Here is a 72,089-nt window from a genome sequence, read left to right on the forward strand (position 1 = left end):
CTGTATTATGTTGTGTACTGTATTATGTTGTAGTACTGTGTGTACTGTATTATGTTGTGTACTGCATTATGCTGTACTGTGTAATTGTATTATGTTGTACTGTGTACTGTATTATGTTGTGTACTGTATTATGTTGTGTACTGTGTACTGTATTATGTTGTGTACTGCATTATGGTGTGTACTGTATTGTGTTGTGTACTGTATTTATGTTGTGTATTGTATTGTGTTGTGTACTGTATTATGTTGTGTACTGTGTACTGTATTATGTTGTGTACTGTATTGGTGTGTACTGTATTGTGTTGTGTACTGTATTATGTTGTGTGTACTGTATTATGTTGTGTATTATGTGTTGCACTGTACTGTATTGTGTTGTTGTGTACTGCATTATGTTGTGTACACTGTATTATGTTGTGTACTGCATTATGGTGTGTACTGTATTATGTTGTGTGCTGTATTATGTTGTGTACTTTTATTATGTTGTGTACTGTATTATGCTGTGTACTGTATTGTATTGTTTACTGTGTACTGTATTATGTTGTGTACTGTGTACTGTATTGTGTTGTGTACTGTATTATGTTGTGTACTGTATTATGTTGTGTACTGTATTATGTTGTGTAACTGTATGTATTATTTGTGTACTGTGTATTGTATTATGTACTGTATACTGTATTATGTTGTATACTGTATTATGCTGTGCACTATATTATGTTGTGTACTGTATTATGTTGTGTGTGTTGTATTATGTTGTGTACTGTATTATGTTGTGTTGTGTTGTGTTGTGTACTGTATTATGTTGTGTACTGTATTATGTTGTGTTGTGTTTGTGTTGTGTACTGTATTATGTTGTGTACCTGTGTTGTGTATTATGTTGTGTATTATGTTGTGTATTATGTTGTGTACTGTATTGTGTTGTGTACTGTATTATGTTGTGTACTATTATGTATGTACTGTATTATGTTGTGTACTGTATGTGTTGTGTGTATTATGCTGTGTACTATGTTTGTACTGTGTACTGTATTATGTTGTGTTGTATTGTGTTGTGTTGTGTACTGTATTATGTTGTGTGTATTGTGTTGTGTACTGTATTATGTTGTGTATTGTATTATGTTGTGTACTGTATTATGTTGTGTTGTGTTGTGTACTGTATTATGTTGTGTACTGTATTATGTTGTGTACTGTATTATGTTGTGTATTGTGTTATGTTCTGTATTGTGTTATGTTGTATATTATGTTGTGTACTGTATTATGTTGTATATTATGTTGTGTACTGTATTATGTTGTGTACTGTATTATGTTGTGTACTGTGTAATGTTGTGTACTGTGTACTGTATTATGTTGTGTACTGTATTGTGTTATGTTGTGTATTGTGTACTGTATTATGTTGTGTACTGTATTGTGTTATGTTGTGTGTTATGTTGTGTACTGTATTATGTTGTGTACTATATTATGTTGTGTACTGTGTTATGTTGTACTGTATTATGTTGTGTACTGTATTGTGTTGTGTTGTGTGTTATGTTGTGTACTGTATTATGTTGTGTACTGTATTGTGTTATGTTGTGTGTTATGTTGTGTACTGTATTATGTTGTGTACTGTATTATGTTGTGTATTATGTTGTGTACTGTATTGTGTTATGTTGTGTATTATGTGTTGTGTACTGTATTATGTTGTGTACTGTATTATGTTGTGTACTGTATTATGTTGTGTATTATGTTGTGTACTGTATTATGTTGTGTACTGTATTATGTTGTGTACTGTGTTATGTTGTATATTATGTTGTGTACTGTATTATGTTGTGTACTGTATTATGTTGTGTACTGTATTATGTTGTGTACTGTATTATGTTGTGTACTTTATTATGTTATGTACTGTATTATGCTGTGTACTGTATTATGCTGTGTACTGTATTATGTTGTGTACTGTATTATGTTGTGTACTGTATTGTGTTATGTTGTGTATTGTGTACTGTATTATGTTGTGTACTGTATTGTGTTATGTTGTGTACTTTATTATGTTATGTACTGTATTATGCTGTGTACTGTATTATGTTGTGTACTGTATTATGTTGTGTACTGTATTGTGTTATGTTGTGTATTGTGTACTGTATTATGTTGTGTACTGTATTGTGTTATGTTGTGTACTTTATTATGTTATGTACTGTATTATGCTGTGTACTGTATTATGTTGTGTACTGTGTTATGTTGTATATTATGTTGTGTACTGTATTATGTTGTGTACTTTATTATGTTATGTACTGTATTATGCTGTGTACTGCATTATGGTGTGTACTGTATTGTGCTGTGTACTGTATTGTGTTGTGTATTGTATTATGTTGTGTACTGTATTATGTTGTGTCCTGCATTGTTGTGTACTGTATTATGTTGTGTACTGTATTATGTTGTGTACTGTATTGTGTGTGTGTACTGTATTATATTGTGTTGTGTACTGTGTACTGCATTATGTTGTGTGCTGCATTTTGTGTGTGTACTGTATTATGTTGTGTACTGTATTATGTTGTGTACTGTATTATGCTGTGTACTGTGTACTGTATTGTGTTGTGTACTGTATTATGTTGTGTACTGTATTATGCTGTGTACTGTGTACTGTATTGTGTTGTGTATTGTATTATGTTGTGTACTGTATTATGTTGTGTACTGTCTACTGTATTGTGTTGTGTACTGTATTATGTTGTGTATTGTGTTATGTTGTGTATTATGTTGTGTACTGTATTATGCTGTGTACTATATTGTGTTGTGTACTGTATTATGTTGTGTACTGTATTATGTTGTGTACTGTGTACTGTATTATGTTGTGTACTGTATTATGTTGTGTACTGTATTATGGTGTGTACTGTATTATGTTGTGTACTGTATTATGTTGTGTACTGTGTACTGTATTATGTTGTGTACTGTATTATGTTGTGTACTGTGTACTGTATTATGTTGTGTATTGTATTATGTTGTGTATTGTATTATGTTGTGTTGTGTTGTGTTGTGTACTGTATTATGTTGTGTTGTATTGTGTTGTGTACTGTATTATGTTGTGTACTGTATTATGTTGTGTATTGTATTATGTTGTGTTGTGTTGTGTTGTGTATTATGTTGTGTACTGTGTATTGTATTATGTTGTGTACTGTATTATGTTCTGTATTATGTTGTGTTGTGTTGTGTACTGTATTATGTTGTGTACTGTATTATGTTGTGTACTGTATTATGTTGTGTACTGTATTATGTTGTGTACTGTATTATGTTGTGTACTGTATTATGTTGTGTATTGTATTATGTTGTGTACTGTATTATGTTGTGTACTGTATTATGTTGTGTACTGTATTATGTTGTGTACTGTGTTATGTTGTGTACTGTATTATGTTATGTTGTGTATTATGTTGTGTATTATGTTGTGTACTGTATTATGTTGTATGTTTGTACTGTACTGTATTATGTTGTGTACTGTATTATGTTGTGTACTGTATTATGTTGTGTACTGTATTATGTTGTGTACTGTATTATGTTGTGTATTGTATTATGTTGTGTACTGTATATGTTGTGTACTGTATTATGTTGTGTGTTATGTTGTGTACTGTATTATGTTGTGTACTGTATTATGTTGTGTGTATTATGTTGTGTATTGTATTATGTTGTGTACTGTATTGTGTTGTGTACTGTATTATGTTGTGTACTGTATTATGTTGTGTACTGTATTATGTTGTGTACTGTATTATGTTGTGTACTGTATTATGTTGTGTACTGTATTATGTTGTGTACTGTATTATGTTGTGTGTATTATGTTGTGTACTGTATTATGTTGTGTACTGTATTATATGTGTGTACTGTATTATGTTGTGTACTGTATTATGTTGTGTACTGTATTATATTGTGTACTGTATTATGTTGTGTACTGTATTATGTTGTGTACTGTATTATGTTGTGTATTGTATTATGTTGTGTACTGTATTATGTGTGTATTGTATTATGTTGTGTATTGTATTATGTTGTGTACTGTATTATGTTGTGTATTGTATTATGTTGTGTACTGTATTATGTTGTGTACTGTATTATGTTACTGTATTATGTTGTGTACTGTATTATGTTGTGTATTATGTTGTGTACTGTATTATGTTGTGTACTGTATTATGTTGTGTACTGTATTATGTTGTGTACTGTATTATGTTGTGTACTGTATTATGTTGTGTACTGTATGTACTGTATTATGTTGTGTACTGTATTATGTTGTGTTGTGTATTATGTTGTGTACTGTATTATGTTGTGTACTGTATTATGTTGTGTACTGTATTATGTTTGTGTACTGTATTATGTTGTGTACTGTATTATGTTGTGTATTGTATTATGTTGTGTACTGTGTATGTTGTGTATTATGTTGTGTACTGTATTATGTTGTGTTGTGTTATGTTGTGTACTGTATTATGTTGTGTACTGTATTATGTTGTGTACTGTATTATGTTGTGTACTGTATTATATTTGTGTACTGTATTATGTACTGTGTTATGTTGTGTACTGTATTATGTTGTGTACTGTATTATATTTGTGTACTGTATTATGTTGTGTACTGTATTATGTTGTGTATTGTATTATGTTGTGTACTGCATTATGTGTGTATTGTGTTGTGTACTGTATTATGTTGTGTTGTGTTGTGTTGTGTACTGTATTATGTTGTGTACTGTATTATGTTGTGTACTGTATTATGTTGTGTACTTTATTATGTTGTGTATTATGTTGTGTACTGTATTATGTTGTGTACTGTATTATGTGTGTATTGTGTTGTGTACTGTATTGTGTTGTGTACTGTATTGTGTATTGTGTGTTGTGTATTGTGTGTAATGTTGTGTAGTGTGTTGTGTATTGTGTGTAGGGTGTGTTGTGTATTGTGTGTAATGGTGTGTAGTGTGTGTACTGTCTTGTGCATCGTACCTTGATGTATCTCTTGCGGGTGACGTACATGTGGATGAGAGAACGAAACTTGACCAGACTCTTTCTCATCTTCAAATAGCGCTTCCTGGAGGGAGGGAGGGAGGGTTGAGGGAGGGAGGGATGAGAAAGGGAGGGAAGGGAGGGGAGGGAATGAGGGAGGCAGAGAAAGAGGAAGAGTAAGGAGGGAGGGAGGAAAAGGCAGAGAGAGAAGGATGGAAGGTTAGAGGGAGAAGGATGGAAGGAGAGACAGAGGGAGAAGGAGTGAAGGAGAGACAGAGGGAGAAGGAGTGAATGAGAGACAGAGGGAGAAGGAGGGAATGAGACAGAGGGAGAAGGATGGAATGAGACAGAGGGAGAAGGATGGAATGAGACAGAGGGAGAAGGAGGGAAGGAGAGACAGAGGGAGAAGGAGGGAAGGAGAGACAGAGGGAGAAGGAGGGAAGGAGAGACAGAGGAGAGACAGAGGAGGGAAGGAGAGAGAGGGAGAAGGAGGAAAGGAGGGAGAAGGAGAGACAAGAGAGGAGAAGGATGGAAGGAGAGACAAGAGGGAGAAGGATGAAGAGACAAGAGGGAGAAGGAGTGAAGGAGAGAGAGGGTGAAGGAGGGAATGAGAGATGGAGAAGGAGGGAAGGAGAGAGAGGGAGAAGGAGGGAAGGAGAGACAAGAGGGAGAAGGATGGGAGAAGGATGGAAGGAGAGACAAGAGGGAGAAGGAGTGAAGGAGAGATTGGGAGAAGGAGGGAATGAGAGAGAGGGAGAAGGAGGGAAGGAGAGACAAGAGGAGAAGGAGGGAAGGAGAGACAGAGGGAGAAGGATGGAAGGAGAGACAGAGAGAAGGAGGGAAGGAGGGACAGAGGGAGAAGGATGGAAGGAGAGACAGAGGAGAAGTAACACAGGCGTCTCAGTAGTTTTACAGTGCTTACAGTATTACCGTGGTAAAATCATTAGGTTGCCACGGGTGATTACGTGTTCTTTTACCCTGTCTGGTATCTGTAGTGAGGCGGTGGTTATGTGTTCTTTACCCTGTCTGGTATCTGTAGTGAGGGTGGTTATGTGTTCTTTACCCTGTCTGGTAACTGTAGTGAGGGTGGTTATGTGTTCTTTACCCTGTCTGGTATCTGTAGTGAGGGTGGTTATGTGTTCTTTACCCTGTCTGGTATCTGTAGTGAGGGTGGTTATGTGTTCTTTCTGTCTGGTATCTGTAGTGAGGGTGGTGTTCTTTACCCTGTCTGGTAACTGTAGTGAGGGTGGTTGTGTTCTTTACCCTGTCTGGTAACTGTAGTGAGGGTGTGTTCTTTACCCTGTCTGGTAACTGTTGAGGGTTTATGTGTTCTTTACCCTGTCTGGTAACTGTAGTGAGGGTGGTTGTGGGTTCTATACCCTGTCTGGTAACTGTAGTAAGGGTTGGTTGTAGATTATATACCCTGTCTGGTAACTGTAGTGAGGGTGGTTATGTGTTCTTTACCCTGTCTGGTAACTGTAGTGAGGGTGGTTATGTGTTCTTTACCCTGTCTGGTAACTGTAGTGAGGGTGGTTATGTGTTCTTTACCCTGTCTGGTATCTGTAGTGAGGGTGGTTGTGGGTTCTATACCCTGTCTGGTAACTGTAGTAAGGGTTGTTGTAGATTATATACCCTGTCTGGTATCTGTAGTGAGGGTGGTTATGTGTTCTTTACCCTGTCTGGTAACTGTAGTGAGGGTGGTTGTGGGTTCTATACCCTGTCTGGTATCTGTAGCGAGGGTGGTTGTAGGTTCCCTTACCCAGGGATCAGGGTAAGAGGTCAGGGGTCAGAGGTTAGGGTCAGTACCTGGTGAGGAAGCCTCTACAGTAGGCCTGTAGTCTGATGATCTTGGTTCTGAACTCCTTGTATCGTTTCCTGACAAAGAACATGCGTGTGTATCTCTGCAGGGTGAGGGCCGCCACCTGACGGACACGCTCTCTCTTAGACTCCAACAACTGGTACACGTCCTCCTTCAGAAACAGCTGGAACAACACACAGAGAGAACAACCAGACATCACTGTTGGACCGTAGTTTACATTGTCACTGAAAGTATTGTACAGGAACAGGAAGCCAGGTGAAGAGGTTCTGGTCTCTCACCCACACAACACATCCTGAATTAACATGCTCAACTTAGTAGCTACTACTTGGTAGGCCCTGGGTAGGAGGGTTAGGGGTTAGGTGTAGATGGTTACCTTAGTCACTCCTACTTGGTAGGCCCCGGGTAGGAGGGTTAGGGGTTAGGTAAAGATGATTACCTTAGTCACCCTACTTGGTATGCTCAACTTAGTAGCTACTACTTGGTAGGCCCTGGGTAGGAGGGTTAGGGGTTAGGTGTAGATGGTTACCTTAGTAACAACTACTTGGTAGGCCCTGGGTAGGAATGTCAGCGGTTAGGTATAGATGGTTACCTTAGTCACTCCTACTTGGTAGGCCCCGGGTAGGAGGGTTAGGGGTTAGGTAAAGATGAATACCTTAGTCACTCCTACTTGGTAGGCCCCGGGTCGGAGGGGAACCAGTTTGCTGAGCATGATGACACAGTTCTCCCCATCAGGAGCTGGAGGCTGCTTCACACCCACCAGAGACTTGTACCTGACACACACAAACACACAGGTTAGAGGAGGCTGTCCTCACCAGGGACTGATACCTGACACACACAAACACACAGGTTAGAGGAGGCTGTCCCCACCAGGGACTGATACCTGACACACACAAACACACAGGTTAGAGAAGGCTGTCCCCACCAGGGACTGATACCTGACACACACAAACACACAGGTTAGAGGAGGCTGTCCCCACCAGGGACTGATACCTGACACACACAAACACACAGGTTAGAGGAGGCTGTCCCCACCAGGGACTGATACCTGACACACACAAACACACAGGTTAGAGGAGGCTGTCCCCACCAGGGACTGATACCTGACACACACAAACACACGGGTTAGAGGAGGCTGTCCCCACCAGGGACTGATACCTGACACACACAAACACACAGGTTAGAGGAGGCTGTCCCCACCAGGGACTGATACCTGACACACACAAACACACAGGTTAGAGGAGGCTGTCCCCACCAGGGACTGATACCTGACACACACAAACACACAGGTTAGAGGAGGCTGTCCCCACCAGGGACTGATACCTGACACACACAAACACACAGGTTAGAGGAGGCTGTCCCCACCAGGGACTGATACCTGACACACACAAACACACAGGTTAGAGGAGGCTGTCCCCACCAGGGACTGATACCTGACACACACAAACACACAGGTTAGAGGAGGCTGTCCCCACCAGGGACTGATACCTGACACACACAAACACACAGGTTAGAGGAGGCTGTCCCCACCAGGGACTGATACCTGACACACACAAACACACAGGTTAGAGAGGCTGTCCCCACCAGGGACTGATACCTGACACACACAAACACACAGGTTAGAGGAGGCTGTCCCCACCAGGGACTGATACCTGACACACACAAACACACAGGTTAGAGGAGGCTGTCCCCACCAGGGACTGATACCTGACACACACAAACACACAGGTTAGAGGAGGCTGTCCCCACCAGGGACTGATACCTGACACACACAAACACACAGGTTAGAAGGGAGGCTGTCCCCACCAGGGACTGATACCTGACACACACAAACACACAGGTTAGAGGAGGCTGTCCCCACCAGGGACTGTTTTACCTGACACACACAAACACACAGGTTAGAGGAGGCTGAAGGCCCCCACCAGGGACTGATACCTGAGATACGTTGGGCAGGGTTAGAAGACGTTGAAGGCCAGTGTGTGTGTGTGTTACCTGAACAGAAAGACGTTGAAGGCCAGTCTAACTGGGTGTTTTACCTGAACAGGAAGACGTTGAAGGCCAGTCTAACTGGGTGTGTTACCTGAACAGAAAGAAGTTGAAGGCCAGTCTAACTGGGTGTTTTTACCTGAACAGGAAGACGTTGAAGGCCAGTCTAACAGGGTAACCCTCTCTCCGGATCCTGATGGTCTCCAAGATACCAGAATACCTCAGCTGACTGCCGACCAGCTCCGTCTCAAACACACCTGGCTCCTACACATACAAGCAAACACACACATATCATGGCAATACCAACAATATCACTGTTAAAACCTCTTTGGGGCCTCCCGGGTGGCGCAGTGGTGAAGGGTGCTGTACTGCAGCGACAGCTGTGCCACCAGAGACTCTGGGTTCGCCGCCCAGGCTCTGTCGTAACCGGCCGCGACCGGGAGGTCCGTGGGGCGACGCACAATTGGCCCAGCGTCGTCCGGGTTAGGGAGGGTTTGGCCGGTAGGGATGCCCTTGTCTCTTCGCGCACCAGCGACTCCTGTGGCGGGTCGGGCGCAGTGCACACTAACCAAGGATGCCAGGTGCACAGTGTTTCCTCCGACACATTGGTGCGGCTGGCTTACGGGTTGGATGCGTGTTAAGAAGCAGTGCGACTTGGTTGGGTTGTGTATGGGAGGACGAATGACTTTCAACCTTCGTCTCTCCCGAGCCCGTACGGGAGTTGTAGCGATGAGACAAGATAGTAGCTACTAAACAATTGGATACCACAAAATTGGGGAGAAAAAGGGGTAAAATTCAAAAACAAGAAAACCTCTGGGACGGTAGCGTCCCTCCTCGCCAACAGCCAGTGAAATTGCAGGGCGCCAAATAGAAAACAACAGAAATCCCATAATTAAAATTCCTGAAATACACAAGTATTTTACACCATTTAAAGATAAACTTGTTGTAAATCCAGCCACAGTGTCCGATTTCAAATAGGCTTTACGATGAAAGCACACCAAACAATTATGTTAGGTCAGTACCTAGTCACAGAAAAACACAGCCATTTTTCCAGTCAAAGAGAGGAGTCACAAAAAGCAGAAATAGAGATAAAATTAATCACTAACCTTTGATGATCTTCATCAGATGACACTCCTAGGACTCAATGTTACACAATATGTTTTGTTCGATAAAGTTCATATTTATATCCAAAAATCTCAGTTTACATTGGCGCGTTATGTTCAGTAGTTCCAAAACATCCAGTGATTTTGCAGAGAGCCACATCAATTTACAGAAATACTCATAATAAACATTGATAAAAGATACAAGTGTTATGCATGGAACTTTAGATAAACTTCTCCTTAATGCAACCGCTGTGTCAGATTTCAAAAACTTTACGGAAAAAGCAAACCATGCTATAATCTGAGTACAGCTCAGACAACAAAACAAGCCATACAGATATCCGCCATGTTGTGGAGTCAACAGAAGTCAGAAATAGCATTATAAATATTCACTTACCTTTGATGATCTTCATCAGAATGCACTCCCTAGGAATCCCAGTTCCACAATAAATGTTTGATTTCTTCGATAAAGTCCATAATGGCTGTTTTGGGAAGAAGGTGAGGACCAAAGCGCAGTGTTCATCTTTTTAATGTAAACTGAACACTGCATAGCAAAACAACAACGAAAACAACCGAAACAGTTCTGTCTGGTGCAGACACACAAAGACAGAAAACATCCACCCACCAAAACACAATAGAAAACAGGCTCCCTAAATATGGTTCTCAATCAGGGACAACGATTGACAGCTGCCTCTGATTGAGAACCATCCCAGGCCAAACACAGAAATAGCAAATCATAGACAAACTAACATAGACAACCCACCCAACTCACGCCCTGACAATACTCAAATAAAAAGACAAAACAAAGGAACTAAGGCCAGAACATGATACATAATTTATGTCCAAATACCTCCTTTTTGTTCGCGCGTTTAGAACACAATCCAAACAATCCAAACGACGTGCCGGCAAGTCAGGCGAAAGTTCAGATGAATGGTCATATTACAGTTCGTAGTAACATGTCAAACGAAATATAGAATCAATCTTTAGGATGTTTTTATCATAAATCTTCAATAATGTTCCAACCGGAGAATTCCTTTGTCTGTAGAAATGAGATGGAACGCAGCTAACTCTCATGTGAGCGCGCGTGATCAGCTCATGGCACTCTGGAAGACCTCTGGCTCAAACAGCTCTCATTCTCTCCTCCATCACAGTAAAAGCATCAAACAAGGTTCTAAAGACTATTGACATCTAGTGGAAGCCTTAGGTAGTGCAATATGACCCCATAGACACTGTATATTTGATAGGCAGTGATTTCAAAAACTACAAACCTCAGATTTCCCACTTCCTGGTTGGATATTTTCTCAGGTTTGTGCCTGCCATATGAGTTCTGTTATACTCACAGACATCATTCAAACAGTTATAGAAACTTCAGAGTGTTTTCTATCCAAACCTACTAATAATATGCATATATGAGCAACTGGGCCTGAGTAGCAGGCAGTTTACTCTGGGCACCTTATTCATCCCAGCTTCTCAATACTGCCCCCCAGTCCCAAAATTAAACTCTTTCACACTGTGATGTGGAGGCCTACCTTCTGACTGTCTGGCTTAATGCAGCGTACCAACAATACCACTGTTAAACTGTGATGTGGAAACCTGCCTTCTGATGTGGAGACTACTGGTAAACTGTGATGTGGAGACCTACCTTCTGTCTGTTTGGCTTTATACAGCGTATAAACGATGGGTTGCACCTGTCAAGAGAAAGAGAAAGATTCAGTAACAATAACTCTACCTCTTAATTTCCCTCTCATATCTTGTCTCACCTCTCCTCATCCCTTTAATATTAATAACACCTCTCCTCCTCCCTTTAATTTTAAGAATAATAATAACACCTCTCCTCCTCCCTTTAATTTTAAGAATAATAATAACACCTCTCCTCCTCCCTTTAATATTAATAATAATAATAACACCTCTCCTCCTCCCTTTAATATTAATAATAATAACACCTCTCCTCCTCCCTTTAATATTAATAATAATAATAACACCTCTCCTCCCTTTATAATAATAATAATAATAACACCTCTCCTCCCTTTAATATTAATAATAATAATAACACCTCTCCTCCTCCCTTTAATATTAATAATAATAATAACACCTCTCCTCCCTTTAATATTAATAATAATAACACCTCTCCTCCTCCCTTTAATATTAATAATAATAATACCTCTCCTCCTCCCTTTAATATTAATAACACCTCTCCTCCTCCCTTTAATATAATAATAATAACACATCTCCTCCCTTTAATATAATAATAATAACACCTCTCCTCCTCCCTTTAATATAATAATAATAATAACACCTCTCCTCCCTTTAATATTAATAATAATAACACCTCTCCTCCTCCCTTTAATAATAATAATAATAATACCTAATAATAATCCCTTAATAATAATAATAATCTCCTCCCTTTAATATTAATAATAATAATAACACCTCTCCTCCCTATAATAATAATAATAATAATAACAACACCTATCCTCCCTTTAATATTAATAATAATAATAACACCTCTCCTCCTCCCTTTAATATTAATAATAATAATAACACCTCTCCTCCTCCCTTTAATATTAATAATAATAATAACACCTCTCCTCCCTTTAATATTGATAACAATAATAACACCTCTCCTCCCTTTAATATTAATAATAATAATAACACTTCTCCTCCCTTTAATATTAATAATAATAATAACACTTCTCCTCCCTTTAATATTAATAATAATAATAACACCTCTCCTCCTCCCTTTAATATTAATAATAATAACACCTCTCCTCCTCCCTTTAATATTAATAATAATAACACCTCTCCTCCTCCCTTTAATATTAATAATAATAATAACACCTCTCCTCCCTTTAATATTAATAATAATAATAACACCTCTCTCCTCCCTTTAATATTAATAATAATACCTCTCCTCCCTTTAATATGAATAATAATAGTAACACCTCTCCTCCTCCCTTTAACATTAATAATAATCATAACACCTCTCCTCCTCCCTTTAATATTAATAATAATAATACCTCTCCTCCCTTTAATAATAATAATAATAACACCTCTCCTCCTCCCTTTAATATTAATAATAATAATAATAAGTAACACCTCTCCTCCTCCCTTTAACATTAATAATAATTATAACACTCTCCTCTCCTTTAATATTAATAATAATAATAACACCTCTCCTCCTCCCTTTAATAATAATAATAATAATAACACCTCTCCTCCTCCCTTTAATATTAATAATAACACCTATCCTCCCTTTAATATTAATAAACATAAGTAACACCTCTCCTCCTCCCTTTAACATTAATAATAATAATAACACCTCTCCTCCTCCTTTAATATTAATAATAATAATAACACCTCTCCTCCTCCCTTTAATATTAATAATAATAATACCTCTCCGCCTCCCTTTAATATTAAATAATAATAATAACACCTCTCCTCCTCCCTTTAATATAATAATAATAATAATAACACCTCTCCTCCCTTTAATATTAATAATAATAATAACACCGCTCCTCCCTTTAATATTAATAATAACACCTCTCCTCCCTTTAATATTAATAATAATAACACCTCTCCTCCTCCCTTTAATATTAATAATAATAACACCTCTCCTCCTCCCTTTAAATATTAATAATAACACCTCTCCTCCTCCCTTTAATATTATTAATAATAATAACACCTCTCCTCCCTTTATATTAATAATAATAACACCTCTCCTCCCTTTAATATTAATAATAATAATAACACCTCTCCTCCTCCCTTTAATATTAATATAATAATAATAACACCTCTGCTCCTCCCTTTAATATTAATAATAATATTAACACCTCTCCTCCTCCATTTAAATTAATAATAATAACACCTCTCCTCCTCCCTTTAATATTAATAATAATAATAACACCTCTCCTCCCTTTAATATAATAATAATAATAATAACACCTCTCCTCCTCCCTTTAATATTAATAATAATAATAACACCTCTCCTCTCTTTAATATTAATATAATAATAACACCTCTCCTCCCTTTAATATTAATAATAATAACACTCTCCTCCTCCCTTTAATATTAATAATAATAATAACACCTCTCCTCCTCCCTTTAACATTAATAATAATTATAACACCTCTCCTCCCTTTAATATTAATAATAATAATAACACCTCTCCTCCTCCCTTTAATATTAATAATAATAATAACACCTCTCCTCCTCCCTTTAATATTAATAATAACACCTATCCTCCCTTTAATATTAATAACAATAGTAACACCTCTCCTCCTCCCTTTAACATTAATAATAATCATAACACCTCTCCTCCTCCCTTTAATATTAATAATGATAATAACACCTCTCCTCCTCCCTTTAATATTAATAATAATAATAACACCTCTCCGCCTCCCTTTAATATTAATATTAATAATAATAACACCTCTCCTCCTCCCTTTAATATTAATAATAATAATAATAACACCTCTCCTCCCTTTAATATTAATAATAATAATAACACCGCTCCTCCCTTTAATATTAATAATAACACCTCTCCTCCCTTTAATATTAATATTAATAACACCTCTCCTCCTCCCTTTAATATTAATAATAATAACACCTCTCCTCCTCCCTTTAATATTATTAATAATAATAACACCTCTCCTCCCTTTTATATTAATAATAATAACACCTCTCCTCCCTTTAATATTAATAATAATAATAACACCCCTCCTCCCTTTAATATTAATATTAATAATAACACCTCTGCTCCTCCCTTTAATATTAATAATAATATTAACACCTCTCCTCTCCATTTAATATTAATAATAATAACACCTCTCCTCCTCCCTTTAATATTAATAATAATAATAACACCTCTCCTCCCTTTAATATTAATAATAATAATAATAACACTCTCTCCTCCCTTTAATATTAATAATAATAATAACACCTCTCCTCTCTTTAATATTAATATTAATAATAACACCTCTCCTCCCTTTAATATTAATAATAATAACACCTCCCCTCCCTTTAATATTAATAATAATAATAACACCTCTCCTCCCTTTAATATTAATAATAAGAACACCTCTCCTCCCTTTAATATTAATAATAATAATAACACCTCTCCATCTTGTCTACCAGTTCCAGAAGTGACAGGGTGAACTTGGTGGAGACGGTGGGGGGCTGGTGTCTCCGGGTCACCGTGCTGCTCTTCCTCACATGACCTCTATGCTGACCTACGACCTCCGCGTGAACCAGGAAGAGGTTGGCCACCATCTGGGAACACACCATAGACTTAGATAGACATTGCATCATTGTATCTGCCCCATTTTGACGTCTGTGAGAGCATGGGCAGCACCATTGAGGCCATCTCCATTTAGGAGTAGTCAATTTTCTTCTTCTTCTACTAGTACTATGAGTTGTTTGGAGGGTGTAGTCTGAACATGTATAAAGACCAGGCTAGTGATTTACTGCCCCCTGGAGGGTGTAGTCTGAACATGTATAAAGACCAGGCTAGTGATTTACTGCCCCCTGGAGGGTGTAGTCTGAACAGGTATAAAGACCAAGTTAGTGATTTACTGCCCCCTGGAGGGTGTAGTCTGAACAGGTTTAAAGACCAGGCTAGTGATTTACTTCCCCCTGGAGGGTGTAGTCTGAACAGGTTTAAAGACCAGGCTAGTGATTTACTTCCCCTGGAGGGTGTAGTCTGAACAGGTTTAAAGACCAGGTTAGTGAATTACCTATCCCTGAAGGATGTTGTCTGAACAGGTTTAAAGACCAGGTTAGTGATTTACTGCCCCCTGCAGTTATGGAATGTTTGCTCATTAGTATAATTCATGGACTGATCTGGAGACAGGGATAAAACATCAAAATAATCCCATGGCTGAACTCAGATGGATTGTCTGGGGCCAAGTTAACCTTCCCTTTCATGTAAGAAAGTCATGACCATCATGCTTTTAGAGAAATAGGTTCATTTTGTATTAAACTGTGAGATTGAACAATTCCAGTCTCCTTGCTGAGGGGGTCCGGGGTCCTCCCCCTGATCATTTTTACGCTTCGAAAGTTTACATACACCTTAGCCAAATACATTTAAAATCAGTTTTTCACAATTCCAGACATTTAATCCTAGTAAACATTCACTGTCTTAGGTCAGTTAGGATCACCACTTGATTTTAAGAATGTGAAATGTCAGAATAATAGTAGAGAGAATGATTTATTTCAGCTTTTATTTCTTTCACCACATTCCCAGTGGCTCAGAATTTTACATACACTCAATTCGTATTTGGTAGCATTGCCTTTAAATTGTTTTATTTGGGTCAAACATTTCGGGTATCCTTCCACAAGCTTCCCACAATAAGTTGGGTGAATTTTGGGCCATTCCTCCTGACAGAGCATGTGTAACTGAATCAGGTTTGTAGGCCTCCTTGCTCACACACGCCTTTTCAGTTCTGCCCACACATTTTCTATGGGATTGAGGTCAGTGCTTTGTGATGGCCATTCCAATAACTTGAATTTGTTGTCCTTAAGCCATTTTGCCACAACTTTGGAAGTATGCTTGGGGTCATTGTCCATCTGGAAGACCCATTTGCGACCAAGCTTTAACTTCCTGACTGATGTCTTGAGATATTGCTTCAATATATCCACATAATTTTCCCTCCTCATGATGCCAACTATTTTGTGAAGTGCACCAGTCCCTCCTGCAGCAAAGCAGCCCCATAACATGATGCTGCCATCCCTGTGCTTCACGGTTGGGATGGTGTTCCTCGGCTTGCAAGCATCCCCCATTTTCCTCCAAACATAACGATGGTCATTTTGGCCAAACAGTTCTATTTTTGTTTCATCAGACCAGAGGACATTTCTCCAAAAAGTACGATCTTTGTCCCCATGTGCAGTTGCAAACCGTAGTCTGGCTTTTTCATGGCGGTTTTGGAGCAGTGGCTTCTTCCTTGCTGAGCGGCCTTTCAAGGTAATGTCGATATAGGACTAATTTTACTGTGGATATAGATACTTTGCACCTGTTTCCTCCAGCATCTTCACAAGGTCCTTTGCTGTTGTTCTGGGATTGAATTGCACTTTTCACACCAAAGTACGTTCATCTCTAGGAGACAGAACGCATCTCCTTCCTGAGCGGTATGACGGCTGCGTGGTCCCATGGAGTTTATACTTGCGTACTATTGTTTGTACAGATGAACGTGGTACATTCAGGCGTTTGGAAATTGCTCCCAATGATGAACCAGACTTGTGAAGGTCTACAAATTCTTCTGAGGTCTTGGCTGATTTCTTTTGATTTTCCCATGATGTCAAGCAAAGAGGCACTCAGTTTGAAGGTAGGCCTTGAAATACATCCACAGGTACACCTCCAATTGACTCAAATGATGTCCATTAGCCTATCAGAAGCTTCTAAAGTGTATGTAAACTTCTGACCCACTGGAATTATGATAGAGTGAATTATAAGTGAAATAACCTGTCTTTAAACAATTGTTGGAAAAATGACTTGTGTCATGCACAAAGTAGATGTCCTAACCGACTCACCAAAACTATAGTTTGTTAACAAGAAAGTTGTGGAGTGGTTGAAAAACTAGTTGTATTGACTCCACTGTATGTGGCAGGAAGCTCAGTTCTGGTGACTTTTTAAAAGGAAATTCCATAATGAAAGAAAATAAACCCCTCCAGAAAGGTGCCAGGTAACATATTGGTAGAAATCATGTTTATTATTACAAATATATTGTACCATGCATCTAGCCTATGGTCTATATTATCAGATGTGCTGTTAGCAATAAGCATTATCACCTCCAGCCCAAATGATTTATGACTAGGTAAATAGATCATCTATTGTCTGGTTTAGTTTAACAACATGACTAGGTAAATAGATCAACTATTGTCTGGTTTAGTTTAATAACATGACTAGGTAAATAGATCATCTATTGTCTGGTTTAGTTTAATAACACCTTTACATGACTATTTCTAACCCCTAACCTCTAACCCTTAACCTCTAACCCCTAACCTCTAACCCCTAACCCTTAACCTCTAACCCTTAACCTCTAACCCTTAACCTCTAACCCCTAACCTCTAACCCCTAACCTCTAACCCCTAATCTCCAACCCTTAACCTCTAACCCCTAACCTCTAACCCTTAACCTCTAACCCCTAACCTCTAACCCCTAACCTCCAACCCTTAACCTCTAACCCTTAACCTCTAACCCTTAACCTCTAACCCCTAATCTCCAACCCTTAACCTCTAACCCCTAACCCCTAACCTCTAACCCCTAACCTCTAACCCCTAACCTCTAACCCTTAACCTCTAACCCCTAACCTCTAACCCCTAACCTCTAACCCCTAACCTCTAACCCCTAACCTCTAACCCCTAACCTCTAACCCCTCCTACCTTGTTCTTGCTGTGGATGAACAGATCGAGAACCTGCTGTCCAACCTGGTCGTAGTTCTAACCTCTTACCCCTAACCCCTAACCCCTAACCCCTAACCCCTAACCTCTAACCCCTAACCTCTAACCCCTAACCTCTAACCCCTAACCCCTAACCCCTCCTACCTTGTTCTTGCTGTGGATGAACAGATTGAGAACCTGCTGTCCAACCTGGTCGTAGTTCTTATCCAGAAACTTGTGAACCTACAGAGAGATGACAGAAGGTATAGAGCAGGAAGAAACCATATTGTAAAGCCATCGACTGTCGGATCTGTTTTGGTCTGTCTCATTTACTGTGTTGGGTAATATGGTATGTTTTGGTCTGTCTCATTTACTGTGTTGGGTAATATGGGATGTTTTGGTCTGTCTCATTTACTGTGTTGGGTAATATGGGATGTTTTGGTATGTCTCATTTACTGTGTTGGGTAATATGGGATGTTTTGGTCTGTCTCATTTACTGTGTTGGGTAATATGGGATGTTTTGGTCTGTCTCATTTACTGTGTTGGGTAATATGGGATGTTTTGGTCTGTCTCATTTACTGTGTTGTGTAATACGGGATGTTTTGGTCTGTCTCATTTACTGTGTTGGGTAATATGGGATGTTTTGGTCTGTCTCATTTACTGTGTTGGGTAATATGGGATGTTTTGGTCTGTCTCATTTACTGTGTTGGGTAATATGGGATGTTTTGGTCTGTCTCATTTACTGTGTTGGGTAATATGGGATGTTTTGGTCTGTCTCATTTACTGTGTTGGGTAATATGGGATGTTTTGGTCTGTCTCATTTACTGTGTTGTGTAATATGGGATGTTTTGGTCTGTCTCATTTACTGAGTTGGGTAATATGGGATGTTTTGGTCTGTCTCATTTACTGTGTTGGGTAATATGGGATGTTTTGGTCTGTCTCATTTACTGTGTTGGGTAATATGGGATGTTTTGGTCTGTCTCATTTACTGTGTTGGGTAATATGGGATGTTTTGGTCTGTCTCATTTACTGTGTTGGGTAATATGGGATGTTTTGGGCTGTCTCATTTACTGTGTTGGGTAATATGGGATGTTTTGGTCTGTCTCATTTACTGTGTTGGGTAATATGGGATGTTTTGGGCTGTCTCATTTACTGTGTTGGGTAATATGGGATGTTTTGGTCTGTCTCATTTACTGTGTTGGGTAATATGGGATGTTTTGGGCTGTCTCATTTACTGTGTTGGGTAATATGGGATGTTTTGGTCTGTCTCATTTACTGTGTTGGGTAATATGGAATGTTTTGGTCTGTCTCATTTACTGTGTTGGGTAATATGGGATGTTTTGGGCTGTCTCATTTACTGTGTTGGGTAATATGGGATGTTTTGGGCTGTCTCATTTACTGTGTTGGGTAATATGGGATGTTTTGGTCTGTCTCATTTACTGTGTTGGGTAATATGGGATGTTTTGGTCTGTCTCATTTACTGTGTTGGGTAATATGGGATGTTTTGGGCTGTCTCATTTACTGTGTTGGGTAATATGGGATGTTTTGGGCTGTCTCATTTACTGTGTTGGGTAATATGGGATGTTTTGGTCTGTCTCATTTACTGTGTTGTGTAATATGGGATGTTTATATACTATATGTTAAAACAATAATTCATTAATTAATAAAACATGTTAGTCATTTAACAGACGTTCTTATCCAGAGAGACTCAGTTATATTAACATGTTAGTCATTTAACAGACGTTCTTATCCAGAGACTCAGTTATATTAACATGTTAGTCATTTAACAGACGTTCTTATCCAGAGACTTAGTTAGTGTATTCATCTGAAGATATCTAGGTGGGACAACCACGTACAGTATCATAGTCAGTCCATTTTTCCTCAATAAAGTAGCTATCATCAGAGTCAATGCTAGTAAGGAGGAGAACTCTGAGTGTTAGTTCACCATGCTAGTAAGGAGGAGTGTTAGTTCACCATGCCAGTAAGGAGGAGTGTTAGTTCACCATGCTAGTAAGGAGGAGTGTTAGTTCACCATGCTAGTAAGGAGGAGTGTTAGTTCACCATGCCAGTAAGGAGGAGTGTTAGTTCACCATGCCAGTAAGGAGGAGTGTTAGTTCACCATGCTAGTAAGGAGGAGTGTTAGTTCACCATGCTAGTAAGGAGGAGTGTTAGTTCACCATGCCAGTAAGGAGGAGTGTTAGTTCACCATGCCAGTAAGGAGGAGTGTTAGTTCACCATGCCAGTAAGGAGGAGTGTTAGTTCACCATGCCAGTAAGGAGGAGTGTTAGTTCACCATGCCAGTAAGGAGGAGTGTTAGTTCACCATGCTAGTAAGGAGGAGTGTTAGTTCACCATGCCAGTAAGGAGGAGTGTTAGTTCACCATGCTAGTAAGGAGGAGTGTTAGTTCACCATGCCAGTAAGGAGGAGTGTTAGTTCACCATGCTAGTAAGGAGGAGTGTTAGTTCACCATGCTAGTAAGGAGGAGTGTTAGTTCACCATGCTAGTAAGGAGGAGTGTTAGTTCACCATGCCAGTAAGGAGGAGTGTTAGTTCACCATGCTAGTAAGGAGGAGTGTTAGTTCACCATGCCAGTAAGGAGGAGTGTTAGTTCACCATGCTAGTAAGGAGGAGTGTTAGTTCACCATGCCAGTAAGGAGGAGTGTTAGTTCACCATGCCAGTAAGGAGGAGTGTTAGTTCACCATGCTAGTAAGGAGGAGTGTTAGTTCACCATGCTAGTAAGGAGGAGTGTTAGTTCACCATGCCAGTAAGGAGGAGTGTTAGTTCACCATGCCAGTAAGGAGGAGTGTTAGTTCACCAAAAGCTTTTCATTTTAGTTTTTTAATATTCACAATAAATGGGAACATCATCCAACCAACGAGCTGCGTTGGGGAAGCTGATTCTGCTCTCATCCTGTTGGGTCTCATTGGGATTCACTACATAGAAACTACCCACAACTATAGGTGTGTGTTACCTGGCAGGTGTGTGTGTACCTGTTAGGAGTGTGTGTACCTGGCAGGTGTGTGTGTGTACCTGTTAGGAGTGTGTGTGTGTACCTGGCAGGTGTGTGTGTGTGTACCTGGTAGGAGTGTGTGTGTGTGTGTACCTGGTAGGAGTGTGTGTATACCTGGCAGGTGTGTGTGTGTACCTGGCAGGTGTGTGTGTTCCTGGCAGGTGTGTGTGTGTTCCTGGCAGGTGTGTGTGTGTACCTGGCAGGTGTGTGTGTGTACCTGGCAGGTATGTGTGTTTACCTGGAAGGTGTGTGTGTGTGTACCTGGCAGGTGTGTGTGTGTGTGTACCTGGCAGGTGTGTGTGCACCTGGCAGGTGTGTGTGTACCTGGTAGGAGTGTGTGTGTGTGTACCTGGCAGGTGTGTGTGTGTACCTGGTAGGAGTGTGTGTGTGTGTGTGTGTGTGTGTGTGTGTGTGTGTGTGTGTGTGTGTGTGTGTACCTGGCAAGTGTGTGTGTGTTCCTGGCAGGTGTGTGTGTGTACCTGGCAGATGTGTGTGTGTGTGTGTGTGTGTACCTGGCAGGTATGTGTTCACCTGGCAGGTGTGTGTACCTGGTAGGAGTGTGTGTGTGTACCTGGCAGGTGTGTGTGTGTGTACCTGGTAGGAGTGTGTGTGTGTGTACCTGGCAGGTGTGTGTGTGTTCCTGGCAGGTGTGTGTGTGTACCTAGCAGGTGTGTGTACCTGGTAGGAGTGTGTGTGTGTGTACCTGGCAGGTGTGTGTGTGTACCTAGCAGGTGTGTGTGTGTGTACCTGGCAGGTGTGTGGGTGTACCTGGCAGTGTGTGTGTGTACCTAGCAGGTGTGTGTGTGTGGGTGAACCTGGCAGGTGTGTGTGTGTGTGTGTGTGTGTGTGTTCCTGGCAGGTGTGTGTGTGTACCTAGCAGGTGTGTGTGTGTGTGTACCTGGCAGGTGTGTGTGTGTGGGTGAACCTGGCAGGTGTGTGTGTGTGTGTGTGTGTACCTGGTAGGTGACTGGGCCAGCGAAGTGTTTGATGGTGAATTCTGGGAGGGGCATCTTTGGCTTCAGGTAGATCTTGTTGTTACCATGGTGATAATGACACTTCTGGAGGAAGGTGTGGTCTGTCGCCTAACAACAGAGGAACAGAGCATCAACCAATGACTCAGCACAGTCAAGTGTGTGTGTGTGTGTGTGTGTGTGTGTGTGTGTGTGTGTGTGTGTGTGTGTGTGTGTGTGTGTGTGTGTGTGTGTGTGTGTGTGTGTGTGTGTGTGTGTGTGTGTGTGTGTGTGTGTGTGTGTGTACCTGGGGAAAGCAGCTCTGGTCATCCAGGATCTTCAGTATCCCATGGGGCTTAGAGGAGATGAGGTCGATGCAGGACTGGTTGTCGCTGAATGGGATGTCCTGCCACGGGATCTGCTCCCTGTTGTACTCCTCCTGACAGACACATGACATACAGGCTTCATAACACATTATAACACTTTGGAACAGGACATACTGCCAGGGGATATGCTCCCTGTTGTACTCCTCCTGACCATAACGCTATGCTCCTGATTCCTGCTTACAAGCAAAAATTAAAGCAGGAAGCACCAGTTACTCTGTCTATAAAAAAATGGTTAGATGAAGCAGATGCTAAACTACAGGACTGTTTTGCTATCACAGACTGGAACATGTTACGGGATTCTTCCGATGGCATTGAGGAGTACACCACATCAGTCACTGGCTTCATCAGTGCATCGATGACATCGTCCTCACAGTGACCGGACGTACATACCCCAACCAGAAGCCATGGATTACAGGCAACATCCTCACTGAGCTAAAGGCTAGAGCTGCCGCTTTCAAGGAGCGGGACTCTAACCCGGAAGCTTATAAGAAATCCTGCTATGCCCTCCAAGGAACCATCAAACAGGCAAAGCGTCAATACAGGACTAAGATTGAATCGTACTACACCGGCTCTGACGCTCATCGGATGTGGCAGGAGTTACAAACCATTACAGACTACAAAGGGAAGCACAGCCGAGAACTGCCCAGTGACACGAGCCTACCAGACGAGCTAAATCACTTCTATGCTCGCTTCAAGGCAAATAACGCTGAAACAGGCACGAGAGCACCAGCTGTTACTGAAGACTGTGTGATCACGCTTTCCATAGCCGATGTGAGTAAGACCTTTAAACAGGTCGACATTCACAAGGACACAGAGTCAGACGGATTACCAGGACGTGTACTCAGAGTGTACTGTGACCATGCGCTGACCAACTGGCACGTGTCTTCACTGACATTTTCAACCTCTCCCTGTCCAATTCTGTAATACCAACATGTTTTAAGCAGACCACCATAGTCCCTGTGCCCAAGAACACCAAGGTAACCTGCCTAAATGACTAACGACCCGTAGCACTCACATCTGTAGCCATGAAGTGCTTTGAAAGGCTGGTCATGGCTCACATCAACACCATTATCCCAGAAATCCTAAACCCACATACCGCCTCAACTGATCAACAGATGATGTAATCCATATTGCACTCCACACTGCCCTTTCCCACCTGGACAAAAGGAACACCTATGTGTGAATGCTATTCATTGACTACAGCTCAGCGTTCAACACCATAGTGTCTCAAAGCTCATCACTAAGCTAAGAACCCTGAGACTAAACACCTCCCTCTGCAACTGGATCCTGGACTTCCTGACGAGCTGCTCCAAGTGGTAAGGGTAGGTAACACGCTGATCCTCAACACAGGGGCCCCTCAGGGGTGCGTGCTCAGTCCCTTCCTGTACTCCCTGTTCACTCATGACTGCACCGACAGGCACAACTCCAACACGATCATTAAGTTTGCCGATGCCACAACCGTGGTAGGCCTGATCAAAGACAACGATGAGACAGCCTATAAGGAGGAGGTCAGAGACCTGGCCGTGTGGTGCCAGAATAACAACCTATCCCTCAACGTAATCAAGACAAAGCAGATGATTGTGGACTACAGGAAAAGGAGGACCGAGCACGCCCCCATTCTCATCAACGGGGCAGCATGTAGTGGAGCAAGTTGAGAGCTTCAAGTTCCTTGGTCTCCACATCACCAACAAACTGAATGATCCAAGCACACCAAGACAGTCATGAAGAGGGCACGACAAAACCTATTCCCCCTCAGGAGACTGACAAGATTTGGCATGGGTCCTCAGATCCTCAAAAGGTTCTACAGCTGCACCATCGAGAGCATCCTGACCGGCTGCATCACTGCCTGGTACGGCAACTGCTCGGCCTCCGACCGCAAGGCACTACAGAGGGTAATGCGAACGGCCCAGTACATCACTGGGGCCAAGCTTCCTGCCATCCAGGACCTCTATACCAGGCTGTGTCAGAGGAAGGCCCTACAAATTGTCAAAGACTCCAGCCACCCTAGTCATAGACTGTTCTCTCTGCTACCGCACGGCAAGCGGTACCTGAGCGCCAAGTCTAGGTCCAAAAGGCTTCTAAACAGCTTCTACCCCCAGGCCATAAGACTCCTGAACAGATAATCAAATTGCTACCCAGACTATTTGCATTCTATGCCTGTGATATGTGGTTGTCCCACCTAGCAATCACCTAGCTATCTTCAGCTGAACGCAGTAACTGTAAGTCTCTCTGGATAAGAACGTCTGACCAACATGTTAATGTAAAATAACACACCACATAAAGGCTTCATAATGCTTCATAAGGCTTCATAAGGCTTCATAAGGCTTCATAATGCATCCTAACAATTATAACAGGACATCCTGCCAGAGGATCCGCTCCCTGCTGTACTTCTCCTGACAGGCAGATGACAAATAGGCTTCATACAGGCTTCATAACGCATAATAACCCTCACCTGCTCCTGTCTGAAGACGATCCTATTGAAGAAGAACTGCAGGTACTCATTAGCATAGTTAATACACAGCTGCTCAAAGCTGTTGAAGGACAGGTCCTGGAGGAGACAGAGATACGGGGTTAGATACAGCTAAATGACAGAGATGTTGAAGGTCCTGGAGGAGACAGAGGTACAGCTAACTGACAGAATAATGACAGAGATGTTGAAGGTCCTGGAGGAGACAGAGATACTGGGTTAGATACAGCTAACTGACAGAATAATGACAGAGATGTTGAAGGTCCTGGAGGAGACAGAGATACAGCTAACTGACAGAATAATGGCAGAGATGTTGAAGGTCCTGGAGGAGACAGAGATACAGCTAACTGACAGAATAATGACAGAGATGTTGAAGGTCCTGGAGGAGGCAGAGATACTGGGTTAGATACAGCTAACTGACAGAATAATGACAGAGATGTTGAAGGTCCTGGAGGAGACAGAGATACTGAGTTAGATACAGCTAACTGACAGAATAATGGAAACACAAGTTAATGAGGGATACAAGGTATATTGAAAGCAGATGCTTCCACACCCATGTGTTCCTGAGTTAATTAAGTAATTAGCAAGGTAAAGTAATATATTTAAAAAATATATATATTATAATAATTTAACCTTTATTTAACTAGGCAGGGAGGGAGAGAGAGGTGGAGGGAGTGAGGGAGAGAGAGAGATGGAGGGAGGAACAGACGGAGGGAGGGTGGGACGGAGGGAGAGACGGAGAGACGGAGGGAGAGAGAGAGATGGAGGGAGGGAGAGACAGAGGGAGAGAGATGGAGGGACAGAAGGAGAGAGATGGAGGGACAAACAGAGGGAGAGAGATGGAGGGACAGACAGAGGGAGAGAGAGATAGAGGGACAGACAGAGGGAGACAGAGGTGGAGGGACAGACAGAGGGAGAGAGAGGTGGAGGGACAGACAGAGGGAGAGAGATAGATGGACCGAGGGAGAGAGATGGAGGGACAGACAGAGGGAGAGAGATAGATGGACAGACAGAGGGAAAGAGATAGATGGACAGAGAAGAGGGAGAGAGAGATGGAGGGACAGACAGAGGGAGAGAGATAGATGGAGGGACGGAGGAAGGGAGAGAGATGGAGGGACGGAGGGAGAGAGATGGAGGGACGGAGGGAGAGAGATGGAGGGACGGAGGGAGGGAGAGAGATGGAGGGACAGAAGGAGAGAGATGGAGGGTCAGACAGAGGGAGAGAGTTGGAGGGACGGAGGGAGAGAGATGGAGGGACGGAGGGAGGGAGAGAGATGGAGGGACAGACAGGGGGAGAGAGTTGGAGGGACGGAGGGAGAGAGATGGAGGGACGGAGGAGAGAGAGATGGAGGGAAGGATAAAGTGGAGTACCTCAAAGCCATATATATCCAGCACAGATATTGACAGAGCGTGATGTCGAGGATACACCTGTCCATTAATCCTCTCAGTCAGCCAGTGGAACAACAGAGAGTACAGGATCTTGGCAACAGCATCTCTGGAGCAGGAGGGAGGGAGGGAGGGAGGGAGGGAGGGAGGGAGGGAGGGAGGGAGGGAGGGAGGGAGGGAGGGGGAGGGAGGGAGGGAGGGAGGGAGGAGAGGGAGACAGACAGACAGAGACAGACAGACAGACAGACAGACAGACAGACAGACAGACAGACAGACAGACAGACAGACAGACAGTCAGACAGACAGACAGACAGACAGACAGACAGACAGACAGACAGACAGACAGACAGACAGACAGACAGACAGACAGACAGACAGACAGACAGACAGACAGACAGACAGATTAACAAGTGGCATGTCTACAGTATGCTGAAGAGTGCATGCTGGGAGTTGTAGTGAAGTTAGAGTGTATTATCTGTGGTTCTTACCTGGCGTCTACAGCACGCTGAATAGTGCATGCTGGGAGTTGTAGTGAAGTTAGAGTGTATTATCTGTGGTTCCTACCTGGCGTCTACAGCACTCTCTACCGTCAGAGGGGTGTAGATCTTCTCCCTCATGGTCTCCTGGAGAGACATAACACAGAGAGGTCAGTTAGTTACCAACAGAACACACAGCTCGGATTGGTGGAACACAACTCATCACAACCAATCAGAGGAAAGTTATACTCTTCTTTAAATTTGCAGTGTCAAATGATTTCCTCTTGAGTCTTCTCTCTCTCTCCTTAAAGGGTTTATCAGGGAACCAATCTATATGTCTTCAGGGAACCCTCTCTCTCCTTAAAGGGTTTATCAGGGAACCAATCTATATGTCTTCCTCTCTCTCTCCTTAAAGGGTTTATCAGGGAACCAATCTATATGTCTTCCTCTCTCTCTCCTTAAAGGGTTTATCAGGGAACCAATCTATATGTCTTCTCTCTCTCTCCTTAAAGGGTTTATCAGGGAACCAATCTATATGTCTTCCTCTCTCTCCTTAAAGGGTTCATCAGGGAACCAATCTATATGTCTTCCTCTCTCTCTCCTTAAAGGGTTTATCAGGGAACCAATCTATATGTCTTCCTCTCTCTCCTTAAAGGGTTTATCAGGGAACCAATCTATATGTCTTCCTCTCTCTCTCCTTAAAGGGTTTATCAGGGAACCAATCTATATGTCTTCCTCTCTCTCCTTAAAGGGTTTATCAGGGAACCAATCTATATGTCTTCCTCTCTCTCTCCTTAAAGGGTTTATCAGGGAACCAATCTATATGTCTCCTTAAAGGGTTTATCAGGGAACCAATCTATATGTCTTCTCTCTCTCCTTAAAGGGTTTATCAGGGAACCAATCTATATGTCTTCCTCTCTCTCCTTAAAGGGTTTATCAGGGAACCAATCTATATGTCTTCTCTCTCTCTCTCCTTAAAGGGTTTATCAGGGAACCAATCTATATGTCTTCTCTCTCTCTCTCCTTAAAGGGTTTATCAGGGAACCAATCTATATGTCTTCCTCTCTCTCCTTAAAGGGTTTATCAGGGAACCAATCTATATGTCTTCCTCTCTCTCTCCTTAAAGGGTTTATCAGGGAACCAATCTATATGTCTTCAGGGAACCAATCTATATGTCTCTCTCTCTCCTTAAAGGGTTTATCAGGGAACCAATCTATATGTCTTCTCTCTCTCTCCTTAAAGGGTTTATCAGGGAACCAATCTATATGTCCTCTCTCTCTCCTTAAAGGGTTTATCAGGGAACCAATCTATATGTCTTCTCTCTCTCCTTAAAGGGTTTATCAGGGAACCAATCTATATGTCTTTCTCTCTCTCTCCTTAAAGGGTTTATCAGGGAACCAATCTATATGTCTTCTCTCTCTCTCCTTAAAGGGTTTATCAGGGAACCAATCTATATGTCTTCTCTCTCTCTCCTTAAAGGGTTTATCAGGGAACCAATCTATATGTCTTCCTCTCTCTCCTTAAAGGGTTTATCAGGGAACCAATCTATATGTCTTCCTCTCTCTCCTTAAAGGGTTTATCAGGGAACCAATCTATATGTCTTCCTCTCTCTCTCCTTAAAGGGTTTATCAGGGAACCAATCTATATGTCTTCCTCTCTCTCTCCTTAAAGGGTTTATCAGGGAACCAATCTATATGTCTTCCTCTCTCTCTCCTTAAAGGGTTTATCAGGGAACCAATCTATATGTCTTCCTCTCTCTCCTTAAAGGGTTTATCAGGGAACCAATCTATATGTCTTCCTCTCTCTCCTTAAAGGGTTTATCAGGGAACCAATCTATATGTCTTCCTCTCTCTCTCCTTAAAGGGTTTATCAGGGAACCAATCTATATGTCTTCCTCTCTCTCTCCTTAAAGGGTTTATCAGGAAACCAATCTATATGTCTTCCTCTCTCTCCTTAAAAGGGTTTATCAGGGAACCAATCTATATGTCTTCTCTCTCTCTCCTTAAAGGGTTTATCAGGGAACCAATCTATATGTCTTCCTCTCTCTCTCCTTAAAGGGTTTATCAGGGAACCAATCTATATGTCTTCCTCTCTCTCCTTAAAGGGTTTATCAGGGAACCAATCTATATGTCTTCCTCTCTCTCTCTCTCCTTAAAGGGTTTATCAGGGAACCAATCTATATGTCTTCCTCTCTCTCTCCTTAAAGGGTTTATCAGGGAACCAATCTATATGTCTTCCTCTCTCTCCTTAAAGGGTTTATCAGGGAACCAATCTATATGTCTTCCTCTCTCTCTCCTTAAAGGGTTTATCAGGGAACCAATCTATATGTCTTCCTCTCTCTCTCCTTAAAGGGTTTATCAGGGAACCAATCTATATGTCTTCCTCTCTCTCCTTAAAGGGTTTATCAGGGAACCAATCTATATGTCTTCCTCTCTCTCCTTAAAGGGTTTATCAGGGAACCAATCTATATGTCTTTCTCTCTCTCCTTAAAGGGTTTATCAGGGAACCAATCTATATGTCTTCCTCTCTCTCTCCTTAAAGGGTTTATCAGGGAACCAATCTATATGTCTTCTCTCTCTCTCCTTAAAGGGTTTATCAGGGAACCAATCTATATGTCTTCTCTCTCTCTCCTTAAAGGGTTTATCAGGGAACCAATCTATATGTCTTCTCTCTCTCTCCTTAAAGGGTTTATCAGGGAACCAATCTAAAGGGTTTATGTCTTCTTCTCTCTCTCTCTCCTTAAAGGGTTTATCAGGGAACCAATCTATATGTCTTCCTCTCTCTCTCCTTAAAGGGTTTATCAGGGAACCAATCTATATGTCTTCTCTCTCTCTCCTTAAAGGGTTTATCAGGGAACCAATCTATATGTCTTCCTCTCTCTCTCCTTAAAGGGTTTATCAGGGAACCAATCTATATGTCTTCCTCTCTCTCCTTAAAGGGTTTATCAGGGAACCAATCTATATGTCTTCCTCTCTCTCTCCTTAAAGGGTTTATCAGGGAACCAATCTATATGTCTTCCTCTCTCTCCTTAAAGGGTTTATCAGGGAACCAATCTATATGTCTTCCTCTCTCTCTCCTTAAAGGGTTTATCAGGGAACCAATCTATATGTCTTCCTCTCTCTCTCCTTAAAGGGTTTATCAGGGAACCAATCTATATGTCTTCCTCTCTCTCTCCTTAAAGGGTTTATCAGGGAACCAATCTATATGTCTTCCTCTCTCTCTCCTTAAAGGGTTTATCAGGGAACCAATCTATATGTCTTCCTCTCTCTCTCTCCTTAAAGGGTTTATCAGGGAACCAATCTATATGTCTTCCTCTCTCTCTCCTTAAAGGGTTTATCAGGGAACCAATCTATATGTCTTCCTCTCTCTCTCCTTAAAGGGTTTATCAGGGAACCAATCTATATGTCTTCCTCTCTCTCTCCTTAAAGGGTTTATCAGGGAACCAATCTATATGTCTTCCTCTCTCTCCTTAAAGGGTTTATCAGGGAACCAATCTATATGTCTTCCTCTCTCTCTCCTTAAAGGGTTTATCAGGGAACCAATCTATTTTATGTCTTCCTCTCTCTCTCCTTAAAGGGTTTATCAGGGAACCAATCTATTTTATGACTTCTCTCTCTCTCTCCTTAAAGGGTTTATCATGGTACCAATCTATATTTCTTCCTCTCTCTCTCCTTAAAGGGTTTATCTTCTATATGTCCTCTCTCTCTCCTTAAAGGGTTTATCATGGAACCAATCTATTTTATCTCTGAAGGTCAACAGCAATTGACCTTCGTTACCTCCATTAGAACACAGGTCATTATGTCATATAACAGGTCATTATAACAGGTCATTTTTATTAAAGGGTTATAACAGGTCATTATAACAGGTCATCTTACCAGACCCTCCATTAACACAGTGTATCATATAACAGGTCATTTTATAACAGGTCATTATAACAGGTCATTATAACAGGTCATTGAACCATTATACCTCCATTAGACACAGTGTGTATATAACAGGTCATTATAACAGGTCATTATAACAGGTCATTATAACAGGTCATTGTACCAGACCCTCCATTAAAGACACAGGTGTATATAACAGGTCATTATAACAGGTCATTATAACAGGTCATTGTACCAGACCCTCCTTAAACACAGTGTTTATATATATAACAGGTCATTATAACAGGTCATTATAACAGGTCATTATAACAGGTCATTGTACCAGTTACCTCCATTAGACACAGTGTGTATATAACAGGTCATTGTAGAGATGAGTACTAGATACTAGAGGAGAGATGATAGAGTACTAGATGTTAGAGTACTAGAGTACTAGATACTGTATTCAGGGAGTAGAGATGATAGAGGAGAGATGATAGAGTACTAGATACTGTATTCAGACACAGTAGAGATGATAGAGGAGAGATGATAGAGTAGGATCATTATAGAGTAGAGATGATAGACAGGTCATAGACCAGAGATCCATGTAGATTCTGGAGTAGAGATGATATAGTACAGATCATTATAGGGACAGAGATGATTGTACCAGATACCCTCCATTAGGGAGTAGAGATGATACACTGTCATTATAGATGATAGAGTACTAGATACTGTATTCAGGGAGTAGAGATGATAGAGTACTAGATACTGTATTCAGGGAGTAGAGATGATAGAGTACTAGATACTGTATTCAGGGAGTAGAGATGATAGAGTCATTAGATACTGTATTCAGGGGTAGAGATGATAGAGTACTAGATACTGTATTCAGGGAGTAGAGATGATAGAGGAGAGATGATAGAGGAGAGATACTGTATTCAGGGAGTAGAGATGATAGAGTACTAGATACTCCATTAGGGAGTGATGTATATATACTGTACAGGTCATAGAAATACTGTGTCATGATGACTTTGTGTGTATGGCCTTCTGGAGTCCCTCAGTCTGAGATATAGCAGGTCATTATAACAGGTCTTATCTCCAGAGCATGACCACAGGTCATTGTACCATCCGCCTCCATTAAACACATGTAACATTTATTTATAAAGGTCATTGCTTATCCCAACCCTCTGAATGAGACACAGGGGCAGTCCTCTGTAGAGACCATACTAGAATATTCTAGAGAGCTAGATATGATAGAGTACTAGATTAACACTAGGGGACTATGATATATAATGGATTTAGAATGATATTCAGAGATGACTTTACTAGATTTTGTTATATTACAGCCTGATCTAAAATGATAAATCGTTTATTTTCTATTCAGGGAGTAGAGATGATACCCCGTAGGATGACATCACAATACCCCTTAATGACATCACAATAGAGATGACAAAGCAAAAACAGGTTTTTAGAGATGAAAAAGTTGCAAAAAAAATACAGAATCACATTTAATGACAAAATAATAAAACTGTTTTGATTTGTCATTATAGAGTACTAGATATGTATTATGGGGTAGAGATGATAGAGTACTAGATACTGTATTCAGGAGTAGAGATGATTATGGGGTATTGTGATGTCATTCAGGGAGTAGTGATGATGGAGTATAGATGACTGTATTCAGGGAGTATTGTGATGATTAGAGGAGAGATGATAGAGGGTAGATGATGTCATTCATGGGGTAGATTGTGATGTCATTATAGGGTATTGTGATGTCATTAGGGGGTAGAGATGATGATGTCATTATGGGGTAGAGATATGTCATTATGGGAGTATTGTGATGTCATTATGGGGTATTGTGATGTCATTATAGGGTACTTGATGATGTCATTAGGGAGGGTATTGTGATGTGGATGTCATTAGGGGTATTGCGATGCCATTATGGCGTATTGTGATGTCATTATGGGGTATTGTGATGTCAGTATAGGGGTATTGTGATGTCATTATGGGGTATTGTGATGTCATTATAGGGTATTGTGATGTCATTATGGCCATCCGCCTGAGTCATTATTAACATTTATTCATTATAGGGCATTGTGCTTCATTAACCCCTCTGAATGACATTACAGGGGCAGCCCTCTGTGATGTCATACAGTGGAATATTCTAGATGCTATTCCATATTATAGTGATACCACATTAACAGTGGGGACTATGTCATATAATGCATTTAGAATGTATTATAGACCCCTTGACTTTTTCCACATTTTGTTATATTACAGTCCTTACTCTAAAATGGATTAAATCGTTTATTTGATGTCATGATGGGGTACAATGATGTCATGATGACATTGTGATGTCATGATGGGGTACCCCATGATGACATCACAATATCCCCATGATGACAATGCAAAAACAGACAAAAAAGTGCAATTAGACAAAAAAGTGCAAAAAAAAATCAGAATCACATTTAATGACAAAATAATAAAATGTTTTGATTTTGTCATTATGGGGTATTGTGATGTCATTATGGGGTATTGTGATGTCATTATAGGGTATTGTGATGTCATTATGGGGTATTGTGATGTCATTATGGGGTATTGTGATGTCATGATGGGGTATTGTGATGTCATTATGAGGCATTGTGATGTCATGATGGGGTATTGTGATGTCATGATGGGGTATTGTGATGTCATTATGGGGTATTGTGATGTCATTATGGGGTATTGTGAGTCATTATAGGGTATTGTGATGTCCTTATGGGGTATTGTGATGTCATTATGGGGTATTGTGATGTCATTATGGGGTATTGTGATGTCATTATGGGGTATTGTGTGTAGAATGATGAGAATTGTTTAAAAAAATCTATTTTAGAATAAGCCTGTAACATAGCAAAATGTGTAAAAAGTCAAGAGGTTTGAATAATTTCCGAAGGCACTGTGTATATACAGGTAGGAGAGGTTGGAGCAGAGGGATGCCACACTGGGCGTTCATGGAGTTCATGGAGAAGTTGTTGTGTATATACAGGTAGGAGAGGTTGGAGCAGAGGATGCCACACTGGGAGTTCATGGAGAAGTTGTCGTGTATATACAGGTAGGAGAGGTTGGAGCAGAGGGATGCCACACTGGGAGTTCATGGAGAAGTTGTCGTGTATATACAGGTAGGAGAGGTTGGAGCAGAGGGATGCCACACTGGGAGTTCATGGAGAAGTTGTCGTGGGGGGTTAAGTGTCTGGCTCAATGGCATCTAGGATTTGATACCAGCGACCCTCTGGTTGCCAGCTCACTTCCAGCCAAATGTTTCACATCAGACCCATTGCTAGGCTACCTGCTGCCCACGGGTTAGGAGTTAGGGTTTAAAGGGATAGTCTGAGATTTTAGGTAAATAGAAAAAAAGGGCTTGATTGGCAAAATCTCAAACATCCCTTTAAGGTTCGGGTTAGACTACCATACCTCATATCTTTGGAAGTAGACATTCCCCAGACTATCCCTTTAAGGTTTGGGTTAGACAGCCATACCTCATATCTTTGGAAGTAGACATTCCCCAGACTATCCCTTTAAGGTTTGGGTTAGACAGCCATACCTCATATCTTTGGAAGTAGATGTTCCCCAGACTATCCCTTTAAGGTTCGGGTTAGACAGTCGTACCTCATATCTTTGGAAGTAGACGTTCCCCAGACTATCCCTTTAAGGTTCGGGGTTAGACAGCCGTATCTTTGGAAGTAGACGTTCCCCAGACTATCCCTTTAAGGTTTGGGTTAGACAGTCGTACCTCATATCTTTGGAAGTAGACATTCCCCAGACTATCCCTTTAAGGTTCGGGTTAGACAGTCGTACCTCATATCTTTGGAAGTAGACGTTCCCCAGACTATCCCTTTAAGGTTCGGGGTTAGACAGCCGTATCTTTGGAAGTAGACGTTCCCCAGACTATCCCTTTAAGGTTCAGGTTAGACAGCCATACCTCATGTCTTTGGAAGTAGACGTTCCCCAGGTGTAGAATAGAAGACAGGACTCTAAAGATGGACGCCTGGTCGTCAGGGGTGAAGTGAAGGATCTCCATAGCAGCCAGCAGACGGAGGAAGTCCTCCCTGTCACTCTTTCCTGCTATCCCACAATCCCCTCCCTGGACACACACGACCATGGCCATCAGCTGTGTGTGTGTGTGTGTGTGTGTGTCTGTGTGTGTGTGTGTGCGTGTGTGTGTCTCTATGTGTGTGTGTGTGTGTGTATGTCTACCTGGTTCAGATAATAATATGTCTCAGCCTCCTGCAGGTAGAAGGCCTGCCTCTGCTGGGGGGGAAGACCTGACAGCATCTCATAGAAGATATGATAGTTCCTCTCATCTCTGGCCTGTAGAAACATCTCAGTCATTTAGCACCTATCCAGAGACACATGTGTCCATGTGACTGAGTGTGTGCGTGTGTGTGTGTGTGAATGTGACTGAGTGTGCGTGTGTGTGTGTCCATGTGACTGAGTGTGTGTGTGTATGTGTGTGGTGTGGTGTGTGTGTGTGTGTGTGTGTGTGTGTGTGTGTGTGTGTGTGTGTTGTGGTGTGGTGTGTGTGGTGTGGTGTGGTGTGTGTGTGTGTGTGTATCTCACCTGGAAGACTATACGGGACTTTTCCATCAGATACTGAGAGGTTATGGCACCGCTGATCACACCCCTACACACACACACACACACACACACACACACACACACACACACACACACACACACACACAAACCCCTAGAGTTAACACACACCCCTAGAGTTAACACACACACACACCCCTAGAGTTAACACACACACCCCTAGAGTTAACCCACACACCCCTAGAGTTAACACACACACCCCTAGAGTTAATATACACACACACCCCTAGAGTTAACACACACCCCCTAGAGTTAACACACACACACACCCCTAGAGTTAACACACGCACACACCCCTAGAGTTAACACAGACACCCCCTAGAGTTAACATACACACACCCCTAGAGTTAACACACACACCCCTAGAGTTAACACACACACCCCTAGAGTTAACACACACACCCCTAGAGTTAACACACACCCCTAGAGTTAACACACACCCCTAGAGTTAACACACACACACACCCCTAGAGTTAACACACACCCCCTAGAGTTAACACACACACACACCCCTAGAGTTAACAAACACCTCCCTAGAGTTAACAAACACACACCCCTAGAGTTAACACACACACACCCCTAGAGTTAACACACACACACCCTAGAGTTAACACACACCCCCCTAGAGTTAACACACACACACCCCTAGAGTTAACAAACACACCCCCTAGAGTTAACAAACACACACCCCTAGAGTTAACAAACACACACCCCTAGAGTTAACAAACACCCCCTAGAGTTAACACACACCCCCTAGAGTTAACAAACACCCCCTAGAGTTAACACACACACACACCCCTAGAGTTAAACACACACACACACACACACCCCTAGAGTTAACACACACACACCCCCCTAGAGTTAACACACACACCCCTAGAGTTAACACACACCCCCTAGAGTTAACACACACACCCCTAGAGTTAACAAACACACACCCCTAGAGTTAACACACACACACCCCTAGAGTTAACACACACACATATAGATATAGGACCAGAGGATAGAGGATGTTGACCAGAGGATAGAGGATGTTGACCAGAGGATAGAGGTTATAGACCAGAGGATAGAGGTTATAGACCCGAGGATAGAGGTTATAGATAGAGGTTATAGACCAGAGGATAGAGGTTATAGACCAGAGGATAGAGGTTATAGATAGAGGTTATAGACCAGAGGAGAGGTTATAGACCAGAGGATAGAGGTTATAGACCAGAGGTTAGATAGAGGTTATAGACCAGAGGATAGAGGTTATAGACCAGAGGATAGAGGTTATAGACCAGAGGATAGAGGTTATAGACCAGAGGATAGAGGTTATAGACCAGAGATAGAGGTTATAGACCAGAGGATAGAGGTTATAGACCAGAGGATAGAGGTTATAGACCAGAGGATAGAGGTTATAGACAGAGGAGAGTTATAGATAGAGGTTATAGACCAGAGGATAGAGGTTATAGACCAGAGGATAGAGGTTATAGACCAGAGATAGAGGTTATAGACCAGAGGATAGAGGTTATAGACCAGAGGATAGAGGTTATAGACCAGAGGATAGAGGTTATAGATAGAGGTTATAGACCAGAGGATAGAGGTTATAGACCAGAGGATAGAGGTATAGATAGATAGAGGTTATAGATAGAGGTTATAGACCAGAGGATAGAGGTTATAGACCAGAGGATAGAGGTTATAGATAGGTTATAGATAGGGTTATAGACCAGAGGTTATAGACCAGAGGATAGGGGTTATAGACCAGAGGATAGAGGTTATAGACCAGAGAATAGAGGTTATAGACCAGAGAATAGAGGTTATAGATAGAGGTTATAGATAGAGGTTATAGATAGAGGTTATAGACCAGAGGATAGAGGTTATAGACCAGAGAATAGAGGTTATAGATAGAGGTTATAGATAGAGGTTATAGACCAGAGAATAGAGGTTATAGACCAGAGGATAGACCAGAGGATAGAGGTTATAGACCAGAGGATAGAGGTTATAGACCAGAGGATAGAGGTTATAGACCAGAGGATAGAGGTTATAGACCAGAGGATAGAGGTTATAGACCAGAGGATAGAGGTTATAGACCAGAGGATAGAGGTTATAGACCAGAGGATAGAGGATATTGACCAGAGGATAGAGGTTATAGACCAGAGGATAGAGTTATTGATCATACTCACTGTTCCAGATAGATGATTTTATACCAGATCATACTCACTGTTCCAGATAGATCTATATATACCAGATCATACTCACTGTTCCAGATAGATCTATATATACCAGATCATATTCACTGTTCCAGATAGATCAATATATACCAGATCATACTCACTCCTCCAGATAGATCAATATATACCAGATCATACTCACTCCTCCAGATAGATCAATATATACCAGATCATACTCACTCCTCCAGATAGATCAATATATACCAGATCATACTCACTCCTCCAGATAGATCAATATATACCAGATCATACTCACTCCTCCAGATAGATCTCCACGTATTTCTACAGAACACAGCGACTGGAGTTGTCATTGCGAACTGTTTTGGCATTTCCAAAGGATTCTAGAAGAGGAGCTGCCTCAAGAATCTGGCAAAGTATTCAGAGATAAAACATCAGCATGAAAATACCATCATGTAGAACAAGTCCAGTGGAGCTAGCTACTCTACAGAACACAGCAGGTAGAACATGTAGACAGCTAGCTACTCTACAGAACACAGCAGGTAGAACATGTAGACAGCTAGCTACTCTACAGAACACAGCAGGTAGAACATGTAGACAGTGGAGCTAGCTACTCTACAGAACACAGCAGGTAGAACATGTAGACAGCTAGCTACTCTACAGAACACAGCAGGTAGAACATGTAGACAGCTAGCTACTCTACAGAACACAGCAGGTAGAACATGTAGACAGCTAGCTACTCTACAGAACACAACAGGTAGAACATGTAGACAGTGGAGCTAGCTACTCTACAGAACACAGCAGGTAGAACATGTAGACAGTGGAGCTAGCTACTCTACAGAACACAGCAGGTAGTACATGTAGACAGCTAGCTACTCTACAGAACACAGCAGGTAGAACATGTAGACAGCTAGCTACTCTACAGAACACAGCAGGTAGAACATGTAGACAGCTAGCTACTCTACAGAACACAGCAGGTAGAACATGTAGACAGTGGAGCTAGCTACTCTACAGAACACAGCAGGTAGTACATGTAGACAGCTAGCTACTCTACAGAACACAGCAGGTAGAACATGCAGACAGCTAGCTACTCTACAGAACACAGCAGGTAGAACATGGAGACAGCTAGCTACTCTACAGAACACAGCAGGTAGAACATGTAGACAGCTAGCTACTCTACAGAACACAGCAGGTAGAACATGTAGACAGCTAGCTACTCTACAGAACACAGCAGGTAGAACATGTAGACAGCTAGCTACTCTACAGAACACAGCAGGTAGAACATGTAGACAGCTAGCTACTCTACAGAACACAGCAGGTAGTACATGTAGACAGCTAGCTACTCTACAGAACACAGCAGGTAGTACATGTAGACAGCTAGCTACTCTACAGAACACAGCAGGTAGAACATGTAGACAGCTAGCTACTCTACAGAACACAGCAGGTAGAACATGTAGACAGTGGAGCTAGCTACTCTACAGAACACAGCAGGTAGAACATGTAGACAGCTAGCTACTCTACAGAACACAGCAGGTAGAACATGCAGACAGTGGAGCTAGCTACTCTACAGAACACAGCAGGTAGAACATGCAGACAGCTAGCTACTCTACAGAACACAGCAGGTAGAACATGTAGACAGCTAGCTACTCTACAGAACACAGCAGGTAGAACATGTAGACAGCTAGCTACTCTACAGAACACAACAGGTAGAACATGTAGACAGCTAGCTACTCTACAGAACACAGCAGGTAGAACATGTAGACAGCTAGCTACTCTACAGAACACAACAGGTAGAACATGTAGACAGCTAGCTACAGAACACACAGGTAGAACATGTAGACAGAACACAGAACACAGCAGGTAGAACATGTAGACAGTGTAGCTACTCTACAGAACACAGCAGGTAGAACATGTAGACAGCTAGCTACTCTACAGAACACAGCAGGTAGAACATGTAGACAGCTAGCTACTCTACAGAACACAGCAGGTAGAACATGTAGACAGCTAGCTACTCTACAGAACACAGCAGGTAGAACATGTAGACAGCTAGCTACTCTACAGAACACAGCAGGTAGAACATGTAGACAGTGGAGCTAGCTACTCTACAGAACACAGCAGGTAGAACATGTAGACAGCTAGCTACTCTACAGAACACAGCAGGTAGAACATGTAGACAGAGCACAGCTACTCTACAGAACACAGCAGGTAGAACATGTAGACAGCTAGCTACTCACACAGAACACAGCAGGTAGAACATGTAGACAGCTAGCTACTCTACAGAACACAGCAGGTAGAACATGCTAGTAAACAGACAGTGTACAGCTAGCTACTCTACAGAACACAGCAGGTAGAACATGTAGACAGTGGAGCTAGCTACTCTACAGAAGAACACAGCATAGTAATAGAACATAGTAGAACAGAATGGAAATGCTAGCTACTCTACAGAACACAGCAGGTAGAACATGTAGACAGCTAGCTACTAGACAGAACACAGCAGGTAGAACATGTAGACAGCTAGCTACTCTACAGAATGGAATGTAATACAGCAGGTAGAACATGCAGACAGATAGCTATACAGTAATAGCAATAGAACATGCAGACAGCTAGCTACTCTACAGAACACAACAGGTAGAACATGTAGATAGTGGAGCTAGCATGCAGACAGCTCTAGTCTGCAGAGACAGTCAGAACAGGTAAAAGAGAACATGTCAGAACAGCACAGTAGACAATCAGAACAGTCACAACAGTACAGAGATACTGTAACAGTCACAACAGCACAGTAGAGACAATCAGAACAGTACAACAGTAAACTAGCTACAGTCTGTAACAGAATGCAAGCGCAGGACAATAGAACATGTAAACAGACACAGTAGAACAGTACAGTAGTCACAACAGAACACAGTCACAATGGTAATAGAATGGAATGATAGTATGGTAATAGAATGGAATGATAGTATGGTAATAGAGTGGAATGATAGTATGGTAATAGAATGGAATGATAGTGTGGTAATAGAATGATAGTATGGTAATAGAATGGAATGATAGTATGGTAATAGAAAGGAATGATAGTATGGTAATAGAATGATAGTATGGTAATAGAATGGAATGATAGTATGGTAATAGAATGGAATGATAGTATGGTAATAGAATGGAATGATAGTATGGTAATAGAATGGAATGATAGTATGGTAATAGAATAGAATGATAGTAGTAATATAATGGAATGATAGTTTGGTAATAGAATGGAATGATAGTATGGTAATAGAATGGAATGATAGGTAATAGAATGGAATGATAGTATGGTAATAGAAGAATATGATAGTATGGTAATAGAATGGAATGATAGTATGGTAATAGAATGGAATGATAGTATGGTAATAGAATACAATATGATAGTATGGTAATAGAATACAATATGATAGTATGGTAATAGAATACAATATGATAGTATGGTAATAGAATGATAGTATGGTAATAGAATGATAGTATGGTAATAGAATACAATATGATAGTATGGTAATAGAATGGAATATGATAGTATGGTAATAGAATGGAATGATAGTATGGTAATAGAATGGAATATGATAGTATGGTAATAGAATGGAATGATAGTATGGTAATAGAATGGAATGATAGTATGGTAATAGAATGGAATGATAGTATGGTAATAGAATGGAATATGATAGTATGGTAATAGAATGGAATGATAGTATGGTAATAGAATACAATATGATAGTATGGTAATAGAATCAATATGATAGTATGGTAATGGAATATGATAGTATGGTAATAGCATGATAGTATGGTAATAGAATGGAATATGATAGTATGGTAATAGAATGGAATGATAGTATGGTAATAGAATGGACATGATAGTATGGTAATAGAATGGAATGATAGTATGGTAATAGAATGGAATGATAGTATGGTAATAGAATGGAATATGATAGTATGGTAATAGAAGAAATAGTGTGGTAATAGAATGGAATGATAGTATGGTAATAGAGGAATATGATAGTATGTAATAGAATGTAGTATGGTAATAGAATGGAATATGATAGTATGGTAATAGATGGAAATAGTATGGAATAGAATGGAATGATAGTATGGTAATAGAATGGAATATGATAGTATGGTAATAGAATGAAGTAGTAATAGAATGGAATATGATAGTATGGTAATAGAAGAATGATAGTATGGTAATAGAATGGAATGATAGTATGGTAATAGAATGGAAATGATAGTATGGAGAATGGAAATGATAGTATGGTAATAGAATGGAATGATAGTATGGTAATAGAATGGAAATGATAGTATGGTAATAGAATGGAATGATAGTATGGTAATAGAATATCATATATGGTAATAATGGTAATAGATAGTATGGTAATAGAATGGAATGATAGTATGGTAATAGAATGGATATGATAGTATGGTAATAGAATGGAATGATAGTATGGTAATAGAATGGAATGATAGTATGGTAATAGAATGGAATGATAGTATGGTAATAGAATGGAATGATAGTATGGTAATAGAATGGAATGATAGTATGGTAATAGAATGGAATATGAATAGTATGGTAATAGAATGGAATGATAGTATGGTAATAGAATGGAATGATAGTATGGTAATAATATGATAGTATGGTAATAGAAATGATAGTATGGTAATAGAATGGAAATGATAGTATGGTAATAGAATGGAATGATAGTATGGTAATAATAGAATGGAATATGATAGTATGGTAATAGAATGGGTATGGTAACAAACCAAGCTTTACTGAACACTGACAGACAGATGGGGCATGCAGAAACCAGCTACCTTAATCTGAGCAGCACATGAGACACAGGGAGTAGTATGGTAATACAGGAAGACAAGGTTAGGATACAGAAGACATATGTGTGTGAGAGTGTGTGTGAGTGTGTGTGTTTACCTGTTGTGTAATGTTGTGTTTGTGGTGTATTGCTGCTAGGTAACGCAGCAGCAGTTTAGTGGCCTCAGTCTTCCCTGATCCACTCTCCCACTGAAACACACACAGAACTTAATGTCAATATAAACACTAAAACACCACCAACACACAGGTCACCACTGGATCTGAAGTTAGTGCTAAGTACAAACAAAACAAGACGCATGCTTTTTTTCAGTGAAGAAGTTGGTCAAGGTTGGTTTCTTTTACAGAAACAAAGCATGTCTGACTTTTGTTAATAGGAAGGAAATTGTCCAGGACACTTTTATGTCTATTTTAGATTCTGGGGATATTATCTATATGCACGCAGCACTATACTTAAACCCCTAGATGCTGTTTTCCACTGTACCCTTAGGTTTATTGCCGGTGATGGTTCTAGAACTCACCATTGTTCCCTTAGGTTTATTACCGCTGATGGTTCTAGAACTCACCATTGGGCCCTTAGGTTTATTACCGGTGATGGTTCTAGAACTCACCATTGGGCCCTGAGGTTTATTGCGGGTGATGGTTCTAGAACTCACCATTGGGCCCTGAGGTTTATTACCGGTGATGGTTCTAGAACTCACCATTGTTCCCTTAGGTTTATTACTGGTGATGGTTCTAGAACTCACCATTGTTCCCTGAGGTTTATTACTGGTGATGGCTCTAGAACTCACCATTGTTCCTTTAGGTTTATTACTGGTGATGGTTCTAGAACTCACCATTGGGCCCTTAGGTTTATTGCCGGTGATGGTTCTACAACTCACCATTGGGCCCTTAGGTTTATTACCGGTGATGGTTCTAGAACTCACCATTGGGCCCTTAGGTTTATTGCCGGTGATGGTTCTAGAACTCACCATTGGGCCCTGAGGTTTATTACCGGTGATGGTTCTAGAACTCACCATTGTTCCCTTAGGTTTATTACCGCTGATTGTTCTAGAACTCATCATTGTTCCCTTAGGTTTATTACCGGTGATGGTTCTAGAACTCCCATTGTTCCCTTAGGTTTATTACCGCTGATTGTTCTGGAACTCATCATTGTTCCCTTAGGTTTATTACCGCTGATGGTTCTAGAACTCACCATTGGGCCCTGAGGTTTATTACCGGTGATGGTTCTAGAACTCACCATTGGGCCCTGAGGTTTATTACCGGTGATGGTTCTAGAACTCACCATTGTTCCCTTAGGTTTATTACTGGTGATGGTTCTAGAACTCACCATTGTTCCCTTAGATTTATTACCGGTGATGGCTCTAGAACTCACCACTGTTCCTTTAGGTTTATTACTGGTGATGGTTCTAGAACTCAACATTGTTCCCTTAGATTTATTACCGGTGATGGTTCTAGAACTCACCATTGTTCCCTTAGGTTTATTACTGGTGATGGTTCTAGAACTAACCATTGTTCCCTTAGGTTTATTACTGGTGATGGTTCTAGAACTCACCATTGTTCCCTGAGGTTTATTACTGGTGATGGTTCTAGAACTCACCATTGTGTTTTGTATTAAAAAGTGGGTTGGGCCTTTTTGTATGTAAGGAAAGAGCAGCATTCTCTTCTGTTTATTTACAAATCATTCAGGCAGAAACTTCCTATGTATCTATCATCATTAATTCAATTTAGACTTCCAAATGACCAACCCTGGTCTCAAGCTTAGATAACACTGGAGGCCCCTTCGGTCTCCACAGAGTTGGGTAAAGCTAATTTTAATTGTTTTGGAGCCCTTTATGGGGAACAAGTTACAGAGCTGTCTGAGATGTTCTGGTCCTCTTGGGTCGTTCAGATAAACCTGTCTGTTTAATTTTATTTGGTATGTGTTGGATGTGTTTCTGCAGGGCTCATCTGGAAAAGATACCCTGGTCTCAGAATGACTTCCCTGTCAAAATGAAGGTCAAAAAACAACAAGCCTTTCCTAACCTCCCCTGCCAACAGCTTACCACTAAACACCATCATTATGATCCAGTCCAGAGTGGACCTGTGTGCTCGGTGTAGGGTGACGGTAACGGGGAGGTTTTCAGTTAACCAGAGACGGAGAGCTGAAACGTAACGCTGGAATGTGCTCACTGGGCCACTTCACACTCCCTCTGAGACATGATATGATACCGGCACAGACATGGCTGGTCTTTCCTTACAGATGTCTCCGTCAGAACACAGCTAGAGTGTCCCAGACAGGGGGGTCAGAACACAGCTAGAGTGTCCCAGAATGGGGGGGGTCCAGATACAGCTAGAGTGTCCCAGACACAGACCACAGCTAGAGTGTCCCAGATGGGGGTTCCTTCAGAACACAGCTAGAGTGTCCCAGACAGGGGGTCCGTCAGAACACAGCTAGAGTGTCCCAGGGGGGGGGTCAGAACACAGCCAGAGTGTCCCAGACAGGGGGTCCGTCAGAACACAGCTAGAGTGTCCCAGATGGGGGTCCTTCAGAACACAGCTAAAGTGTCCCAGACAGGGGGGGTCTGTCAGAACACAGCTAGAGTGTCCCAGACGGGGGGGTCCGTCAGAACACAGCTAAAGTGGCCCAGACGGGGGGGGGGTCTGTCAGAACACAGCTAGAGTGTCCCAGACGGGGGTCCGTCAGAACACAGCTAAAGTGGCCCAGACGGGGGGTCTGTCAGAACACAGCTAGAGTGTCCCAGATGGGGGTCCTTCAGAACACAGCTAGAGTGTCCCAGACAGGGAGGGGGTTCCTTCAGAACAAAGATAGAGTGTCCCAGACAGAAGGGGGGGGTCCTTCAGAACACAGCTAGAGTGTCCCAGACAGAAGGGGGGTCTTTCAGAACACAGCTAGAGTGTCCCAGACAGAAGGGGGGTCTTTCAGAACACAGCTAGAGTGTCCCAGACAGAAGGGGGGTCTTTCAGAACACAGCTAGAGTGTCCCAGACAGAAGGGGGGTCTTTCAGAACACAGCTAGAGTGTCCCAGACAGAAGGGGGGGGGTCTTTCAGAACACAGCTAGAGTGTCCCAGACAGCAGGTGTCTTCCCATCTGGGTCCCCAGGACCAAGTTTAGGAAACACTGGGCTAGAGCGTATCAGGAGGAAGCAGCTGTGTTGTGTAGTCACCTGATTATAATAACCTGGTTCTGTTTGGCATCCATCATTTTGGTGTAGGAGACGTTTGCTATGGCAAACAGGTGTCTGAGGAGGACCACAGAATGGACACAAAGATAAAACATTAGCATGAATAACACATCATTTAGCACACAATACACCAATAATACACACAATACACCAATAACACACAATACACCAATAACACACAATACACCAATAACACACACAATACACCAATAACACACACAATACACCAATAACACACAATACACCAATAACACACACTATACACCAATAACACACACAATACACCAATAACACACAATACACCAATAATACACACAATACACCAATAACACACACAATACACCAATAACACACAATACACCAATAACACACACTATACACCAATAACACACACAATACACCAATAATACACACTATACACCAATAACACACAATACACCAATAATACACACAATACACCAATAATACACACTATACACCAATAACACACACTATACACCAATAACACACACAATACACCAATAACACACACAATACACCAAAAACAAACACAATACACCAATAACACACAATACACCAATAATACACACAGTACACCAATAACACACACAGTACACCAATAATACACACAGTACACCAATAATACACACAATACACCAATAATACACATAATACACCAATAATACACACAATACACCAATAACACACAATACACCAATAACACACACTATACACCAATAACACACCACTAATACACACAATACACCAAAAGCAAACACAATACACCAATAATACACCAATAACACACAGTACACCAATAATACACACAATACACCAATAATACACACAGTACACCAATAATACACACAATACACCAATAATACACACAATACACCAATAATACACACAATACACCAATAATACACAAAATACACCAAAAGCAAACACAATACACCAATAACACACACAATACACCAATAATACACAATACACCAATAACACACCAATAATACACCAATAACACACCAATAATACACCAATAACACACCACTAATACACACAATACACCAATAACACACAATACACCAATAACACACAATACACCAATAACACACAATACACCAATAACACACAATACACCAATAACACACCAATAACACACCAATAACACACAATACACCAATAACACACCAATAACACACAATACACCAATAACACACCAATAACACACCAATAACACACCAATAACACACCAATAACACACCAATAACACACCAATAACACACAATACACCAATAACACACCACTAATACACACAATACACCAATACACACAATACACCAATAACACACCAATAACACACAATACACCAATAACACACAATACACCAATACCACACCAATAATACACCAATACCACACCAATAATACACCAATAATACACCAATAACACACCACTAATACACACAATACACCAACAACACACACACACACGCCACATTGCATTAACACATACACACATAGACACAAAACACACACACACACACACACACACACACATACACTTCTAACAAACAGACACGCATCACAACAACACAGGAACAGGAAGTGTTCTTACGGAGGGTTCTCTCCCAGAGCGGTTCCCTTGTGCTTCAGCACCATGTCAGTTCCGTACATGTTGAACATCCTATAGGGGTTCACCGAGACCAGGATACTACCTATATATGTCTAGAGACAGAGAAATACATGTTGACCAGGATACTACCTATATATGTCTAGAGACAGAGAGATACATGTTGACCAGGATACTACCTATATATGTCTAGAGACAGAGAGATACATGTTGACCAGGATACTACCTATATATGTCTAGAGGGTTCACTGAGACCAGGATACTACCTATATATGTCTAGAGACAGAGAGATACATGTTGACCAGGATACTACCTATATATGTCTAGAGACAGGAGATACATGAGACCAGGATACTACCTATATATGTCTAGAGACAGAGAGATACATGTTGACCAGGATACTACCTATATATGTCTAGAGACAGAGAGATACATGTTGACCAGGATACTACCTATATATGTCTAGAGACAGAGAGATACATGTTGACCAGGATACTACCTATATATGTCTAGAGACAGAGAGATACATGTTGACCAGGATACTACCTATATATGTCTAGAGACAGAGGTTCACATGTTGACCAGGATACTACCTATATATGTCTAGAGACAGAGAGATACATGTTGACCAGGATACTACCTATATATGTCTAGAGGGTTCACTGAGACCAGGATACTACCTATATATGTTTAGAGACAGAGAGATACATGTTGACCAGGATACTACCTATATATGTCTAGAGACAGAGAGATACATGTTGACCAGGATACTACCTATATATGTCTAGAGACAGAGAGATACATGTTGACCAGGATACTACCTATATATGTCTAGAGAGAGGTACATGTTGACCAGGATACTACCTATATATGTCTAGAGACAGAGAGATACATGTTGACCAGGATACTACCTATATATGTCTAGAGGGTTCACTGAGACCAGGATACTACCTATATATGTTTAGAGACAGAGAGATACATGTTGACCAGGATACTACCTATATATGTCTAGAGACAGAGAGGTACATGTTGACCAGGATACTACCTATATATGTCTAGAGACAGAGAGATACATGTTGACCAGGATACTACCTATATATGTCTAGAGGGTTCACTGAGACCAGGATACTACCTATATATGTTTAGAGACAGAGAGATACATGTTGACCAGGATACTACCTATATATGTCTAGAGACAGGGTTCACTGTTGACCAGGATACTACCTATATATGTTTAGAGACAGAGAGATACATGTTGACCAGGATACTACCTATATATGTCTAGAGACAGAGAGGTACATGTTGACCAGGATACTACCTATATATGTCTAGAGACAGAGAGATACATGTTGACCAGGATACTACCTATATATGTCTAGAGGGTTCACTGAGACCAGGATACTACCTATATATGTCTAGAGACAGAGAGATACATGTTGACCAGGATACTACCTATATATGTCTAGAGACAGAGAGATACATGTTGACCAGGATACTACCTATATATGTCTAGAGACAGAGAGATACATGTTGACCAGGATACTACCTATATATGTCTAGAGACAGAGAGATACATGTTGACCAGGATACTACCTATATATGTTTAGAGACAGAGAGATACATGTTGACCAGGATACTACCTATATATGTCTAGAGGGTTCACTGAGACCAGGATACTACCTATATATGTCTAGAGACAGAGAGATACATGTTGACCAGGATACTACCTATATATGTCTAGAGACAGAGAGATACATGTTGACCAGGATACTACCTATATATGTCTAGAGACAGAGAGATACATGTTGACCAGGATACTACCTATATATGTCTAGAGACAGAGAGGATACATGTTACATCCTAGAGACAGAGGTACACTGAGACCAGGATACTACCTATATATGTCTAGAGAGGGTTCACTGAGACCAGGATACTACCTATATATGTTTAGATACAGAGAGGTACATGTTGACCAGGATACTACCTATATATGTCTAGAGACAGAGAGATACATGTTGACCAGGATACTACCTATATATGTCTAGAGACAGAGAGATACATGTTGACCAGGATACTACCTATATATGTTTAGAGACAGAGAGATACATGTTGACCAGGATACTACCTATATATGTCTAGAGACAGAGAGATACATGTTGACCAGGATACTACCTATATATGTCTAGAGGGTTCACTGAGACCAGGATACTACCTATATATGTCTAGAGACAGAGAGATACATGTTGACCAGGATACTACCTATATATGTCTAGAGGGTTCACTGAGACCAGGATACTTCCTATATATGACTAGAGACAGAGAGATACATGTTGAACATCTTATAGGGGTTCACTGAGGCTAGAGAGAAGGCCAGCATCCCAGAGTCGCCTCTTCACTGTTGACGTTGAGACTAGTGTTTTGCGGGTACTATTTAATGAAGCTGCCAGCTGAGGACTTGTGAGGCCTCTGTTTCTCAAACTAGACACTCTAATGTACTTGTCCTCTTGCTCAGTTGTGCACCGCGGCCTCCCACTCCTCTTTCTATTCTGGTCAGGGCCAGTTTGATCTGTTCTGTGAAGGGAGTAGTACACAGCGTTGTACGAGATCTTCGGTTTCTTGGCAATTTCTCGCATGGAGTAGCCTTCATTTCTCAGAACAAGAATAGACTGACGGGTTTCAGAAGAAAGGTCTTTGTTTCTGGCCATTTTGAGCCTGTAATCGAACCCACAAATGCTGATGCTCCAGATACTCAATTAGTCTACAGAAGGCCAGTTTCATTGCTTCTTTAATCAGGACAACAGTTTTCAGCTGTGCTAACATAATCGCAAAAGGGTTTTGTAATGATCAACTAGCCTTTATAAAATGATAAAAGTGGATTAGCCAACACAACGTGTCATTGGAACACAGGAGTGATGGTTGCTGATAATGGGCCTCTGTACACCTATGTAGATATTCTATAAAAAATCATCCGTTTCCAGCTACAACAGTCATTTACAACATTAACAATGTCTACAGTGTATTTCTGATCAATTCTTTCTAAAACGAGGACATTTCTAAGTGACCCCAAACTTTTGAACAGTGGTGTATGTCTGAGACAGGGGAAAGACGTTACACACACAGTGGTATAAAGTACTTCAGTAAAAACATCCCTACTGCCTCTGATCAAGAGAACATCCCTGGTCATCCCTACTGCCTCTGGTAAAAAACATCCCTACTGCCTCTGATCAAGAGAACATCCCTGGTCATCCCTACTGCCTCTGGTCAAGAGAACACCCTATTGCCTCTGGTCAAGAGAACACCCCTACTGCCTCTGATCAAGAGAACATCCCTGGTCATCCCTACTGCCTCTGGTCAAGAGAACACCCCTACTGCCTCTGATCAAGAGAACATCCCTGGTCATCCCTACTGCCTCTGGTCAAGAGAACACCCCTACTGCCTCTGATCAAGAGAACATCCCTGGTCATCCCTACTGCCTCTGGTCAAGAGAAGGCCCCTCATTGCCTCTGATCAAGAGAACATCCCTGGTCATCCCTACTGCCTCTGGTAAGAGAACAACTAGCCTGCCTCTGATCAAGAGAACATCCCTGGTCATCCCTACTGCCTCTGGTCAAGAGAACACCCCTACTGCCTCTGATCAAGAGAACATCCCTGGTCATCCCTTCTGCCTCTGATCAAGAGAACATCCCTGGTCATCCCTACTGCCTCTGGTCAAGAGAACAATGTCTACTGCCTCTGATCAAGAGAACACCCCTGGTCATCCCTACTGCCTCTGGTCAAGAGAACACCCCTACTGCCTCTGATCAAGAGAACATCCCTGGTCATCCCTACTGCCTCTGGTCAAGAAAACATCCCTACTGCCTCTGATCAAGAGAACATCCCTGGTCATTCCTACTGCCTCTGGTCAAGAAAACATCCCTACTGCCTCTGATCAAGAGAACATCCCTGGTCATTCCTACTGCCTCTGATCAAGAGAACATCCCTGGTCACCCCTACTGCCTCTGATCAAGAGAACATCCCTACTGCCTCTGATCAAGAGAACATCCCTGGTCACCCCTACTGCCTCTGGTCAAGAGAACATCCCTGGTCACCCCTACTGCCTCTGGTCAAATCAAATCAAATCAAATTTTATTTGTCAAATACACATGGATAGCAGATGTTAATGCGAGTGTAGCGAAATGCTTGCGCTTCTAGTTCCGACAATGCAGTAATAACGAACAAGTAATCTAACTAACAATTCCAAAAAAAAAAAACTACTGTCTTATACACAGTGTAAGGGGATAAAGAATATGTACATAAGGATATATGAATGAGTGATGGTACAGAGCAGCATAGGCAAGATACAGTAGATGATATCGAGTACAGTATATACATATGAGATGAGTAGGTAAACAAAGTGGCATAGTTAAAGTGGCTAGTGATACATGTATTACATAAGGATGCAGTCGATGATATAGAGTACAGTATATACGGATGCATATGAGATGAATAATGTAGGGTAAGTAACATTATATAAGGTAGCATTGTTTAAAGTGGCTAGTGATATATTTACATCATTTCCCATCAATTCCCATTATTAAAGTGGCTGGGGTTGAATCAGTGTCATTGACAGTATGTTGGCAGCAGCCACTCAATGTTAGTGGTGGCTGTTTAACAGTCTGATGGCCTTGAGATAGAAGCTGTTTTTCATTCTCTCGGTCCCAGCTTTGATGCACCTGTACTGACCTCGCCTTCTGGATGACAGCGGGGTGAACAGGCAGTGGCTCGGGTGGTTGATGTCCTTGATGATCTTTATGGCCTTCCTGTAGCATCGGGTGGTGTAGGTGTCCTGGAGGGCAGGTAGTTTTGCCCCCGGTGATGCGTTGTGAAGACCTCACTACCCTCTGGAGAGCCTTACGGTTGAGGGCGGTGCAGTTGCCATACCAGGCGGTGATACAGCCCGCCAGGATGCTCTCGATTGTGCATCTGTAGAAGTTTGTGAGTGCTTTTGGTGACAAGCCAAATTTCTTCAGCCTCCTGAGGTTGAAGAGGTGCTGCTGCGCCTTCTTCACGATGCTGTCTGTGTGAGTGGACCAATTCAGTTTGTCTGTGATGTGTATGCCGAGGAACTTAAAACTTGCTACCCTCTCCACTACTGTTCCATCGATGTGGATCGGGGGGTGTTCCCTCTGCTGTTTCCTGAAGTCCACAATCATCTCCTTAGTTTTGTTGACGTTGAGTGTGAGGTTATTTTCCTGACACCACACTCCGAGGGCCCTCACCTCCTCCCTGTAGGCCGTCTCGTCGTTGTTGGTAATCAAGCCTACCACTGTTGTGTCGTCCGCGAACTTGATGATTGAGTTGGAGCGTGCATGGCCACGCAGTCGTGGGTGAACAGGGAGTACAGGAGAGGGCTCAGAACGCACCCTTGTGGGGCCCCAGTGTTGAGGATCAGCGGGGAGGAGATGTTGTTGCCTACCCTCACCACCTGGGGCAGCCCGTCAGGAAGTCCAGTACCCAGTTGCACAGGGCGGGGTCGAGACCCAGGGTCTCGAGCTTGATGACGAGCTTGGAGGGTACTATGGTGTTGAATGCCGAGCTGTAGTCGATGAACAGCATTCTCACATAGGTATTCCTCTTGTCCAGATGGGTTAGGGCAGTGTGCAGTGTGGTTGAGATTGCATCGTCTGTGGACCTATTTGGGCGGTAAGCAAATTGGAGTGGGTCTAGGGTGTCAGGTAGGGTGGAGGTGATATGGCCCTTGACTAGTCTCTCAAAGCACTTCATGATGACGGATGTGAGTGCTACGGGGCGGTAGTCGTTTAGCTCAGTTACCTTAGCTTTCTTGGGAACAGGAACAATGGTGGCCCTCTTGAAGCATGTGGGAACAGCAGACTGGTATAGGGATTGATTGAATATGTCCGTAAACACACCGGCCAGCTGGTCTGCGCATGCTCTGAGGGCGCGGCTGGGGATGCCGTCTGGGCCTGCAGCCTTGCGAGGGTTAACACGTTTAAATGTCTTACTCACCTCGGCTGCAGTGAAGGAGAGACCGCATGTTTTCGTTGCAGGCCGTGTCAGTGGCACTGTATTGTCCTCAAAGCGGGCAAAAAAGTTATTTAGTCTGCCTGGGAGCAAGACATCCTGGTCCGTGACTGGGCTGGATTTCTTCCTGTAGTCCGTGATTGACTGTAGACCTTGCCACATGCCTCTTGTGTCTGAGCCGTTGAATTGAGATTCTACTTTGTCTCTGTACTTGCGCTTAGCTTGTTTGATAGCCTTGCGGAGGGAATAGCTGCACTGTTTGTATTCGGTCATGTTTCCAGACACCTTGCCCTGATTAAAAGCAGTGGTTCGCGCTTTCAGTTTCACACGAATGCTGCCATCAATCCACGGTTTCTGGTTAGGGAATGTTTTAATCGTTGCTATGGGAACGACATCTTCAACGCACGTTCTAATGAACTCGCACACCGAATCAGCGTATTCGTCAATATTGTTATCTGACGCAATACGAAACATCTCCCAGTCCACGTGATGGAAGCAGTCTTGGAGTGTGGAGTCAGCTTGGTCGGACCAGCGTTGGACAGACCTCAGCGTGGGAGCCTCTTGTTTTAGTTTCTGTCTGTAGGCAGGGATCAACAAAATGGAGCCGTGGTCAGCTTTTCCGAAAGGGGGGGGGGGTAGGGCCTTATATGCGTCGCGGAAGTTAGAGTAACAATGATCCAAGGTCTTTCCACCCTGGTTGCGCAATCGATATGCTGATAAAATTTAGGAGTCTTGTTTTCAGATTAGCCTTGTTAAAATCCCCAGCTACAATGAATGCAGCCTCCGGATAAATCGTTTCCAGTTTGCAGAGAGTTAAATAAAGTTCGTTCAGAGCCATCGATGTGTCTGCTTGGGGGGGATATATACGGCTGTGATTATAATCGAAGAGAATTCTCTTGGTAGATAATGCGGTCTACATTTGATTGTGAGGAATTCTAAATCAGGTGAACAGAAGGATTTGAGTTCCTGTATGTTTCCTTCTTGACCATGTCAAGAGAACATCCCTACTGCCTCTGGTCAAGAGAACATCCCTGGTCATCCCTACTGCCTCTGATCAAGAGAACATCCCTGGTCACCCCTACTGCCTCTGGTCAAGAGAAGACCCCTACTGCCTCTGATCTGGAGGACTCACTAAACAGAAAACATCCCTGGTCATCCCTACTGCCTCTGATCAAGAGAACATCCCTACTGCTTCTGATCAAGAGAACATCCCTGGTCATCCCTACTGCCTCTGATCAAGAGAACATCCCTGGTCATCCCTACTGCCTCTGATCAAGAGAACATCCCTGGTCATTATCCCTACTGCCTCTGATCAAGAGAACATCCCTGGTCATTCCTACTGCCTCTGATCAAGAGAGAACATCCCTGGTCATTCATACTGCCTCTGATCAAGAGAACATCCCTACTGCCTCTGATCAAGAGAACATCCCTGGTCATCCCTACTGCCTCTGATCAAGAGAACATCCCTACTGCCTCTGATCAAGAGAACATCCCTGGTCATCCCTACTGCCTCTGATCAAGAGAACATCCTGGTCATCCCTACTGCCTCTGATCAAGAGAACACCCCTACTGCCTCTGATCAAGAGAACATCCCTACTGCCTCTGATCAAGAGAACATCCCTACTGCCTCTGGTCAAGAGAACATCCCTACTGCCTCTGATCAAGAGAACATCCCTACTGCCTCTGATCAAGAGAACATCCCTACTGCCTCTGATCAAGAGAACATCCCTACTGCCTCTGATCAAGAGAACATCCCTACTGCCTCTGATCAAGAGAACATCCCTGGTCAACCCTACTGCCTCTGATCAAGAGAACATCCCTACTGCCTCTGATCAAGAGAACATCCCTGGTCAACCCTACTGCCTCTGATCAGGAGAACATCCCTGGTCAACCCTACTGCCTCTGATCAAGAGAACATCCCTGGTCATCACTACTGCCTCTGATCAAGAGAACATCCCCGGGTCATTCCTACTGCCTCTGATCTGGCAGACTCACTAAACACACATGCTTGGTTTGTAAATGATGTCTGAGTTTTGGAGTGCCCCTGGCTATCCGTAAATAAATACAAAACAATATGCTGCCGTCTGGTTTACTTCATAAAAGGAATTTCAAATTATTTATACTTTTACTTTTGATACTTTAGTATATTTAAAACCAAATACTTTTAGACTTTTACTAAAGTAGTATTTTACTGGGTGACTTTCACTTTAATTTGAGACATTTTCTATTAAGGTATCTATACTTTTACTCAAGTATGAGAATTGGGTAGTTTTTCCACCCCTGTACACACACACACACACACACACACATTCCACTAATAACACACACAACAGGATCCTAGCTATACGTCTGTACAGGGGATAGAGGGACATGTGTGAATGTTATTAGTTTATCAGGTAATGGGCGTACAGTGTCCAGTGTGTTGTTAGTAAACTCACATAGATGATCTCTCTCTCAAACCTCTTCTTCAGGTTGAGCAGCACAGATCCCTCAGACAGCTCCCTGGAACAACAGACACAGAAGCACACAGACCAGCTGAAATAGCAGCTTCCACATCCTTTAAATAAGGCTGTTGTGTTGTGTTGTGTTCTCACTCCAGCTGCGTCATGTCCTCTACTCCGTCTTCCTCTGGCTGCTCCCGGTAGACCATGCTGGGCAGGCTGCGGATGGAGTACATCTACACACAGACACACCGTTGAGTTCATCTACCGACATTCACAAGACATCGCATCCAGTACCACTTATCATTCTGGTATTACCTTATCGTACCAGTATTGCCTTATCGTACCAGTATTACCTTATCGTACCAGTATTACCTTATCGTACCAGTATTCCCAGTATTACCTTATCGTACCGGTATTACCTTACCGTACCAGTATTACCTTATCGTACCATTATTGCCTTATCGTACCGGTATTACCTTATCGTACCAGTATTACCAGTATTACCTTATCGTACCAGTATTACCTTATCGCACCGGTATTACCTTATCGTACCAGTATTACCTTATCGTGCCAGTATTACCTTATCGTACCAGTATTACCTTATCGTACCAGTATTACCTTATCGTGCCAGTATTACCTTATTGTGCCAGTATTACCTTATCGTACCAGTATTACCAGTATTACCTTATCGTGCCAGTATTACCTTATCGTACCAGTAATACCGGTATTACCTTATCGTACCAGTATTACCTTACCGTACCAGTATTACCTTATCGTACCAGTATTACCTTATCGTACCAGTGTTACCTTATCGTACCAGTATTACCGGTATTACCTTATCGTACCAGTAATACCAGTATTACCTTATCGTACCAGTATTACCTTATCGTACCAGTATTACCTTATCGTACCGGTATTACCTTATTGTACCCGTATTACCGGTATTACCTTATCGTACCAGTAATACCAGTATTACCTTATCGTACCAGTATTACCTTATCGTGCCAGTATTACTGGTATTACCTTATCGTACCAGTAATACCAGTATTACCTTATCGTACCAGTATTGCCTTATCGTACCTGTATTGCCTTATCGTGCCAGTATTACCGGTATTACCTTATCGTACCAGTATTACCTTATCGTACCAGTATTGCCAGTATTACCGTATCGTACCAGTATTACCGGGATTACCTTATCGTACCAGTATTACCGGTATTACCTTATCATACCAGTATTACCTTATCGTACCAGTATTACCAGTATTACCTTAGCGTACCAGTATTACCGGTATTACCTTATCGTACCATTATTTCTGGTGTTACCGTATCATACCAGTATTACCTTATCGTACCAGTATTACCTTATCGTGCCAGTATTATCATATCGTGCCAGTATTACCAGTATTACCGTATCGTACCAGTATTACCGGGATTACCTTATCATACCAGTATTACCTTATCGTACCAGTATTACCAGTATTACCTTAGCGTACCAGTATTACCGGTATTACCTTATCGTACCATTATTTCTGGTGTTACCGTATCATACCAGTATTATCTTATCGTACCAGTATTACCTTATCGTACCAGTATTACCTTATCGTGCCAGTATTATCATATCGTGCCAGTATTACTGGAATTACCTTGGCGTACCAGTATTACCTTATCGTACCAGTATTACTGTATTGTGCCAGTATTACCGGTATGACCTTAGCGTACCAGTATTACCGGTATTACCTTATCGTACCAGTATTACTGGTATTACCTTATCATACCAGTATTACCTTATTGTACCAGTATTGCCGGTATTACCTTATCGTACCAGTATTACCTTATTGTACCAGTATTACCTTATCGTACCAGTATTACCTTATTGTACCAGTATTACATTATTGTACCAGTATTACCGGTATGACCTTATCGTACCAGTATTACTATATTGTGCCAGTATTACCAGCATTACCTTATCGTAAAAGTATTAGCAGTATTACCTTATCATACCAGTATTGCCTTAGCGTACCAGTAGTACCAGCAGTACCTCATCATACAGTACTACCAGTAGTATGTGTTTGTGAATGATAGAGTGTGTTTGGTTTCATAATTTCAGGTCACAACTTCCGGTCACAATTTGCAGACTTGTTTACGTGCTGCTGTGCGTTTTGTTGCTAACCTTACTTTGCTACCTGACAGCTTTCCGTTTTTACTTTTTAATCACCGTTTATATTTTTAGTTTTTTTCGCTCAACTTTTTTCATTCAACTTTTTAACTCCGGATGCTTTATCTGGACGTGGTTCGTCAGGACCTCCAACAGCCGAAGCTAAGTAGTAACATTAACATGATGCCTTCTAATTTCAGTGTAGGAAAGGATGAAACAGCGTCTGTGCCACCAGTAAGTACATGGCACAGTCCCCGCAGCCGGACAACTTTCTCATGGTTTCTGGAGGGAAATGCTGTAGGAACGCTCAACCGGTGTCGCTCATTCAGCCGACAGAAACTTTCAACCGGTTTTCCCCATTAAGCAACGAGTCGGAGTCAGAGGCAGAGGCTTCTCTGGTCTTTACTCCTCCCATTACGGGGTCTGAGACGCCGAAGCCTCCCACCATTAGCTTCCCACCTCTGACAAATTGAAAACCCTAGTCATTGGCGACTCCATTACACGCAGTATTAGACTTCAAACGAATCATCCAGCGATCATACACTGTTTACCAGGGGGCAGGGCTACTGACGTTAAAGCTAATCTGAAGATGGTGCTGGCTAAAGCTAAAACTGGTGAGTGTAGAGCGTATAGGGATATTGTTATCCACATCGGCACCAATGATGTTAGGATGAAACAGTCAGAGGTCACCAAGCGCAAGATAGCTTCAGCGTGTAAATCAGCTAGAAAGATGTGTCGGCATCAAGTAATTGTCTCTGGCCCCCTCCCAGTTAGGGAGTGATGAGCTCTACAGCAGTAATTGTCTCTGGCCCCTCCCAGTTAGGGGGAGTGATGAGCTCTATAGCAGTAATTGTCTCTGGCCCCTCCCAGTTAGGGGAGTGATGAGCTCTACAGCAGTAATTGTCTCTGGCCCCTCCCAGTTAGGGGAGTGATGAGCTCTACAGCAGTAATTGTCTCTGGCCCCCTCCCAGTTAGGGGGAGTGATGAGCTCTACAGCAGAGGCTCACAACTCAATCGCTGGTTTCTGCCCCTCCCAAAAGATAGAATTTGTAGATATTTGGCCCTCTTTCTGGGACACACCCACAAACAGGACCAAGCCTGGCCTGTTGAGGAGTGACAGACTCCATCCTAGCTGGAGGGGTGCTCTGATCTTATCTACAAACATAGACAGGGCTCTAACTCCCCTAGCTCCAAAATGAAATAGGGTGCAGGCCAGGCAGCAGGCTGTTAGCCAGCCTGCCAGCTTAGTGGAGTCTGCCACCAGCACAGTCAGTGTAGTCAGCTCAGCTATCCCCATTGAGACCGTGTCTGTGCCTCGACCTAGGTTGGGCAAAACTAAACATGGCGGTGTTCGCCTTAGCAATCTCACTAGGATAAAGACCTCCTCCATTCCTGCCATTATTGAAAGAGATCGTGATACCTCACATCTCAAAATAGGGCTACTTAATGTTAGATCCCTCACTTCAAAGGCAATTATAGTCAATGAACTAATCACTGATCATAATCTTGATGTGATTGGCCTGACTGAAACATGGCTTAAGCCTGATTAATTTACTGTGTTAAATGAGGCCTCACCTCCTGGCTACACTAGTGACCATATCCCCGTGCATCCGCAAACGCGGAGGTGTTTCTAACATTTACGATAGCAAATTTCAATTTACAAAAAAAAAATGAGGTTTTCGTCTTTTGAGCTTCTAGTCATGAAATCTATGCAGCCTACTCAATCACTTTTTATAGCTACTGTTGACAGGCCTCCTGGGACATATACAGCGTTCCTCAGTGAATTCCCTGAATTCCTATCGGACCTTGTAGTCACAGCAGATAATATTCTAATCTTTGGTGACTTTAATATTCACATGGAAAAGTCCACAGACCCACTCCAAAAGGCTTTCGGAGCCATCATCGACTCAGTGGGTTTTGTCCAACATGTCTCTGGACCCACTCACTGTCACAGTCATACTCTGGACCTAGTTTTGTCCCATGGAATAAATGTTGTGGATCTTAATGTTTTTCCTCATAATCTGGACTATCGGACCACCATTTCATTACGTTTGCAATTGCAACAAATAATCTGCTCAGACCCCATCCAAGGAACATCCAAAGTCGTGCTATAAATTCACAGACAACACAAAGATTCCTTGATGTCCTTCCAGATTCCCTCTGCCTACCCAAGGACGCCAGAGGACAAAAATCAGTTAACCACCTAACTGAGGAACTCAATTTAACCTTGTGCAATACCCTAGATGCAGTTGCACCCCTATAAACTAAAAACATTTCTCATAAGAAACTAGCTCCCTGGTACACAGAAAATACCAGAGCTCTGAAGCAAGCTTCAGAAAATTGGAATGGAAATGGCACCACACCAAACTGGAAGTCTTCAGACTAGCTTGGAAAGACAGTACCGTGCAGTACCGAAGAGCCCTTACTGCTGCTCCACCAAACTGGAAGTCTTCCGACTAGCTTGGAAAGACAGTACCGTGCAGTACCGAAGAGCCCTCACTGCTGCTCCACCAAACTGGAAGTCTTCAGACTAGCTTGGAAAGACAGTACCGTGCAGTACCGAAGAGCCCTCACTGCTGCTCCACCAAACTGGAAGTCTTCAGACTAGCTTGGAAAGACAGTACTGTGCAGTATCAAAGAGCCCTTACTGCTGCTACACCAAACTGGAAGTCTTCCGACTAGCTTGGAAAGACAGTACCGTGCAGTACCGAAGAGCCCTTACTGCTGCTACACCAAACTGGAAGTCTTCCGACTAGCTTGGAAAGACAGTACCGTGCAGTACCGAAGAGCCCTTACTGCTGCTCCACCAAACTGGAAGTCTTCTGACTAGCTTGGAAAGACAGTACCGTGCAGTACTGAAGAGCCCTTACTGCTGCTCGATCATCCTATTTTTCTAACTTAATTGAGGAAAATAAGAACAATCCGAAATTCCTTTTTGATACTGTCACAAAGCTAACTAAAAAGCAGCATTCCCGAGAGAGGATGGCTTTCACTTCAGCAGTGATAAATTCATGAACTTCTTTGAGGAAAAGATCATGATTATTAGAAAGCAAATTACAGACTCCTCTTTAAATTCCTTCAAAGCTCAGTTGTCCTGAGTCTGCACAACTCTGCCAGGACCTAGGATCAAGAGAGACGCTCAAGTGTTTTAGTACTATATCTCTTGACACAATGATGAAAATAGTCATTGCCTCTAAACCTTCAAGCTGCATGCTGGACCCTATTCCAACTAAACTACTGAAAGAGCTGCTTCCTGTGCTTGACCCTCCTATGTTGAACATAATAAACGTCTCTCTATCCACCGGATGTGTACCAAACTCACTAAAAGTGGCAGTAATAAAGCCTCTCTTGAAAAAGCCAAACCTTGACCCAGAAAATATTTTAAAAACTATCGGCCTAAATCGAATCTTTCATTCCTCTCAAACGTTTCAGAAAAGGCTGTTGCGCAGCAACTCACTACCTTCCTGAAGAAAAACAATGTATACGAAATGCTTCAGTCTGGTTTTAGACCCCATCCTAGCACTGAGACGGCACTTGTGAAGGGAATATTCTAGTGAGAACACATGGAGCCATCACCGTAGCTGTTCACAAGATGGCGTCATGAGGTCACCTAATGAAGATAGATGAGGCTGTTTTGTAAATCTGTTTGTTCAGAAACTAGCCGACAGCTTGTGGTGTAAATTTTGGGGGCGAAACCCTTACGCAACAAAGAGGGAAGTCGCGTCTGTGGCAATGGGCCCTACAGTACTAAGCACTGCACTACCAACCTCATTGGTAAATGACATTTTAATAGCATCGGACCGAGGCTCTGCATCTGTCCTCGTGCTCCTAGACCTTAGTGCTGCTTTTGATACCATCAATCACCACATTCTTTTGGAGAGATTGGAAACCCAAATTGGTCTACACGGACAAGTTCTGGCCTGGTTTAGATCTTATCTGTCGGAAAGATATCAGTTTGTCTCTGTGAATGGTTTGTCCTCTGACAAATCAACTGTAAATTTCGGTGTTCCTCAAGGTTCCGTTTTAGGACCACTATTGTTTTCACTATATATTTTACCTCTTGGGGATGTCATTCGAAAACATAATGTTAACTTTCACTGCTATGCGGATGACACACAGCTGTACATTTCAATGAAACATGATGAAGCCCCAAAATTGCCCTTGCAATTTGGATGGCTGCAAACTTTCTACTTTTAAACTCGGACAAAGCAGAGATGCTTGTTCTAGGTCCCAAGAAACAAAGAGATCTTCTGCTGAATCTGACAATTAATCTTAATGGTTGTACAGTCGTCTCAAATAAAACTGTGAAGGACCTCTGCGTTACTCTGGACCCTGATCTCTCTTTTGACGAACATATCAAGACTGTTTCAAGGGCAGCTTTTTTCCATCTACGTAACATTGCAAAAATCAGAAACTTTGTCCAAAAATGATGCAGAAAAATTAATCCATGCTTTTGTTACTTGTAGGTTAGACTACTGCAATGCTCTACTTTCCGGCTACCCGGATAAAGCTGCTAGAATCCTGACAAGAACCAAAAAATGTGATCATATTACTCCAGTGCTAGCCTCCCTACACTGGCTTCCTGTCAAGGCAAGGGCTGATTTCAAGCTTTTACTACTAACCTACAAAGCATTTCATGGGCTTGCTCCTACCTATCTCTCTGATTTGGTCCTGCTGTCTCTGCCTGGCCAGTTCCCCTCTTTCCGCTGGGATTCTCTGCCTCTAACCATATTACAGGGGCTGAGTCACTGGCTTACTGGGGCTCTTTCATACCGTCCCTGGGAGGGGTGCGTCACTTGAGTGGGTTAAGTCACTGATGTGATCTTCCTGTCCGGGTTGGCGCCCCCTTTGGGTTGTGCCGTGACGGAGATCTTCGTGGGCTATACTCGGCCTTGTCTCAGGATGGTAAATTGGTGGTTGGAGATATCCCTCTAGTGGTGTGGGGGCTGTGCTTTGGCAAAGTGGGTGGGGTTACATCCTGCCCTGTCCAGGGGTATTGTCGGACGGGGCCACAGTGTCTCCCGACCACTCCTGTCCCAGCCTCCAGTATTTATGCTGCAGTAGTTTATGTGTCGGGGGGCTAGGGTCAGTCTGTTATATCTGGAGTATTTCTCCTGTCTTATACGATGTCCTTTTTCTCTCTCTCTCTCTTTCTTTCTTTCTCTCTCTCGGAGGACCTGAGCCCTAGGACCATGCCTCAGGACTACCTGGCCTGATGACTCCTTGCTGTCCCCAGTCCACCTGGTCGTGCTGCTGCTCCAGTTTCATCTGTTCTGCCTGCGGTTATGGAACCCTGACCTGTTCACCGGACGTGCAACCTGTCCCAGACCTGCAGTTTTCAACTCTCTAGAGACAGCAAGAGCGGTAGAGATACTCTGAATGATCAGCTATGAAAAGCCAGCTGACATTTACTCCTGAGGGTGCTGACTTGCTGCACCCTCGACAACTACTGTGATTATTATTATTTGACCCTGCTGGTCCCCTATGAACATTTGAACATCTTGGCCATGTTCTGTTATAATCTCCACCCGGCACAGCCAGAAGAGGACTGGCCACCCCTCATAGCCTGGTTCCTCTCTAGGTTTCTTCGTAGGTTCTGGGAGTTTTTCTTAGCCACCGTGCTTCTACACCTGCATTTACTGTTTACCAGTATTACCTTATCATAACAGTAGTAGCCTGCTGTATGACCTCAGTAGTACCAGTATTACCTTATCATAACAGTAGCAGTATGACCTCATCGTACCAGTATTACCAGTAGTAACAGTATTACCTTATCATACCAGTACTAGCCTACTGTATTACCTTATCATAACAGTAGTAGCAGTATTACCAATAGTACCAGTATTTTTTTACCCCTTTTTCTCCCCAATTTCGTGGTGTCCAATTGTTGTAGTAGCTACTATCTTGTCTCATCGCTCTATAGTTAAACCAGTATTACCTTATCATACCAGGGATCAGGGGGGGACGAATGGTTGAAAGTCATGCGTCCTCCGATACACAACCCAACCTAGCCGCACTGCTTCTTAACACAGCGCGCATCCAACCCGGAGGAAACACCGTGCACCTGGCAACCTTGGTTAGCGCGCACTGCGCCCGGCCCGCCACAGGAGTCGCTGGTGCACGATGAGACAAGGACATCCCTACCGACCAAGCCCTCCCTAACCCGGACGACGCTAGGCCAATTGTGCGTCATCCCATGGACCTCCCGGTCGCGGCCGGTTACGACAGAGCCTGGGCGCGAACCCAGAGTCTCTGATGGCACAGCTGGCGCTGCAGTACAGCACCCTTAACCACTGAGCCACCCGGGAGGCCAATAGTACCAGTATTAATGTACCCTACCAGTAGCAGCCTACTGTGTTACCTTATCATAACAGTAGTAGCCTACTGTATTACCTTATCATAACAGTAGCAGCCTACTGTATTCCCTTATCATTACAGTAGTGGCTTACTGTATTACCATACCGTATCTGTAGCAGCCTACTGTATTACCTTATCATTACATTAGAGGCTTACTGTACTACCATATCGTACCATGGGCAGTTTACTGTATTACCTTATCGTACCAATAGTAGGCTACTGTATTATCTCATCGTACCAGTAGTACTAATATCACCGGTATTACCTTCTCATACCAGTAGTGGCGTACTGCATTACCTTATCATACCAGTAGTAGGTTACTGTATTACCATATCATACCTGTAGTAGCTTATTGTATTACCATATCATACCTGTAGTAGTTTACTGTATTACCATATCATATCAGTAGTAGCTTACTGTTTTACCATATCATACCAGTAGTAGCTTACTGTATTACCTTATCATATCAGTAGTAGCTTACTGTATTACCATATCATAACAGTAGTAGCTTACTGTATTACCTTATCATATCAGTAGTAGCTTACTGTATTAACAGTTTTTTCAGTATTACGAGGGCCCAGTATTCAGTATTACGAGGGCCCATACCAGGGCCCAGTGGGTTCTATAGTTAAACCAGTATTACCTTATCATACCAGGGCCCAGTGGGTTCTATAGTTAAACCAGTATTACCTTATCATACCAGGGCCCAGTGGGTTCTATAGTTAAACCAGAATTACCTTATCGTACCAGGGCCCAGTGGGTTCTATAGTTAAACCAGTATTACCTTATTATACCAGGGCCCAGTGGGTTCTATAGTTAAACCAGTATTACCTTATCATACCAGGACCCAGTGGGTTCTATAGTTAAACCAGTATTACCTTATCATACCAGGGCCCAGTGGGTTCTATAGTTAAACCAGTATTACCTTATCATACCAGGGCCAGTGGGTTCTATAGTTAAACCAATATTACCTTATCATACCAGGGCCCAGTGGGTTCTATAGTTAAACCAGTATTACCTTATCATACCAGGGCCCAGCGGGTTCTATAGTTAAACCAGTATTACCTTATCATACCAGGGCCCAGTGGGTTCTATAGTTAAACCAATATTACCTTATCATACCAGGGCCCAGTGGGTTCTATAGTTAAACCAGTATTACCTTATTATACCAGGGCCCAGTGGGTTCTATAGTTAAACCAGTATTACCTTATCATACCAGGGCCCAGCGGGTTCTATAGTTAAACCAGTATTACCTTATCATACCAGGGCCCAGTGGGTTCTATAGTTAAACCAATATTACCTTATCATACCAGGGCCCAGTGGGTTCTATAGTTAAACCAGTATTACGTCATCATACCAGGGCCCAGTGGGTTCTATAGTTAAACCAGTATTACCTTATCGTACCAGGGCCCAGTGGGTTCCCCTTCCCTGTTAGGAGCCCAGTCCGGCTCCAGGTCCACCTCTCTCTGTCCATGGTGGGGGCCCGGGGGATCCAGCAGCTCCTCATCCCGGTACATGGACCACTTGGTGAGGTTCTGCACGGTGGGGTGGGGCAGCACTGTCTCTGACCCCCACACATCCACCTGCTCCCCTGGACCCCTAGGCTGTGTCCCCATCCCAGGCCCTTGGCCCTGAGCCCAGTGATGCCCTGCCTCTTGCCCCGGCCCAGAGCCCTGGACCTGGGGCATGACCACGGCGTATCGCCCCCCTCCAGGCTCCTCCAGCGAGGAGGGCAGGCGGTAGGAAGCCCCACGGAGGTTCTGGTTCTGTAGGGCATTGCCAAGCTGGGGGGTGGCGGGAACAGGTCTCGTCATCAGGCTCCCGTCAGGAAGTCTGTACGTAGCTGAACGCAGGTTCTGGTTCTGTAGAGCGTTGGAGAGCTGGGGAGTGCTAGGCTGGGCCCGGGTCACTAAGGTCCCATCAGGTAGTCTGTAAGTGGCGGAACGCAGGTTCTGGTTCTGGAGAGCATTAGACAGGTTGGGGGAGGGGCTAGGGGGGGCCAGAGACCCCCCCCTATAGGAGGCTCCACGGACGTTAGGGTTGAGGAGAGCAGAGGAGAGGTTAGGAGAAGAAGGTTGTGGAGGCTCGTTCCTGGTTACTAGAGTTCCGTCTGGTAATCTGTACGTAGCCTTGGTAAGATTCTGGTTGAGGAGGGCAGAGGAGAGGTTAGGAGAAGAAGGTTGTGGAGGCTCGTTCCTGGTTACTAGAGTTCCGTCTGGTAATCTGTACGTAGCCTTGGTAAGATTCTGGTTGAGGAGGGCAGAGGAGAGGTTAGGAGAAGAATGTTGTGGAGGCTCGTTCCTGGTTACTAGAGTACCGTCTGGTAGACGGTATGTAGCCTTGGTAAGATTCTGGTTGAGGAGGGCAGAGGAGAGGTTAGGAGAAGAAGGTTGTGGAGGCTCGTTCCTGGTTACTAGAGTTCCGTCTGGTAGACGGTATGTAGCCTTGGTAAGATTCTGGTTGAGGAGGGCAGAGGAGAGGTTAGGAGAAGAAGGTTGTGGAGGCTCGTTCCTGGTTACTAGAGTTCCATCTGGTAATCTGTACGTAGCCTTGGTAAGATTCTGGTTGAGGAGGGCAGAGGAGAGGTTAGGAGAAGATTGTGGAGGCTCGTTCCTGGTTACTAGAGTTCCATCCGGTAATCTGTACGTAGCCTTGGTAAGATTCTGGTTGAGGAGGGCAGAGGAGAGGTTAGGAGAAGAAGGTTGTGGAGGCTCGTTCCTGGTTACTAGAGTTCCGTCTGGTAAACGGAATGTAGCCTTGGTAAGATTCTGGTTGAGGAGGGCAGAGGAGAGGTTAGGAGAGGATGGCTGAGGAGTTTGTTCAGTCCTGGTTACTAGAGTTCCATCCGGTAATCTGTACGTAGCCTGACGGAGGTTTGGGTTGAGAAGAGCTGAGGAGAGATTCGGAGAGAAGGAGGGAGAGGGAATCCGTTGAGGCTCGTTCTGGGTTACTAGTGTCCCATCTGGTAATTTATACGTAGCCTGTTGCATGTTGGGGTTGAGGAGAGCGGAGGAGAGGTTTGGAGAGAAGGAGGATGGTTGAGGATTGGGTTCAGTCCTGGTGACCAGAGAACCGTCTGGTAGACGGTAGGTAGCTTGTCTCATGCTAGTGTTCTGCAGAGCATTAGACATCAGAGAGACAGAACCGGGAGAACCTCCACTGCTCTTGTTCCCCTCGGAACCCCCCGACATCATCACGGAACCGTCAGGTAGGCGGAACGCTGACCCCTGTAGGTGGTGGGAGGTGCTAAGAGTGGTGGACAGCGTGGGGGAGGAGGGTGGAGGAGGTCTGTGAAGAGCGGGGGAGGAGTAGGAGGCGTTGCGGAGCCGAGGGCTGAGCACGGTGCTGGAGAGACGAGGTGAGGAGGACTGGGTCTGATAGGGGGAGAGGACGGGGGTGTAGAGGGAGGCATTCCTCTGGAGAGGAGCGGAGGCCAGGGGGTAGGAGTAGGAGGCGTTAGACAGGTTAGTGTTCTGCTGTAAGGCGTTAGACAGCTGGGGGGAGGAACCCTGGCTAACCTGTCCATCATATGACATCATCAGCTGGCCACCGGGCGAGGGGGAGGGGCCTCTCTGTACAGGTGAACTATAGGACGTGTTACGCAGGTAAGAGTTCTGGAGGGGGGAGGAACGAGGATCGTAACGGAGGGATGGATGGGGGGGGGGGCCGCTGCTGAGGGGAGGTGTAGTTTACTCCTCTAAGGTGAGCGTTGGTCAGTAAGGGAGAAGCTCCTGGCTCCATAGTGTGGTTGTACTGGGTCACGACCTGGGAGTGATGGGGAGACTGGGGTGGTGGGGGGAGGTCTGAAGGAGGCTGGGGAGAAGTGGTGGAAGGGAGAGGGGGCACGAGGCGGCAGGGGGAAGAGGGTTGCTTGTGTTGTGGGGAGGAGGGGCGTCTAACAGAGGGCTGTGGAGAGAGAGGACCACCCTGCTGCTTCACGGAGGGCTGGGGGGAGAGAGGACGGCCTCTGAACGACTGCCTGCCAGGAGGAGGGTTCCTGGGCATGCGGACGAGAGGGTGGCCCCTCCCTACGGGGCGATGGAAACATCCCTGGGGGGTCCGCTGCGACTCCCTGACCCCTCCCGGACGGGACACTGAGCGTGCCAACATGGGGGGGCCGGGGCCCTGCAGCTGTCCTGCTGGTGAGGGTTGGCCCTCGGCGACACTGTGAACCGACGACCTGAAGGGAGCCACGTTCTGGGTGAGAGGGGTGCCGTGCCGACTACGTCTCTGCAGGTAGGGGTTACCTGGCGAGGGCTTCACCGCCCCCATGGGCACCTGGCCACGACCCCTCTGAGGTGCCGTGTGGAGGTGCGGGAAGGAGGGGGCGGCTGGACATACAGGAGGGGGTGGGAGAGGAGAGTCGGCGGGGGAAGAGAGGTTAGGGGAGGGGGAGGCAGGACGGAATGTTGGAGACAGGGGTCTGTATTCCCCGAGGGGGTTCCTTCTGAGAGGGGAGGCAGAGGGGAGGAGGGGCGAGACAAGGTGCTTTGTTGCTTCCTTCCTCCAATCAGACGAGCTCTGGAGAGAGGAGGGGGGGGGGGGCCTGGGGGAATGAGGAGGGCTCCTTTTCCTCAGGGATCCTCGGGGGAGGAGGGGGACTGGCCTGGGGGAGCAGGGGGAGACGGGTGAGAGAGGAGTCTCCTCCTCCTGGACGGCTGACTCTGAGCCCTGAGGGAGGGGCCTCGTCTGGATGGGAGGGGCGAGGAGAGGGGGAGGTGTGCCTCCTGGCTAGCGGAGAGGGGGCAGATGGGGGTAGGAATCCCCCTCCTGGAGAGCCGAGGGGGAGGTGGGGGTCCATGGGGTGAGTGGGATGAGGGACGCGCCCCATACCTGGAGAACCAGGCCTTAGAGAGAGCTGAGGGGACGGGTGGAGGCCGAGACGACGCACTGGCATTGGGGAAAACATGGGGAAAATGGGGTGGCCCTCTGTGGAGCCATCGATGGATAAGGAGAAGCCATGGGTGGATAGGGTCCCATCCCTGAGATCTCTCCCATCTGTGGAGCCATCGATGGATAAGGAGAAGCCATGGGTGGATAGGGTCCCATCCCTGAGATCTCTCCCATCTGTGGTCCCATCCCTGAGATCTCTCCCATCTGTGGGGTGTATTGCTGGAACACAGGCTCTAGAGGTATGGGGGAGTGGTGATAGAAGGGGGTCATGAAGTGGGAGCTGTGTCACCCCAACAGGGGTGAGGGAGATCCGGCTGGGGGAGGCAGAGAGGGGTGCGGCCGTGGGCCTGCTGGATGAGCTTGGCTGTGGGGGTGGGGGAGGGAGGCCGGGGGGTGAGATCTGGGGGTGTACTCGGGGAGGGGGAGTGGCTCGTACTGGATCTCTGACATAATGTCCAGGTCTTTGAGGGCCAGGTGAGGGGAGGAGGGGGCGTGGCCGACCTCTAATCTCTCCTTGCCAAACAGCCTGACCTGCGGCCGCGGCAGCCGGAACTGGTCTGATCCTGGGACAGCTGCTGGGTAGGACAGCTGGTCAGCCCCATACACCAACCCCGGCTGCACTGACTCCAGAACAGCTTCCATGGGGAAAGGGTAGGAATGAGGGTAGGCTTGGTGGAGCGGGTAGGGGGGATAGGGGTTGAACTGATCAACAGCAGCATATCCCATCATCCCAGCAGCAGGGTCTGTGTGGTACAGGAGGGACTGGTCTGACAGATAGAAACCATCGTAACCCGGCAACATCCCATACTGCTCAGACATCCCATAATCCAGGTACTGTGGGTTGTAATAGCCCAACTGGTCGTCATAGTAATCTAACATCTCGTTAGTGTCGTAGTAGTAACCGTATGCCCCCGTCTCCATCGGATACAGCAGTCCGTCATCGCCATAGTAGTACTCCAGACCATCGTCGCCGTAGTAACAATACTCCTCCATCGTCAACCCCTGCCTGTGGTCGAGGTAGTCAAACCCGTCATCGTAGTAACGGTACGGGTCGTAGTACTCCACCTCATCATCACGGTACTCATAGTCGTCCTCGCTGTAGTAGTCATAGTAATTGCCCTTGTCGTCGTAGTAACCGTACTTGTCCTCGCAGTATTCTGTGACCTCTCCGTAGGGGGTCGTAGGAGGCGTAGGTTAAAGGTCGTCCGTAACGACCTCGGGACCTCTGGTCGTACTCATCTTCATCATAGGTGAATTCTTCCTCTTCCTCATCATCCTCATAGTCCTGGTTGTAGTAGCCCCCTCAGCCTGGCACGGGGTCCCGCGTGGCGAACGACAGCTTCTTACTTGCCCTCAGACGCCCACGGCCCTTAGAGGACAGGAATCTCCCAGTCAGCCAGTTAGTAGCTCCCGCTATCCTCCCCAGCATCCAGCCTTTACTCTTAAACCCAGACTCAGAGCTCTCGTCCTTCTTCTTGACAAACATTCCTTTAAACTTCCCCCCCAGTCCTTTAGCCTGCTCTGAGGCGGCGGGGCCGCGGGCCCCCAGGTTAGACAGCAGCAGGCCGTTCTTACCAGGAGGCTCTTTGGGCTTCTCCTCCTTCCTGGTGAACATGGAGAACTTGGAGGTGCTGGGCAGCGCTGGCTTCTCCGGAGGAGGAGATTTGGATTTCCCGAAGCCAGCAAAGAACTTAGTGGTGCCTAGGATCTGCTTGGTGTTGGTGGGAGGTTTGGTCTTCTTATGTCCTGACATCCTGAGGAACAGACGAGACGTGCTCTTCATGTTCCTCTTGGGCTGGGTCTTCACCGGCGGCGGGGGGGGTTTAGGTGCGGAGGCAGAGAATGGCGAGGCCTTACCGGTCAGACCGCTCAGAGCCTTCAGGTGAGACTTGGCTTCCTGTTTCTTCTGGACCTTCTGGGCGGCGACTGTCTTCTTCTGTCCCTCGGCAGTGAACCCCATCATGGCCTTGGTTCCCTTGATGTTCCCCTGAGTCATCTTCTTCAGGTTCAACACTCCCATCTTCTTCATCTGCGGCTTCTTCACCTCCTCGTCCTCCTCGTCGTCGTCGTCCTTGGGGGCGGGGGCTGGCCTCGTTGGGGGCGGCTTGACCATAGCCTTCATGGCTACGGCTTTAGAAGCTCCCTTCAGAGCGACCTTCCCCTTCCCTTTCTGTGGCGGTGGAGCTTTCTGCTCTTCCTCACTCTGTTCATCCTCCTCTTCCTCCTCGCTTGGCACCTCCTCCTCCTCCTCTGACTTCTTTCCTTTACCTTTCTTCCCATCATCCTTTGCTTTATCTTTAGCTGGCTCCTTTCTGTTCTTCCCTCCTTTCTTGGCTGCTGCTCCTTTCTTAGGTGGCATGTTGTCTCAGGCCAGGGATCCTGCTAGAGGGAGATGGAGCCGGTCAGAGGGTTGCTGTCCACCCGGCCGTCAAACACAGCAGCATCTCCTCCTGTCTGTCTGTCTCTGTCTGAATGAAGCTACGCCTCAGACCCACTCTTCTCTGTGAAGACTGTAACGTGAACTGAAAAAACAGCCCAACCAAACCAATGCCATCCAAAACACGATCTAGTAACGGAGTCTGAATCACAGCGGTCAGCGGTTGGTCACATTACTTCTCAGAGTCAGACAGCTCTGTAGTCTAGCAGACTGATCCAGACTGGGGCTCCTTACGGCACACAGTACAGCTCTGTAGTCTAGCAGACTGATCCAGACTGGGGCTCCTTACAGCACACAGTACAGCTCTGTAGTCTAGCAGACTGATCCAGACTGGGGCTCCTTACGGCACACAGTACAGCTCTGTAGTCTAGCAGACTGATCCAGACTGGGGCTCCTTACAGCACACAGTACAGCTCTGTAGTCTAGCAGACTGATCCAGACTGGGGCTCCTTACAGCACACAGTACAGCTCTGTAGTCTAGCAGACTGATCCAGACTGGGGCTCCTTACAGCACACAGTACAGCTCTGTAGTCTAGCAGACTGATCCAGACTGGGGCTCCTTACAGCACACAGTACAGCTCTGTAGTCTAGCAGACTGAT

The 72,089-nt window shown here is 43.6% G+C and overlaps 1 pseudogene; it reads right to left on the reverse strand.

The window, feature by feature from the left end:
• Positions 1-4,926: 4,926 nt before the first annotated feature.
• LOC112240288 lies at positions 4,927-55,949 on the reverse strand (annotated as a pseudogene).
• Between the last annotated feature and the right edge of the window lie 16,140 nt (positions 55,950-72,089).

The sequence above is a fragment of the Oncorhynchus tshawytscha genome, unplaced genomic scaffold, assembly GCF_018296145.1.
Source record: "Oncorhynchus tshawytscha isolate Ot180627B unplaced genomic scaffold, Otsh_v2.0 Un_contig_3778_pilon_pilon, whole genome shotgun sequence".
Classification (NCBI taxonomy): Eukaryota; Metazoa; Chordata; class Actinopteri; order Salmoniformes; family Salmonidae; genus Oncorhynchus; species Oncorhynchus tshawytscha.